At 45.4% G+C, this 72089-nt stretch overlaps 1 protein-coding gene across 1 annotated transcript; it reads left to right on the top strand.

The window, feature by feature from the left end:
• Positions 1 to 34364: 34364 nt before the first annotated feature.
• Positions 34365 to 60008, top strand: LOC136620783 (cytochrome P450 2K4-like). The gene is made up of 10 exons (XM_066595774.1): positions 34365 to 34461; positions 38713 to 38900; positions 41512 to 41674; positions 44131 to 44280; positions 50374 to 50534; positions 51440 to 51616; positions 53526 to 53667; positions 54240 to 54424; positions 57569 to 57710; positions 59510 to 60008. Exons 2-10 carry the CDS (start codon positions 38727 to 38729, stop codon positions 59686 to 59688), a joined length of 1473 nt encoding a protein of 490 aa, XP_066451871.1. The 5' UTR covers positions 34365 to 34461; positions 38713 to 38726; the 3' UTR covers positions 59689 to 60008.
• Positions 60009 to 72089: the final 12081 nt, after the last annotated feature.

Genomic DNA, 72089 nt, shown 5'->3' with positions numbered 1-72089 from the left:
GGGGCTACATGTTGGGCTGCATCTCAAGTTCACAGGTCCCACTATTAAGCCACAATACCGGCAAGAGTGGGCCCCCCCCCCCCTCCCAACAACTTTTACTTCTGAAAAGCCCTCATTAGCATGGCATACCTTTGCTAAGCACCACACTACCTCCAACAAAGCACAATCACTGCCTGGATGACACTCCGCTGCCACTTCTCCTGGGTTACATGCTGCCCAACCGCCCCCCCTCCCCCCCACAGCGCACACCAAAGTGTCCCTGGGCAGCCTTCAGCTGCCCTCATGCCACACCACGCTCATGTCTATTTAGAAGTGCGTCTGCCATGACGAGGGACCGCAGGCACACACTGCAGAGGTTGGCACGGCTAGGCAGCGACCCTCTTTAAAAGTGGCGGAGCGATAGCCCACAATGCTGTACAGAAGCAATGAGAAATAGAATCCTGTGCCACCGCCATCAGGAGCTGCACACGTGGGCATAGCAATGGGGAACCTATGTGCCACACACTATTCATTCTGTCAAGGTGTCTGCATGCCCCAGTCAGACCGGGCTTTTTAATTCATAGACACAGGCAGGTACAACTCCCTATTGTGAAGTCCCTGTCGACCCACAGCATGGGTGGCTCCCTGGAACCCACCGGCGGTACACAGAAATATCCCATTGCATTGCCCAACACAGCTGAGGTAGTAATGTCGTGCTTAATGCAGGTGGGCTTCGGCCCACACTGCATGCCCCAGTCTGACTGGGGTTCTTTATAAGTGTACAGATGTAGTAAAAACTCCGTGTGCACCTACAGCATGGGTGGGTGCCAGGAAGCCACCGGCGGTACATAGAAATATCCCATTGCATTGCCCAACACAGCTGAGGTAGTAATGTTGTGCTTAACCCTTTCCAATCCAATTTGTATATGGTTTTCCTAGGGGGCTTACTCTTTTTCTGCCGTTATACAACGGCGCTATATGCTGGCTAAAGCCAGTACTGCATGAGCTGACACGTAGGATAGGCTCCGACAGCAGAGAGGCTGGCAATATACAGTAAGAGAACCCCGACGGACGTCTACCAACAACGGAGCTGTACAGCCTTAAACCCTAATGTCTTCACAGGTCACACAGTGGACTGGAAAGGGTTAATGCAGGTGGGTTTCGGCCCACACTGCATGCCCCAGTCAGACTGGGTTTCTTTATAAGTGGAAACAGATGCATTTATAATTCCCTGTGGACCCACAGCATGGGTGGGTGCCAGGAAGCCACTGGCGGTACATAGAAATATCCCATTGCATTGCCCAACACAGCTGAGGTAGTTATGTCGTGCGTAATACAGGTGGGCTTCGGCCCACACTGCATGCCCCAGTCAGACTGGGGTTCTTTAGAAGTGGACACATGTAGGTTAAACTCCCTGTGGACCCACTGCCTGGGTGGGTGCCAGGAAGCCACCGGCGGTACATAGAAATATCCCATTGCATTGCCCAACACAGCTGAGGTAGTAATGTCGTGCGTAATACAGGTGGGCTTCGGCCCACACTGCATGCCCCAGTCAGACGGGTTCTTTAGAAGTGTACAGATGTATTAAAAACTCAGTGTGCACCTACAGCATGGGTGGCTCCCTGGAACCCACCGGCGGTACATAAAAATATCCCATTGCATTGCCCAACACAGCTGAGGTAGTAATGTCGTGCTTAATGCAGGTGGGCTTCGGCCCACACTGCATGCCCCAGTCAGACTGGGGTTCTTTACAAGTGGACACATGTAGGTTAAACTCCCTGTGGACCCACTGCCTGGGTGGGTGCCAGGAAGCCACCGGCGGTACATAGAAATATCCCATTGCATTGCCCAACACAGCTGAGGTAGTAATGTCGTGCGTAATACAGGTGGGCTTCGGCCCACACTGCATGCCCCAGTCAGACGGGTTCTTTAGAAGTGTACAGATGTAGTAAAAACTCAGTGTGCACCTACAGCATGGGTGGCTCCCTGGAACCCACCGGCGGTACATAAAAATATCCCATTGCATTGCCCAACACAGCTGAGGTAACGTCAGCTGTAATGCAGGTGGGCTAAAAATTAATTTGATTACACTGTAGGCGAGGGCCCACAAAAATTGCTGTATCAACAGTACTAATGTACATCCCAAAAATTGGCCATGGCCAGCCAAGAGGGCAGGTGAAACCCATTAATCGCTTTGGTTAATGTGGCTTAAGTGGTAACTAGGCCTGGAGGCAGCCCAGTGTAACGAAAAATTGGTTCAAGTTAAAGTTCCAATGCTTTTAAGCGCATTGAAACTTATAAAAATTGTTCTGAAAAATTATTTGAGTGAGCCTTGTGGCCCTAAGAAAAATTGCCCGTTCAGCGTGATTACGTGAGGTTTCAGGAGGAGGAGCAGGAGGAGGAGGAGGAGGAATATTAGACACAGATTGATGAAGCAGAAATGTCCCCGTTTTGGATGGTGAGAGAGAACGTAGCTTCCATCCGCGGGTGCAGCCTACGTATTGCTTACGTATCGCTGCTGTCCGCTGGTGGAGAACAGAAGTCTGGGGAAATCCAGCCTTTTTTCATCTTGATGAGTGTTAGCCTGTCGGCACTGTCGGTTGACAAGCGGCTACGCTTATCTGTGATGATTCCCCCAGCCGCACTAAACACCCTCTCCGACAAGACGCTAGCCGCAGGACAAGCAAGCACCTCCAGGGCATACAGCGCGAGTTCAGGCCACGTGTCCAGCTTCGACACCCAGTAGTTGTAGGGGGCAGAGGCGTCACCAAGGATGGTCGTGCGATCCGCTACGTACTCCCTCACCATCCTTTTACAGTGCTCCCGCCGACTCAGCCGTGACTGGGGAGCGGTGACACAGTCTTGGTGGGGAGCCATAAAGCTGGCCAGGACCTTAAAGACTGTTGCACTGCCTGGGATGTACATGCTGCTCGATCTACGCACATCCCCTGCTACCTTGCCCTCGGTACTGCGCCTTCTGCCACTAGCGCTGTCAGCTGGGAATTTTACCATCAGCTTGTCCGCAAGGGTCCTGTGGTATAGCAACACTCTCGAACCCCTTTCCTCTTCGGGAATCAGAGTGGGCAGGTTCTCCTTATACCGTGGATCGAGCAGTGTGTACACCCAGTAATCCGTCGTGGCCAGAATGTGTGCAACGCGAGGGTCACGAGAAAGGCATCCTAACATGAAGTCAGCCATGTGTGCCAGGGTACCTGTACGCAACACATGGCTGTCTTCACTAGGAAGATCACTTTCAGGATCCTCCTCCTCCTCCTCAGGCCATACACGCTGAAAGGATGACAGGCAATCAGCCGGTGTACCGTCAGCAGCGGGCCAAGCTGTCTCTTCCCCCTCCTCCTCATCCTCCTCATGCTCCTCCTCCTCCTCCTGTACGCGCTGAGAAATAGACAGGAGGGTGCCCTGACTATCCAGCGGCATACTGTCTTCCCCCGCCCCCGTTTCCGAGCGCAAAGCAGCTGCCTTTATGGTTTGCAGGGAATTTCTCAAGATGCATAGCAGAGGAATGGTGACGCTAATGATTGTAGCATCACCGCTCACCACCTGGGTAGACTCCTCAAAATTACCAAGGACATGGCAGATGTCTGCCAACCAGGCCCACTCTTCTGAAAGGAATTGAGGAGGCTGACTCCCACTGCGCCGCCCATGTTGGAGTTGGTATTCGACTATAGCTCTACGTTGTTCATAGAGCCTGGCCAACATGTGGAGCGTAGAGTTCCACCGTGTGGGCACGTCGCACAGCAGTCGGTGCACTGGCAGCTTAAAGTGATGTTGCAGGGTGCGCAGGGTGGCAGCGTCCGTGTGGGACTTGCGGAAATGTGCGCAGAGCCGGCGCGCCTTTACGAGCAGGTCTGACAAGCGTGGGTAGCTTTTCAGAAACCGCTGAACCACCAAATTAAAGACGTGGGCCAGGCATGGCACGTGCGTGAGGCTGCCGAGCTGCAGAGCCGCCACCAGGTTACGGCCGTTGTCACACACGACCATGCCCGGTTGGAGGCTCAGCGGCGCAAGCCAGCGGTCGGTCTGCTGTGTCAGACCCTGCAGCAGTTCGTGGGCCGTGTGCCTCTTATCGCCTAAGCTGAGTAGTTTCAGCACGGCCTGCTGACGCTTGCCCACCGCTGTGCTGCCACACCGCGCGACACCGACTGCTGGCGACATGCTGCTGCTAACACATCTTGATTGCGAGACAGAGGAGGAGGAGGAGGAGGAGGAGGGTGCTTTAGTGGAGGAAGCATACACCTCCGCAGATACCACCACCGAGCTGGGGCCCGCAATTCTGGGGGTGGGTAGGACGTGAGCGGTCCCAGGCTCTGACTCTGTCCCAGCCTCCACTAAATTCACCCAATGTGCCGTCAGGGAGATGTAGTAGCCCTGCCCGCCTGTGCTTGTCCACGTGTCCGTAGTTAAGTGGACCGTGGCAGTAACCGCGTTGGTGAGGGCGCGTACAATGTTGCGGGAGAAGTGGTCGTGCAGGGCTGGGACGGCACATCGGGAAAAGTAGTGGCGACTGGGAACTGAGTAGCGCGGGGCCGCCGCCTCCATGATACTTTTGAAGGACTCCGTTTCCACAACCCTATACGGCAGCATCTCAAGGCTGATGAATTTTGCTATGCGGACGGTTAACGTTTGAGCGTGCGGGTGCGTGGCGGCGTACTTGCGCTTGCGCTCCAACAGTTGCGCAAGCGACGGCTGGACGGTGCGCTGAACTACACTGCTGGATGGGGCCGAGGACAGCGGAGGTGAGGGTGTGGGTGCAGGCCAGGAGACGGTAGTGCCTGTGTCCTGAGAGGGGGGGTTGCATCTCAGTGGCAGGTTGGGGCACAGGGGGAGAGGCAGGGGTGCAAACCGGAGGCGCTGAACGGCCTTCGTCCCACCTTGCGGGGTGCTTGGCCATCATATGTCTGCGCATGGTGGTGGTGGTGAGGCTGTTGGTGTTGGCTCCCCGGCTGAGCTTTGCGCGACAAAGGTTGCACACCACTGTTCGTCGGTCGTCAGGCGTCTCTGTGAAAAACTGCCAGACCTTAGAGCACCTCGGCCTCTGCAGGGTGGCATGGCGCGAGGGGGCGCTTTGGGAAACACTTGGTGGATTATTCGGTCTGGCCCTGCCTCTACCCCTGGCCACCGCACTGCCTCTTGCAACCTGCCCTGCTGATGCCCTTGACTCCCCCTCTGAAGACCTGTCCTCCTGAGTAAGCGTTGCACACCAGGTGGGGTCAGTCACCTCATCGTTCTGCTGCTCTTCCTCCGAATCCTCTGTGCGCTGCTCCCTCGGACTTACTGCCCTTACTACTACCTCACTGCAAGACAACTGTGTCTGATCGTCATCGTCCTCCTCACCCACAGAAAGTTGTTGAGACAGTTGGCGGAAGTCCCCAGCCTCTTCCCCCGGACCCCGGGAACTTTCGAATGGTTGGGCATCAGTGACGATAAACTCCTCTGGTGGGAGAGGAACCGCTGCTGCCCAATCTAAGCAGGGGCCCGAGAACAGTTCCTGGGAGTGTTCCCGCTCCTGAGCAGGTGTTATTGTAGTGGAGTGAGGAGGCTGGGAGGAAGGAGGAGCAGCAGACAGAGGATTCAGATTGGCAGCAGTGGACGGCGCAGAACTGCGGGTAGACGATAGGTTGCTCGAAGCACTTTCTGCCATCCAGGACAGGACCTGCTCACACTGCTCATTTTCTAATAACCGTCTCCCGCGTGGACCCATTAATTGGGCGATGAATGTGGGGACGCCAGAAACGTGCCTCTCTCCTAATCGCGCAGCAGTCGGCTGCGACACACCGGGATCAGGAGCTCGGGCTGTGCCCACACCCTGACTTGGCCCTCCGCGTCCTCGGCCGCGTCCACGTCCTCTAGGCCTACCCCTACCCCTCAGCATGCTGTATTACCAGTGATTTGATTTCACAGGCAGGAAATAAATTGGCGCAAGACTGCAGGCCAAATATAATGTTTGCCCTTTTTGGAAAACGAAAGGCCCCACTGCCTCTAGTGAATGAATTATCTAAGTTTAATAACTGTGCTGTGTCCCTGCTTATGTGTCACAGAACGTGAGGGTAGCAGAGTTATTATAACTCTGGCAGAGCAGGTATTTTTTTCCCAATTAAGGAAAGCAAATGGCGAAGCCAGCAGTAAAGCGTAGCTGGGTGCGTCTGATTTAGCAATGTTGTTCACGCAGCTCACACGTGTCCACCGCCCGTAACGAAGGACAGAGGCTGGACAAATAGATTTGTTTTCAGTTTTTTTCCACCAAAAGGCAGCACTGCGTATATTCAATGAACATGAGAAGTTTAATAACTGTGCTGTGTCCCTGCTTATGTGTCACAGAACGTGAGGGTAGCAGAGTTATTATAACTCTGGCAGAGCAGGTATTTTTTTCCCAATTAAGGAAAGCAAATGGCGAAGCCAGCAGTAAAGCGTAGCTGGGTGCGTCTGATTTTTACAGGTTGCAGACGCAGCTCACACGTGTCCACCGGCGTTAGGCCGGACAGAGGCAGGACAAATTTTATTATTTTCCGTTTTTTGGCACCAAAAGGCAGCACTGCGTATATTCAATGAATAACAACTGTGTTGTCGCCCTGCCTATACAATTCTTTCCCTGCAGTATCAATGGAGGGTGCAATGGTCTGCAGAGGCGATTTTGAGAAGCAAAAAAAAATGCAGCACAGCTAACAGCAGCCTGGACAGTACTGCACACGGTTAAATATGGCCCTAGAAAGGACCGTTGAGGTTCTTGAAGGCTACACTCACTCCTAACACTCTCCCTGCCTATGCAGCACTTCTGTCCCTAATGCCAGGTGCAACGGTCTGCAGAGGCGATTTTGAGAAAAAAAAATTGCCACTGCTAAAAGCAGCCAACACACAGCTATCAGTGGCCCTAATAAGGACCTTTGGGGGGTCTTGAAGCCTACACTAACTACCAATTCTTTCCCTACAGCAGCTCCGGTACAAACAGCACTGTCCCTCATCTAACTCACACCGCATCTGAGGCGAACCGCGGGAGGGGCCGACTTTTATGTTCGGGTGACACCTGATCTTCCCAGCCACTCACAGCAGGGGGGTGGTATAGGGCTTGAACGTCACAGGGGGAAGTTGTAATGCCTTCCCTGTCTTTCAATTGGCCAGAAAAGCGCGCTAACGTCTCAGGGAAGGAAGTGAAAATAACCAGAACACCGCATGGTGTTCGTTACGAATAACGAACATCCCGAACACCCTAATATTCGCACGAATATCAAGCTCGGAAGAACACGTTTGCTCATCTCTATTCTTTACATGTCAGCCTTCGAAGTGTGTAGATTTCACAAAAATTAAAATCTGACATGTGTCACTTTAACATGGAAAAACACCAGAAAGGTTTTGCATATCCAAGCGATTCTGACATTGTTATTTCGCCACATGTTGTACTTCATTTAGGCGGAAAAAATAGACTGATAGAATTTGTGTTTATTTATTAAAAGCGTCAAAATTGGGAAAATTTTGAAAAAATCGTCATTTTTTCTCATTTCCAACTGCAATATCTTAAATATGTGCAAACATAATATAGAAATGTTTGCTAAGATTTATATTTCCACCCGTTTACTTTATTTTGGGCGCACATTGGAAAAACTTTTCTTTTAACCATTTAGGAGACGTACAAATTTAACATTACTTTTTAGCATTTTGAGAAACACTTTGCTTTCCTACACCAAGCCAAGATTGGAAAGGCTCATGAGTGTCAGAATATAAGATACCCCCACAAATTACCCCATTTTAAAAACTACACCCCTTAGTGTATTCACTGAGGGGTGCCATGAGTATTTTGACCCCACAGTTGACCCCACAGTTTTTTTTCAAGAATTAATTCAATTTAGAGGAGAAAAAGTAAAATTTCATATTTTTGCAAATCTATCATTTTAAAGACATATTTTTTCCTATAGTTTACATGAAAATGAGGATTTACACCCCAAAATGGATACCCCTGTTTCTTCCGTGTTCAGAAATATACCCATCGTGGCCCTAATATTATATCTGAGTCCACAACGGGGCCCAAAATGAAAGGAGTAGTCAGCGTCTTTCAGAACAGAAATTTTGCTTGAAGTCCTTTTAGACCCCATAGCACACATGTAGAGTTCTTGAGCGCCCAAAACCATAGAAAACCCCCACAAATGACCCCATTTTGAAAACTAGACCCCTTAAGGAATTTATGTAGGGGTGTACTGCATATTTTGACCCCACAGTTTTTGAATGAATTCAAGCCAAGCAAAAGGAAAAAATTAGGATTTTCATTTTTTTGGCAATTCTGTCATTTTAAAAACAGCTTTTTTTGTACAGCACACATATGAATGAAGACTTGCACCCAAAAATGGATACCCCTGTTTGTTCCGTGTTCAGAGACATACCCATTGTGGCCCTAATCTTATGTCTGGATGCACAACGGGGCCCAAAATGAAAGGAGTAGTCAGTGGCTTTCAGAACATATATTTTGCTTGAAGTCCTTTTAGGCCCCATTGCCCACTTGTAGAGTTCTTGAGCGCAGAAAACCATAGAGAACCCCCCAAAAAGACCCCATTTTGAAAACTAGACTCCTTAACGAATTTATCTAGGTGTGTACTGTGTATTTTGACCCCACAGTTTTTAAATAAATTCAAGCAAAGCAAAAGGAAAAAATTAGGATTTTCGTTTTTTTGGCAATTCTGTCATTTTAAAAACAGCTTTTTTTGTACAGCACACATATAAATGACGAGTTTCACCCCAAAACGGATACCCCTATTTGTCCCGTGTTCAGAAACATACCCATTGTGGCCCTAATAGACTTATAGGACACATGGCTAGGCCTACAATGAAAGGAATACCCGTTGGATTTCAGGGTACAACTGAATAAATTCCAGGCCCCATTGCCCACTTATAGAGCCATTGAGCGGCCAAAACTATAAAGAACCCCCACAAATGACCCCATTTGAAAACTAGACCCCTTAACAAATTCATCTAGGGGTGTACTGCATATTTTGACCCCACATTATTTGAATGAATCTAAGCAAAGCAGATGGAAAAATTAACAATTTTCCGTTTTTTTGGCAATTTTTTAAATATAAAAACATTTTTTTGTACAGTGTACATAGGAATGAAGATGTTCACCCCAAAATGGATACCCCCGTTTGTCCCGTTTTCAGAAACATACCCATTGTGACCCTAAGTTACTTACAGGACCCATGGCAAGGCCTATAAAGGAGGGAACACCCGTTGGATTTCCGGGGACAACTGAATAAATCCCAGGCCCCATTGCTCATTTGTACGGAATAAAAATTGACTCCCTAAAAATGTCCCCCCCCCCCCGCCCACACACTCCGCTCCCTTTTTGGCGTTCGCAAATCTTAGATAAAAGTAATAATGTGAACTGTGTGGTATTTCCGAAGACAGGGGTAATTACGGAGGCTGGTTGGAATGGGCCCATGGGGCAATAAAACCGGTATCCCCCCTCCTCTCATGCTTTTTGGGGGTCATTTCTTGACCTCAGTGGTGGGTATGGGGTGTAAAAAGTGGCGTTCCATGAGTCTCCGTAAGCTTGATGAGGTGCGGCGGTCTAACATAGAAGGCGCTCAACAAGCTGCTCCTGGAACTGCAGGAAGGCGAGCGTTCCCGGGGCTTCTTGTAAAATACGTATCACAGGTAGCGGTCTGAATAGCGCCGGGCTCACGCAGCCGTAGGCGGAATCTGCTTGCGGAGGCCCGCAGCGGATCTCATCTGTGAGCCCGGCTGTGACCCTGCGTATGGCCGCATAATGTACTGCACATAACTGCCTACTCACACAGGCGGTCATGCGCAGTACCTTTTTTTGTTTGTATTTCCCGCACCGTCACTTAGCGATGGCACAGGTACCCGCAGCCCATATACAACGTAGTTGCGTATGGGCAGCGGGTATATCAGCGACCACGGAGCACAATGGGCTCTATGTTGCGGATATCCACGGTAAAATAGAACCTGCTGCGTTCTCTTTTCTGCGAGTGGATTACACAATTCCGACCCGCTAATGTGAGCGGAATTGTGTAATTCAATACGATTGATCTGCGTAATACCGCGGATCAGACGCATGCGGAATCCGTAATTCCTATCCGGTCATGTGAGACCAGCCAAAGGTAGATCTCCACCTTTTTATCACGTGACCGGGGACCGCTCAACGAGGCCACCGGTCACTGCTCCAGGCTCTCGGCGACCATTGGTCGCTGGGAGCAAGGAGATTTTAAGTTTCCTGGGCTCCCCGACTCCTGCGCATGTGTCCGGAGGCCTCCGGTAAAAAGTTTCATCTCCTCTCACCGATCGCATCGGTGGGGGGAGATAAAACTTCAAATTTTTTAAAAAACTTTTACGTGATCGCCATTATCCATTGTATGACGGCGAACACATGACCAGGAACCGCTCACCGTGGCTCCCCGTGAAATCTCCAGGCTCTTGGCTATGTTTTGTAGCCAGGAGCAGGGAGATTTTCAATTATCCTGGCAATCCACAGCTTTTGCACATGCGTCCGCCATTTTGGCGACGGGCGTGTGCGCAGAAGCTGGGGTAAGGTCCGCGGATAGATCTGGGGGCCTTATGTGCGTACTTTCATCCTCCCTCACGGATATGATCCGTGAGGGGAGATGAAACGTACGCTTTTTAAACTTTTTAAAAACTTTTTAAAACTTTTTTTACTTTTTTTTTTTTTACTTTTTCACACTTTTTTTTTACTTTACATGATCACTGTCATCCATTGGATGACAGTGATCATGTCCCATGTGACATCCCTCTGCTCTTGGCTACACATGGCAGCCAGGAGCAGTGTGATTTTGAATTTCCCAGGGCTTGAGCCCCTCTGTGCACGCGCCCGATGTCAATCATCGGGCGCGCATGCGCAGAGGGGGACTTCGGGTCCTGGACCATCGGGACGTCGGGGAGGACTTAGGTGAGTATTTTCACCTCCCCTCATGGATCCTATCCATGAGGGGAGGTGAAATTAGCACTTTTTTTTACTTTTAAAACTTTTTCGCGATCGCCGCTATCCAATGGATAGCGGCGATCGCGGGCCCGGGGACCACTCACCGTGCTCCCCGGTAACACCTCTTGGTTCCTGGCTACCTTCAGGAGCTGGGAGCCAGGAGGCTTTGAATTTGCCGGGGGCTCCTGGGCGTCTGCGCATGCGCGTGACGTGATTGTCTGGCGCGCATGCGCAGAAGGCCGCTGGCGGGTCCAGGAGAAGCAGATCTCCGGGGGACACCGCCGACAAGCCAGGTGAGAATTTTCAGCTGCGCTGATGGATCCGATCCATCAGGGCAGCTGAGTATCTATCTTTTCGGGCACTTTTATTTACTTTTTTGCGATCGGCGCTATCCATTGGATAGCGCCGATCGCAATGCCGGGGGGGTCCCCACAGCCCGGGATGACAGCTCCATGCTGTCGGCTACCTGCGGACACCGATAGCATGGAGCTGTCACGTCCATAGCCCACGGGGCTTTATTCTCTGTAGGACGCATGTTTTTACGTCCTCAGAGAATAAAGCCCACTTCGGGAGGACGTAAAAAGGCTATGGGCTGGTCGTTAAGGGGTTAACAAGTGATAAAATTCAACCCATGGAGGTGAATAATGAGCCACAATCATCAACGTCAACGGCGAGTGCATATATGTGTGGAGTGATACATAGGTGAGAAATTAGGGCAATACTAACAGACAGTTTCGTTCTGTATTCATAAACAATTAATTTGGATATTTGTGTAATTTTTGTGTTAGACTTTGGTATGAGAAGGACTTAAAGCAGTCACGGAACACTAGCCAGATATTGCTCCATCGTGAGTTTCCTCAGTACAATGTGAATAATTTCATGCTATGTAGTCATTGGAGAACAAATTTATTAAGATACAAAATGCCACCATTATCAAAATCTAAAGGCTTTCAATCACCCTAAGAGGCCCATAACTGCTGTTAAAATGGTCTGCATAGCCCCTCTGACATGTTTTGCTGTATATTCTGGCTACATCGGAGGGTATGGGCTTTAGGGCTTCCCACACCAAACAATCCCCATTTATATTTCCCTTGTAAGATCATCATTCAGTGTCAGAACATAAACACTAATGACATCATCATACACTGATTGATAGGTTGCAAAGCCGATCGGATCTCACGACTCACAGGAGCCCAATAAGGATTTAATCCGGGGCATACTATCTACATCATTACAAGGGACCGTCTCAGTGTGATGGCAAAAGTTAGTGCTGAGTTTACACATAGCCAGAGGTTACTTTACTGCATGCTTTCTTTATTTTACTGGACCTGCACCCTGATGATGTCACCACTTGTGTCTCAGGTTGTATTATGTTGCTAAGCAAGCCTGATGCTACCGGCTCTTATACAATATGTTCTGTGCCAGGTTATAAATACAAAATTAAATCAATGAATCTGCAACATTGCCGCATCAGCTTTGTACGCATCTGTGTTTGACTAAAAGATTTCCAAATTTTTTGGCAATAAATACACTGTTACAAATATTATTGGTCCAATACTTGAGGTCCAATAGGTTTTATAGATGCGTTTTACAAATCCCAATATTTCATGATTCCCTCTGATGAGTAAGTTTAACAAATATGATAATTTGTTATAACTACTAGAATGCTTTGTAGTTATTGTAATCACTAGGGGTGCATATCACCTCATAATATTTGTGTACATACCTGATGATATACTAGTAATCATTCTGTTTTCTATATTCATTTAGGGGATTGGAGTGGTACAGTTGTTAATATTATGACTAGAGATGAGCGAGCACCAAAATGCTCGGGTGCTCGTTACTCGGGACGAAATTATCGCGATGCTCGAGGGTTCGTTTCGAGTAACGAACCCCATTGAAGTCAATGGGCGACCCGAGCATTTTTGTATATCGCCGATGCTCGCTAAGGTTTCCATTTGTGAAAATCTGGGCAATTCAAGAAAGTGATGGGAACGACACAGCAACGGATAGGGCAGGCGAGGGGCTACATGTTGGGCTGCATCTCAAGTTCCCAGGTCCCACTATTAAGCCACAATAGCGGCAAGAGTGCCCCCCCCCCCTCCCAACAACTTTTACTTCTGAAAAGCCCTCATTAGCAATGCATACCTTAGCTAAGCACCACACTACCTCCAACAAAGCACAATTACTGCCTGCATGACACTCCACTGCCACTTCTCCTGGGTTACATGCTGCCCAACCCCCTCCCCCCCCGCACGACCCAGTGTCCACAGCGCACACCAAACTGTCCCTGCCCAGCCTTCAGCTGCCCTCATGCCACGCCACCCTCATGTCTATTTATAAGTGTGTCTGCCAGAGGAACCGCAGGCACACACTGCAGAGGGTTGGCACGGCTAGGCAGCGACCCTCTTTAAAAGGGGCGGGGCGATAGTCCACAATGCTGTACAGAAGCAATGAGAAATCCAATCCTGTGCCACCTCCATCTGGAGCTGCACACGTGGGCATAGCAATGGGGAACCTATGTGCCACACACTATTCATTCTGTCAAGGTGTCTGCATGCCCCAGTCAGACCGCGGTTTTTTATATATAGTCACAGGCAGGTACAACTCCGCAATGGGAATTCCGTGTGCACCCACAGCATGGGTGGCTCCCTGGAACCCACCGGCTGTACATAAATGTATCCCATTGCAGTGCCCAACACAGCTGATGTAACATCAGCTGTAATGCAGGTGGGCTAAAAATTAATTTGATTACACTGTAGGCGAGGGCCCCCAAAAATTGGTGTACCAACAGTACTAATGTACCTGAGAAAAATTGCCCATGACCAACCAAGAGGGCAGGTGAAATCCATTAATCGCTTTGGTTAATGTGGCTTAATTGGTAACTAGGCCTGGAGGCAGCCCAGTTAAAATAAAAATTGTTTGAGGTGAAAGTTTCAACGCTTTAATGAGCATTGAAACGTATAAAAATTGTTTACAAAAATTATATGACTGAGCCTTGTGGGCCTAAGAAAAATTGCCCGTTCGGCGTGATTATGTGAGGTTTCAGGAGGAGAAGTAGGAGGAGGAGGAGGAATATTATACACAGATTGATGAAGCAAAAAGGTCCCCGTTTTTGATGGTGATAGAGAACGATGCTTCCATCCGCGGGTGCAGCCTACGTATTGCTTAGGTATCGCTGCTGTCCGCTGGTGGAGAAGAGAAGTCTGGGGAAATCCAGGCTTTGTTCATCTTGATGAGTGTAAGCCTGTCAGCACTGTCGGTTGACAGGCGGGTACGCTTATCTGTGATGATTCCCCCAGCCGCACTAAACACCCTCTCTGACAAGACGCTAGCCGCAGGACAAGCAAGCACCTCCAGGGCATACAGCGCGAGTTCAGGCCACGTGTCCAGCTTCGACACCCAGTAGTTGTAGGGGGCAGAGGCGTCACGGAGAACGGTCGTGCGATCAGCTACGTACTCCCTCACCATCCTTTTACAGTGCTCCCGCCGACTCAGCCTTGACTGGGGAGCGGTGACACAGTCTTGCTGGGGGGCCATAAAGCTGTCAAGGGCCTTAGAGAGTGTTCCCCTGCCTGTGCTGTACATGCTGCCTGATCTCCGCGCCTCCCCTGCTACCTGGCCCTCGGAACTGCGCCTTCGGCCACTAGCGCTGGCGGATGGGAATTTTATCATCAGTTTGTCCGCCAGGGTCCTGTGGTATAGCATCATTTTCAAACCCCTTTCCTCTTCGGGTATGAGAGTGGAAAGGTTCTCCTTATACCGTGGGTCAAGCAGTGTGTACACCCAGTAATCTGTAGTGGCCAGAATGCGTGTAACGCGAGGGTCACGAGAAAGGCATCCTAACATGAAGTCAGCCATGTGTGCCAGGGTACCTGTACGCAACACATGGCTGTCCTCACTAGGAAGATCACTTTCAGGATCCTCCTCCTCCTCAGGCCATACACGCTGAAAGGATGACAGGCAAGCAGCATGTGTACCCTCAGCAGTGGGCCAAGTTGTCTCTTCCCCCTCCTCCTCATCCTCCTCATGCTCCTCCTCCTCCTACTCAATGCGCTGAGATATAGACAGGAGGGTGCTCTGACTATTCAGCGACATACTGTCTTCCCCCGGCTCTGTTTCCGAGCGCAAAGCGTCTGCTTTTATGCATTGCAGGGAACTTCTCAAGAGGCATAGCAGAGGAATGGTGACGCTAATGATTGCAGCATCCCCGCTTACCATCTGGGTAGACTCCTCAAAGTTTCTAAGGACCTGGCAGATGTCTGCCAACCAGGCCCACTCTTCTGTAAAGAATTGAGGAGGCTGACTCCCACTGCGCCGCCCATGTTTGAGTTGGTATTCCACTATAGCTCTACGCTGCTCATAGAGCCTGGCCAACATGTGGAGCGTAGGTGCACTGGCAGATTAAACCGATGTTGCAGGGTGCGCAGGGTGGCAGCGTCCGTGTGGGACTTGCGGAAATGTGCGCAGAGCCGGCGCACCTTTCCGAGCAGGTCTGACAAGCGTGGGTAGCTTTTCAGAAAGCGCTGAACCACCAAATTAAAGACATGGGCCAGGCATGGCACGTGCGTGAGGCTGCCGAGCTGCAGAGCCGCCACCAGGTTACGGCCATTGTCACACACGACCATGCCCGGTTGGAGGCTCAGCGGCGCAAGCCAGCGGTCGGTCTGCTCTGTCAGACCCTGCAGCAGTTCGTGGGTCGTGTGCCTCTTCTCTCCTAAGCTGAGTAGTTTCAGCACGGCCTGCTGACGCTTGCCCACCGCTGTGCTGCCACGCCGCGCGACACCGATTGCTGGAGACGTGCTGCTGCTGACACATCTTGATTGCGAGACAGAGGTTGCGTTGGAGGAGGAGGAGGGTGGTTTAGTGGAGGAAGCATAGACCGCCGCAGATACCACCACCGAGCTGGGGCCCGCAATGCTGGGGGTGGGTAGGACGTGAGCGGTCCCAGGCTCTGACTCGGTCCCAGCCTCCACTAAATTCACCCAATGTGCCGTCAGGGAGATATAGTGGCCCTGCTCACCTGTGCTTGTCCACGTGTCCGTTGTTAAGTGGACCTTGGCAGTAACCGCGTTGGTGAGGGCGCGTACAATGTTGCGGGAGACGTGGTCGTGCAGGGCTGGGACAGCACATCGGGAAAAGTAGTGGCAACTGGGAACTGAGTATCGCGGGGCCGCCGCCGCCATCATACTTTTGAAAGCCTCCGTTTCCACAACCCTATACGGCAGCATCTCCAGGCTGATAAATTTGGCTATGTGCACGTTTAACGCTTGAGCGTGCGGGTGCATGGCGGCGTACTTGCGCTTGCGCTCAAACATTTGCGCTAGCGACGGCTGGACGGTGCGCTGACAGACATTGGTGGATGGGGCCGAGGACAGCGGAGGTGAGGGTGTGGGTGCAGGCCAGGAGACGGTAGTGCCTGTGCCCTGAGAGGGGGGTTGGATCTCAGTGGCAGGTTGGGGCACAGGGGGAGAGGCAGTGGTGCAAACCGGAGGCGGTGAACGGCCTTCGTCCCACCTTGTGGGGTGCTTGGCCATCATATGTCTGCGCATGCTGGTGGTGGTGAGGCTGGTGGTGGTGGCTCCCCGGCTGAGCTTTGCGCGACAAAGGTTGCACACCACTGTTCGTCGGTCGTCTGCACTCTCAGTGAAAAACTGCCAGACCTTTGAGCACCTCGGCCTCTGCAGGGTGGCATGGCGCGAGGGGGCGCTTTGGGAAATAGTTGGTGGATTATTCGGTCTGGCCCTGCCTCTACCCCTTGACACCGCACTGCCTCTTGCAACCTGCCCTGCTGCTGCCCTTGCCTCCCCCTCTGAAGACCTGTCCTCAGTAGGCGTAGCAAATCAGATGGGGTCAGTCACCTCATTGTCCTGCTGCTCTTCCTCCGAATCCTCTGTGCGCTCCTCCCTCGGACTTACTGCCCTTACTACTACCTCACTGATAGATAACTGTGTCTCATCGTCATCGTCCTCCTCACCCACTGAAAGGTCTTGAGACAGTTGCCGGAAGTGCCCAGCCTCATCCCCCGGACCCCGGGAACTTTCCAATGGTTGGGCATCAGTCACGATAAACTCCTCTGGTGGGAGAGGAACCACTGCTGCCCAATCTGAGCAGGGGCCCGAGAACAGTTCCTGGGAGTCCGCCCGCTGCTCAGAATGTGTCATTGTAATGGAGTGAGGAGGCTGGGAGGAAGGAGGAGCAGCAGCCAGAGGATTCTGAGTTGCAGCAGTGGACGGCGCAGAACTGTGGGTGGACGATAGATTGCTGGATGCACTTTCTGCCATCCACGACAGGACCTGCTCACACTGCTCATTTTCTAATAAAGGTCTACCGCGTGGACCCATTAATTGTGCGATGAATGTGGGGACGCCAGAAACGTGCCTCTCTCCTAATCCCGCAGCAGTCGGCTGCGACACACCTGGATCAGGAGCTCGGCCTGTGCCCACACCCTGACTTGGGCCTCCGCGTCCTCGGCCGCGTCCACGTCCTCTAGGCCTACCCCTACCCCTCAGCATGCTGTATTACCAGTAATGCAGAAACAGAACGCTGTAATTAAATGTGCCGCTTATTGGCCTGTGGTTGGAGGCGGACTTCGCTTACGGAACACCAGGAAATAATTTTGTGCAAGCCTGCTATAACACTTAGCTGGCTGCGTATGAATTTGGAGAACTACTAGACCCAGCAGAGACCCAGAACACTGAGGACAGTGACAGGCAGCCCAAATAGATTTTTTTCCCCAAATGTTTTTGCAAAGGCCCACTGCCTATTTTCAATCAATATGTCTTCTGTCCCTGCCTCACCACTACTGGCCCTGGAGTATGTCAAAGAACTGCAGAGTGTTGCACTGTGGACTGCAATACAGCGGTGATTTAACAGCCCAGACAGAGCCAGGAAATAATTTTGCGCAAGCCTGCTGTAACACTTAGCTGGCTGCGTATGAATTTGGAGAACTACTACACCCAGCAGAGACCCAGAACACTGAGGACAGTGACAGGCAGCCCAAATAGATTTTTTTCCCCAAATGTTTTTGCAAAGGCCCACTGCCTATATTCAATCAATATGTCTTCTGTCCCTGACTAACCACCACTTCTGGCCCTGGAGTATTACTGCAGGGCGCAATGCTCTGCACGGCCGATATACCAAAAAAAAAATAAAAATGTGCAACACTGCAAAAAGCAGCCTCCACAGTACTGCACACAGTTAGGGCTCATGTCCACGGGCAAAATGAGATTTAAAATCCGCAGCGGATCTCCCGCGCGCGGATCCGCACCCCATAGGAATGCATTGACCACCCGCGGGTAGATAAATACCCGCGGATCGTCAATAAAAGTGATTTTAAAAAAAATGGAGCATGAAAAAATCTGGACCATGCTCCATTTTCATGCGGGTCTCCCGCGGGGACGGCTCCCGCGGGCTTCTATTGAAGCCTATGGAAGCCGTCCGGATCCGCGGGAGACGTAAAATAGGAATTTAAAGCATTTACTCACCCGCAGCGGGCCGCGAAGCTCTGCTCTTCCTCACGGCCGCATCTCCCTTGCTTCGGCTCGGCGGATGTGCCCGGCGCATGCGCGCGGCACGTCGTCGACGTGCCGGCGACGTGCCGCCGGCGTCAGGAATTCATCCGCCGGCCGAAAATGAAGATCCGGCCGTGAGGAAGAGCAGAGCTTCGCCGCCCGCTACGGATAGGTAAATGCTTTTAAATTGCTATTTTCAGCGCTCATGTCCGCGGGGCAGGAGGGACCCGCTGCAGATTCTACATGTAGAATCTGCAGCGGATCTGATTTTCCCCGTGGACATGAGGCCTTAGATGTGGCCCTAAGAAGGACCATTGGGGTTCTTGAAGCCTAAAATACTCCTAACACTCTCCCTATAGCAGCTCCACCAGGATAGCACTTTCCCTCCTCTATGTCAGAATGCATCTGTGGCGAGCCGCGGGAGGGGCCGATTTTTATACTCGCGTGACACCTGATCTCGCCAGCCACTCACTGCAGGGGGGTGGTATAGGGCTTGAACGTCGCAGGCGGAAGTTGTAATGCCTTCCCTGTCTTTCTATTGGCCAGAAAAGCGCGCTAACGTCTCAGAGATGAAAGTGAAAGTAACCCGAACATCGCGTGGTACTCGTCACGAGTAACGAGCATCTCGAACACGCTAATACTCGAATGAGTATCAAGCTCGGACGAGTACGTTCGCTCATCTCTAATTATGACCAATCGCAATATGACTGAATTTTCATATATCATGCCTAACAATAATGGATGCTGAATAGAGATGAGGGAACGTGCTCGTTTAGGACAATTACTCGATCGAGCATTACTTTTTTTGAGTAACTGCCTACTCGGGCGAAAAGATTCGGGGGGCGCCGGGGTGGAGCGGGGGGTAGCATTGGGGAGCTCTCTCTTTCACCCCCCCCCCCCCCGCAACCCCCTGCTCCCCCCCCCCCCGACGCCCCCCGTATCTTTTCGCCCGATTAAGCAGTTACTCAAAAAAAGCGATGCTCGATTGAGTAATTGTCATAAACGAGCACGTTCGCTCATCTCTAATGCTGAAATCTTCCTTCATTATTCACACCTGGTGTAATTTTATATATATATATATATATATATATATATATATATATATATATATATATATTGTAGAAATGCAATACACATAATAGCCTGTAGGGGGCTGTAGATCGGATTTCTTGTACATGAAATAAGAGAAAATGCTTGTGGTTGTGGCTGTAAGTAAGATAAAAAGATCAGTTGCTGCCACACTCAGGGGGAAGCTGGCTGCCAGCCAGAGGGAGAGGCTTTATCAGGAGCTTAGAGCCTGTAGTACGGTGTGGACCAGTCTGGGCCTGCCATAAGGTCTGACAGCAGAGAATGTCCTCTACATGCCCGAATTGGAAGTCGTGATAAAGACCCCGTGGGTTGTGAAATCTGAAATCATTGTATGTAGCACAAGTGTTTGCAGTGATGTAAAATAAAGCTGGTGGAGGCCAAGTCCCCCGAGCCTTTATGCACATGGTACCAAACATCGTAAGTAGAAAAGATGGTGATCTCCCATATTTAATTAAGAAGGTAGTAAAAGAAAAGCCTTCATTCAATCCATCTTTATTTGGACAGTCTGAACAGAAGATCCAATTGATTCCAGGTTGTAGAGTAAAATCACAGGAAGCAGCCATATACTTACTGATCTACTGATACAATAGGGCAGTTACATGGGCAGCGTAGTGGGAGTCAGCCTCCCCAATTCTTTACCGAAGAGTGGGCCTGGATGGCAGACATCTGCCAGGTCCTTGGAAACTTTGAGGAGTCTACCCAGATGGTGAGCGGCGACGCTGCAATCATTAGCGTTACCACCCCGCTGCTATGCCTGCTGAGATGTTCATTGCAAGGCATAAAGGCCGATGCTTTGCGGTTGGAACAGGAGACTGGAGATGACAGTATGTCGCTTAATAGCCAGACCACCCTCATGTCTATATCTCAGCGCGTTTTGGAAGAGAAGGAGGAGGGGGAGAAGCAGGAGGAGGAGCAGGAAGAGGGGAAAGAGACAGCTGGGCACACTGCTGAGGGTATCCATGCTGCTTGCCTCCCTTCTGTTCAGCGTGTATGGGCTGTGGAGGAGGAGGAGGATCCTGAAAGTCATCTTCCTAGCGAGGACAGCCATGTCTTGTATACTGGCACCCTGGCACACATGGCTGACTTCATGTTAGGCTGCCTTTCTCGTGACCCTCGCGTTAGATGCATTCTGACTAGAGATGAGCGAGCATATTCGTCCGAGCTTGATACTCATTCGAGTATTAGGGTGTTCGAGATGCTCGTTACTCGTAACGAGTACCACGCGGTGTTCGGGTTACTTTCATTTTCTTCCCTGAGAAATTTGCGCGCTTTTCTGTCCAATAGAAAGACAGGGAAGGCATTACAACTTCCCCCTGCAACGTTCAAGCCCTATACCACCCCCCTTGCAGTGAGTGGCTGGCGAGATTAGGTGTCACCCGAGTATTAAAATCTGTCCCTCCTGCGGCTCGCCACAGATGCATTCTGACATAGTTCAGGGAAAGTGTTGTTGATGCCGAAGCTGCTATAGGGAGAGTGTTAGGAGTGATTTTAGGTTTCAAGAACCCCAACGGTCCTTCTTAAGGCCATAGAAATCGCAGATCGCACCTGTTCTCTTCTCTATATGCGCTCAATGGGGCCGGCGGCAGCAGCGCCGACCCCATTGAGAACATATAGAAGACAAATCATTCTTCTCTGCCACAGCTGTAACAGCTGTGGCAGAGAAGAACGATGTTTGCCCATTGAATTCAATGGAGCCAGCAATACAGCAGGTTCCACTGAAAGCAATGGGCTGCCGGCGATCGCAGGATGAATTGTCGGGAAGGGCTTAAATATATAAGCCCTTCCCTGCAATTCATCCAGAAATGTGTTACAATAAAAATATATACCGGTGTATAAGGCGACGGGGCGTATAAGATGACCCCCCAACTGTCACCTTATACGGCGGCAATACAGTGGAGCAAAGAATAAAAATCATTACTCACTTCTGACGTTCTGCGGTGCTGCTGCAGGCTGTCGCTCCCTCCTGGTCCATGGCAGAGCATTGCTTTCTCTACGAAGGGCTTTAAATCTCCGCCTCCAGAAACACACGTGCCTTCAGCCAATCACAGCCAATGACAATGATGTCATTGAATGGCTGTGATTGGCTGAAGGCACGTGTGTTTCTGGAGGCGGGGATTTCAAGCCCTGCGTCCAGAAAGCAATGCTCTGCCGGGGACCAGGAGGGAGCGACAGCCTGCACCAGCACCACAGAACGTCAAAAGAAGTGAGTAATGATTTTTATTCTTTGCTCCACTGTATTGCCGGCGTATAAGGTGACAGTTGGGAGGTCATCTTATACGCCCCGTCGCCTTATACGCCGGTATATATTTTTATTGTAACACATTTCTGGATGAATTGCAGGGAAGGGCTTATATATTTAAGCCCTTCCCGACAATTCATCCTGCGATCGCCGGCAGCCCATTGCTTTCAGTGGAACCTGCTGTATTGCTGGCTCCATTGAATTCAATGGGCTAACATCGTTCTTCTCTGCCACAGCTGTTACAGCTATGGCAGAGGAGAACGATCTTTACGCTGACAGTGCGGGGGGGGGGGGGGCACTCTTGCCGCTATTGTGGCTTAATAGTGGGACCTGGGAACTTGAGATGCAGCCCAACATGTAGCCCCTCTCCTGCCCTATCCGTTGCTGTGTCGTTCCCATCACTTTCTTGAATTGCCCAGATTTTTACAAATGGAAACCTTAGCGAGCATCGGCGATATACAAAAATGCTCGGGTCGCCCATTGACTTCAATGGGGTTCGTTACTCGAAACGAACCCTCAAGCATTGCGAAAAGTTCGTCCCGAGTAACGAGCACCCGAGCATTTTGGTGCTCGCTCATCTCTAATTCTGACCAACAGGGATTACAGGGTGTAGACCCTTCTCGACCCACGGTACAAGGAGAACGTTTCCACTCTCATTCCCAAAGAGGAAAGAGGTACGAGAGTGATGCAATACTACAGGGCCCTGGTGGACACAGTGATGCTAAACTTCCCATCTGACAGCGCTAGCGGCAGAAGGCGCAGTTCCGAGGACCAAGTAGCAGTGGAGGCGCGGAGATCAGGCAGCATGTTCAGTGCTGGCAGGGGAACACTCTCCAAGGCCTTTCCCAGCTTTATGGCTCCCCAGCAAGACTGCGTCACCACTCCCCAGTCAAGGCTGAGTCGGAGGGAGCACTGTAAAAAGATGATGAGGGAGTACGTAGCGATTGTACCACCGTCCTCCGTGATGCCTCTGCTCCATACAACTATTGGGTGTCAAAGCTGGACACATGGCAGAAACTTGCGCTGTATGCCCTGTAGGTGCTGGCTTGCCCTCTAGCGTCTTGTCAGTGGGTGTTTAGTGCAGCTGGGGGAATCATCACGGATAAGCGTACCCGCCTGTCAACTGCCAGTGCTGACATGCTTACACTCATAAAGATGAACAAAGCCTGGATTTCCCCAGACTTCTCTTCTCCAACGGGGGAAAGCAGCAGAACCTAAAGATTCTTTTCGCTGCAACCACAGATAAAAGCACTCTTCTCTATCACTGCAAAAACGGGGCATTTAGCTTTGTCAATCTGTCTCTGATATTAGTCCTTCTGCTACTCCTCCTCCAGAAACAACATGTCATCACGCTGAACTGCCAATTTTTTTGCGGCCCAAAAGGCTCATCTAACAATTTTTTTACAATTTTTCAAAGCTTCAAAAGTATTGATACTTTAACATGAACCAATTTTTTTTAACAGGGCTGCCTCCAGGCTCTGTTACAAATTAAGCAACAGCGAGCTGTATCTTTCAAAAAATATTTCTGGGTTTCACCTGCCCTCTCGGTTGATAAATTTTTCAGAGGTACACTTGTACTCTTGGTACACTAATTTTTCTGGCCCTCACCTATACTTTTATCCAACTAATTTTTCGGGCCTTCGACTACACTCATGGTACCCCAATGTTTCAGAGGTTGGCCTATACTCTTGCTTCAGAAATTTAACTGGGGTCTGCCTGCCTATACTTCTGCCACGTAAATGTTACAGGGGTCTGCCTATACTTCTGCCACGTAAATGTTACATGGGTCTGCCTATACTTTTGCCACAGAAATGTTACAGGGGTCTGCCTATACTTCAACTACAGAAATGTTACTGGGGTCTGCCTATACTGCTGCTACATAAATGTTACAGGGATCTGCCTATACTTCTCCAGAAATGGTACTGGGGTCTGCCTATACTCCTGCTACCGAAATGTTAAAGGGGTCTGCCTATACTGCTGCTACAGAAATTATACTGGGGTCTCCCTATACTGCTGCTACATAAATGTTACAGGGATCTGCCTTCACTTCTCCAGAAATGGTACTTGGGTCTTCCTATACTCCTGCTACCGAAATGTTATAGCGCTCTGCCCATACTCCTGCTACCGAAATATTACAGGGGTTTGCCTATACTTCTGCTACAGAAATGTTACAGGGGTCTGCCTATACTTATACTACAGAAATGGTACTGGGATCTGTCTATACTACTGCTACTGAAATGTTACTGGGGTCTGCTTATACCTTTTCTACTGAAATGTTACAGGGGTCTGTTTATATTATGGGTGCACACAGACTTCCCATTGCAGTGTTTTACCTATCTGGCGCAAAAACACTCACTGACTAGGGACAAACAAGAGAAGCGATACAGCGCTAATGAGACGTTCACAGCTGCGCTAGCATAGGAGTCTGCTTCATGCCCGCGATTGCTGAGGGTGTGGGCCGAGGCCTATGTCTCGGGGGAACTGCAACTATTTCCTGGCTAATCCAGTCTTTGGAGCGGTGAAAGAAAGCATAACTGATTTAATGAGACCTTCACAGCTGCGCTAGCATCGGAGTTCGCTCTATGCCCGCAATTGCTGAGGGTTTGTGCAGAGTCCTATGTCCTCGGGGCAGTGAAAGTCTGCCATGCTTGGGCACTCTGATTTCTTTATGTGTACTGTCTTTACATTTTTTGGACCCACCCATGCTGTGGGTGCACACAGACTTCCCATTGCGGTGTTTGACCTTTCTGGCACAAAGACACTGACTGACTTGAGTAGGGTGCAGAGTGCAGATGGTTTACCCCTTGCGTTGTCGATGATGTATCCGACACCCAAACACAATGAGTAGTGTGTGGACACATGGATTCCCCATTGCTATGTCACTTGCAGCCCCTTGGGCCACAGAAGGCATTTGCTGGGACCGAGCCTGACCCAGGGCCCGCTCACATACTTGCCACACAGAGTATTGCTGCATTGTGGAGATGTGTAGAAGTGCTGGGCTGGCACCTGAGTCTCCTTTATGCCCACGTTTGAGGCTCGTGACATTTTTGCGACGGGGGTGGCACGGGATTGGAATGATGATTGTACGTCAATTTATCATCAATTCTCAACAGCATTGGGCTATCGCGCCCCCCCTTCTTTCGAAGAGGGTCGCTGCCTGGCCCTGCCAACCCTCTGCAGTGTGTGCCTCCAGTTTCTCCTCTTCGCAGATGCACAGAGAAATAGACATGAGGGTGGTGTGGCTATGAAGTGAGCGTGTGGCATGAGGGCAGCTGAAGGCTGCGCAGGGACACTTTTGTTTGCGCTGTGGACGCAGGGTCATGCAGGGGGTTGGACAGCATGTAACCCAGGAGAAGAGGCAGCGGTGTGATTGTGCTTGGTTGCAGGTAGTGTGGTTCTTAGCAAAGGTGTGCCTTGCTAATGAGGGTTTATCCAAAGTAAAAATTGTTAGGGGGGTGGGGGGCAGACTCTAGCCCCTATTGTGGCTTAATAGTGATACCTGGGAGCCTTAAATTACCGCCATGCGTGCTGCCCCTTCCCTTCCCTCTCCGTTTCTGTGGTGTTTCCATGACTTTCGGATGTTTTCCGGTTTTTCACAAGTGAAGACCTATGCGGAGCATCGGTCATATACAAAAATGCTCGAGTCGGCAAATTGACTTCAATGGGGTTCGTTACTCGAAACGAGCTCTCGAGCATCACGAAAAGTTCGACTCGAGCAATGAGCACCTGAGCATTTTGGTGCTCGCTCATCTCTAGCGCTGATATATAGACATGAGGGTGGTCTGGCTATCAAGCGACATACTGTCATCCCCCGTCTCCTGTTCTAACCGCAAAGTGTCGGCCTTTATGCTTAGCAGCGAAGATCTCAGCAGCCAAAGAAGCAGAATGGTAACACTATTGATGGGCACAACGTGGCTCACCATTTGGGTCGACTCCTCAAAGTTTCCGAGGAGCTGGCAAATGTCTGCGTCCATGCCCACTACTCTGTAAAGAACTGCGGAGGCTGAATACCACTCCGCCGCCTATGTTGCAGCTCGTATTTCACTATTGCTCTATGCTGCTCGTACAGCCTGGCCAACATGTTCAGCGTAGAATTCCAGCACGTGGGCACGTTGCACAGCAGTCGGTGCTCTGGCAGCTGAAACCAATGTTGCAGTGTCCTGAGGGTGGCAGCATCCGTGGTAGACTTGCGGGAATGTGCGCAGAGGCGGCGCACTTTGCCGAGCAGGTCAGACAAGTGGGGGTAGTTTTTCAGAAACCGTTGAACCAACAGATTGAAGACGTGGGCCAGGCATGGCACGTGTGTGAGGCTGCCGAGCTGCAGAGCCGCCACCAGGTTACGGTTGTTGTCACACACAACCATGCCTAGTTGGAGGCTCAGAGGCGAAAGCCAGAGGTCAGTCTGCTCTGTCAGACCCTTGAGACCCTGTAACAGAGCGGGGGCCATGTGCCTCTTGTCACCTAAGCTATTTTCAGCATGGCTTGCTGATGCTTGCCCACAGCTGTGCTGCCGTGACGTGCTCACACTTCTAGTTTGAAATGTGGAGGGGGCAGAGGAGGAGGAGGGGAGTTTTGGAGGAGGTGGCATAATAAGCCGAGGATACCAGCACAGAGGTAGGACCTGCTATTCTTGGTGTGGGTAGCACTTGAGCGCTCCCAGGCTCTGACTTGGTCGCAGCCTCCACCAAGTTCACCCAATGTGCCGTCAGGGAGATATAGTGGCCCTGCCGCCAGTATTTGTCCAAGTGTCCGTGATTAAGTGGACCTTCCCAGTAACTGCGTTGGTGAGGGCACGGATAATGTTGCGGGAGACATGCTGGTGTAGGGCGCAAAACGTCACACTGGGAAAAATTGTAGCGACTGAGGACCTAGTACCGCGGGACCGCCGCCACCATCATGTTTTTGAAAGCCTCCGTTTCCACCAGCCTGTATAGTAGCATCTCCCTGCTGATTAATTTGGCAATGTGCACATTTAAAGCTTGTGCATGCTGGTGGGTGGCGGCGTATTTCCGCTTTCGCTCCAACGCTTGTGTTAGCGACAGCTGAATGCTGAGCTGAGAGACATTGCTGGATGGAGTGGAGGACTATGGAGGTGAGGGTGTTGGTGTAGGCCGGGAGGCGCTCATGCCTGTGTCCTGGGAGGGGGATTGGATCTGTGTGCCAGGTTGTGGCACAGGGAAAGAGGCTGGGGGGATTGGACCCAGAGGTGGTGAATGGCCTTAGTCCCACCTTGTGGGGTGCTTGGCAATCATATGCCTGCGCATGCTGCTGGTGGTGAGACTGGTAGTGGTGGCTCTCCGGCTGATCTTGGTGCGACACAGGTTGCACACCACTGTTCATCTGTCATCCGCGCTCTCACTAAAAAACATCCACACATTTGAACATCTAGCCCTCTGCACAGAGGCTTGCCACGAGGGGATGCTGTGGGAAACAGTTGGGGGATTCTTTGCTCTGGCGCTGCCTCTCCCTCTGACCACCCCAATGCTTCTTCCAACCTGTCTTGCTGCTGCACTTGCCTCCCCCTCTGAACCTTTGTCTTCAGTAGGCTTTAGCACGCCAGGTGGGGTCAGTCACCTCATCATCCAGCAGCTCTTCCTCCGAATACTCTAAGCGCTCCTCCCATGGACTTACTGTGCTTACTACTACCGCTTGAGAAAGACCCATGTATAGGGTCGATACGTAGCTGCTGCTTGCCTCACCTGTGATGTTATGCACTGAATAAAGAAGCAATCTTTTAACAGATGCTGCCTGGATGACTTCTATTTTCTCATCTGCACTTTATGGTGGACCTTTGGAGTCGGATCCCGGATCCAGGCTTTGCATAGAGACGCCTTGCACCAGTGGTGGTTTTCAATTTGGAGTGCTGCTGTTACTTCTTTCTCTTACTGTGTACTACTACCTCAACGACAGACAACTGTGTCTCATTATCCTCATTGGCAAAAAGCTCTTGAGACAGTTGCCGCAAGTCCCCAGCCTCATTACCCGGGCTCTGTGAACTTTCCAAATGTTGGACATCGGTCACAACAAACTCCTCAGGTGAGAGAGGAACCATTTTTTCCCACTCAGGGCAGTGACCTGAGAACAGTTCCTGGGAGTCTGCCTGCTCAGAATCTGTCGTTTTCCTGGAGTGACGAGACTGGGAGGTAGGAGGAGCAGTGAGAGGATTTAGAGGTGCAGTCCCTAGGCCGGGAGTAGTGGATTGCGTAGAAGACTGGAAGGGTCGATTCATTGCAGGATGCGTTTTCTGCCATCCACGACAGGACCTGCTCCCACTGCTCTGCTTGTAATAAAGGTCTACCACAAAGACCCGCAAATTGTGATATGAAGCTGGGGACTTGGCGCTCTCCTAATCCCTCAGCAACCAGCTGTGATTCACCCCTCCCAGGACCTCGGCCTGTGCCTACGTCCTCAACCCTTACCCCTACTCCTCATCATGTGAGATTAAGGATAGAGCAGGGCCCAAATAAATTACCCAATGTATTGCGCTGAGAACTGTGGCTAATTCACGGAACGCAGAGACTTGTAGATGGCGGAGGCTCTATGCTGTGACTGGAAAAAATTAAACCTCTGTCTTGCGCTGATACCTAGGTGTAATTTACTGCTCGCAGAGACTTGTAGATGAGAGGCTGTATGAAGTGGGAGAAAACGCTAAAGCCAGTGGATAGTGGTGATAACTGTGGCTACTTCACCCAACATAGAGAATGGTATCTGTAAAATGCTGTTCTGCAGTGGACCAAAAAATATTGGCATACTGTTTTGCGGTTAGACCTCTGCTTAATGCACTGCACACATAGAATGTATAGCTGAAATGATCTGCAGTGGCCAAGGAAATATTTGCGTACTATTTAGCGATGAGACCTCTGCCTAATGCACTGCACACATGGAACAAAATAACAGAAATGCTGTTCTGCAGTGGCCGAGGAAATATTTGCATTCTATTTAGTGATGAGAACTCTGCCTAATGCACAGCACACATTGAACAGTATACCTGAAATGATCTGCAGTGGTCCAGGAAATATTAGAGTACTGCTTAGTGTTGAGACCTCTGCCTAATGCACTGCAGACACAGAACAGTATAGCTTAAATTGCCTGCACAGGCCTAGATGCTTAAAAAAAATGGTGCACTACTGCTCCCAGTCAGCCACAACAGCAATGCACACAATGAGGAGTGGCCCTAAAAAGGACCGTTGGGGTTCTTGAAGAGAGAATCCTACTCTAACACTGTCCCTATATCAGCAGCAGCACTTTCCCTAACCACTGCCAGCATGCGTCTGAGGCGAGCCGTGGGCGGGACCACTTTAAGTACTCGGCGGTCACCTGATCCCGCCAGCCACTCACTGCTGTTGGCGGGCAGAGGGCTGGCACGTCACAGCAGGAAGTGGTAATGCCTTCCCGGCATGTTTATTGGCTAGAAAATGGCGCTAATCATGCGGGGAAGGAAAATGACATTGACTACAGTACCGCGTGGTGTTCATCTCGAGTAACGAGCATTTCAATTACCTTAATAGTCAAACGAGTATCAAGCTCGGACGAGTGCGCTCGCTTATCTCTAGTCTTGATGTCTATGATTAAAGGCAACATGCTTGCCGGAAACATGTAAGATGGCACATTCTCTCTGTTCCTTCATGTCTTGTCTGGATTGTTTAATAAAGACTAAAAGTTTTTTACCCAACGCTAGATTTACTCAGTTTTCCTGTGCAATAGAAAACATTTGGCGCATTAGGAGACGGAAATATGGAACTGATGAGCCAGCATGTTGATCAGCTAGAATCCTACATCAGACAAGAATGGAACATTACTGTTCCAAAACTCCAGCAATTGGTCTCCTCACTTCCCAGATGTTTACAGACTGTTGTAAAAAGAAAAGCGAATTCCACACAATGCGCGGTGCCAACTTTTGTGAGATGTATTGCTGTCAATTTCTAAATTAGTTAATTTTTTTTCTATGTAGAACACATCTTGTGTTTCGAAATTGGGGGTGCTATGCTTAATTCATAAGTGTCACGAAAAATATTGATAATCAAAAATGTCACTACATGAAAATTTTTATTAAGCCCTTAGTGACCATGCTTCACCCCCCCCCTTCCTTTTTAAAAAATCATAACTCCTTTATTTATCCATCGACGTCGCTGTATGAGGGCTTGTTTTTTGCAGGACGCGTTGTATTTTTCAATGGTGCTATGTAATGTATCATATAACGTACTGAAAAACTTAAAAAGTGGAGGGAAATGGAAAAAAATTAAATTCCGACGACTTTTGGTGCGTCTTGTTTCTACGGCGCACAGACTGCAACCAAAAATGACCTGATAACTTTATTCTATGGGTCTGTACAATTACTATGATACCAAACTTAATTTTCTTTGCTGTACTGCTTGTATTTTTTTCAAAGATATATATTTTTTTTAATTTTCTGCCGCCATCTTCTCCGTGCAATGACTTTGTTTTATTTTTCTGTCGACATAATTTTCCCGTAGTTTGCGTTGGTACCATTTTGGTATACATACGACTTTTTAATTGCTTTTTATTACATTTTTTTTCTTAGACTAGGTGACCATAAAAAGCACATTTCTGGCGTTTTTTTTCTGATGATGTTAATCGAACGGAGTAAATAATGTGTTACTTTGATAGATTGGACTTTACGGACGCAGCGATACCACATATGTATTTTTGTTTTAGAATTTAGATTTTCTCATTGTAAATATGGCAAAAGATGTTTTTTTTCACTTTTATTACTGAAGTAGATGGACATTGTTTTTATTCAGCCCAACATACTAAGTGACTATATTACTTTATATGAGGCATTTTATGAAGTCTCAGGTTTTTTTTTTAGCCATCTCGCTCCAATGGGAGGGTGGCATAAAAAATGCACTCTAGGAATATCTCTAGACATTTTTAATCCCTTAAAGCCACAGGCTGTATGTTTGGGTCTTGGCTGGGGGACACTTAATGCAACAGGACGTAAACTAACATTCTGTGGATCAGAAGTGAGTCTGTGCCATCTTGGAATGGGAGCCAACTATGACTTATAGCCGGCTTCCCACTACAACAGTGAGGATCAATGAGAACAGTGATACCCGCTGTTAACCCCTAACATACCACAGTCAATGTACATCACATGCAATGGGTTCACAGAGGGAGCGTGCTCCCTTTATGACATCGGCCCAACCAAATGCCATACGCTGGTGACCGGGTCTGCCATGGCCTGTTATGGCTATTGTAAGCGATCAAACAGGCATTGCAGTACACAAGTACTGCAATGCGTTATAGCGATCATACCTTTTATGGTTCCAGATCCCCTTTATGGACATAGAAAATGCAGCAAAACAAGAATTTGTTTTAGGTGCTTAATTTTTTTTGACGAAGAGTGTAAATAGAATAGGAAAAGTCAGTGACACCGTTGAGCGCAGTTCTCAGGGAGGAGGAAACGAAATAAGAGAAGTGAGAGTCCAACAATGACACGGCACTATTTACAGCATGGAGGAGGCTGGAACCAGTCAGGTGAGCATTATTGTGGGGGTGGGAAGAGTTACATAATACTGGAAGTTGAACTGAGTTTTCTTCTTTGTAATCTGACATAAGAATTAACTCCAGGTCAAACAATTTCCTTTTTCAGTTGTACCAGAATTTCAAGTTATTCCCTATCCACAGAGTAGGGGATAACTTGCTGATCAGTGGGAATCTCAGCACTGAGCCTTGCCCCCATCCCACCATTTCGACAGTGAGGGTCCTGTGTGCCTCATCCTCACTACGTGATTACTGCTCCAATAGAAGAGAGAAGACTACATGGAAGCTGTTTATGCAATCGCACTACTTCTCCATTCACTTTCAATGGGACTGCAGGGTTAGCCCTGTGGCACCCGCTTGGCTATTTCTGTCCGACCCACTGAAATGAATTGAGCACTGATGATGCATGTTCAGCCAGCGCTAGCTTCGCGCTGTCATCACTGTAGGGGGACAAGCGACCTATCCTAGGGACTAACCTGAAATTCTAATAAAACCCCTTTATATGGGTTGTCCGAGACCTATTTGTTCAATTAATTAAACTAATGCAGTGACCACTAGCTTTTTTCTAATATACTTACAATTCAAAAAAATGCCACATTCCCTCAATCCACAGGATGATCACATGTCCCTGCATTCAAAAAAATCAAAATGTCCTCTGATTTAAAGTACACAATCCAGGAGCTTTTGTGGCCCCGTGTATATGCATACATCAGCAGCTAAATTCTGACAGTAATCTGTGTGTGCGCCATTGTTCTTCCCAAGTACATCCACAGTTCATTACCAGGTATTCTTCTCCTGATTTACATGTACACACTGAGTTATGAAGGCTCCTGGATTCTGTACTTGAAATCACAGAGGCAGACGGACCTAATTTATAAAAGCCCTAATCACAGAAGGTCCCTAAAACAATTGGAGACTGTCTTGAGCCCAATGTTTTTTAACGCATATTAATAAAGAAGTATTGTTTTAGGGACCTTCTGTGATTATGGATTCTGTACTTGATGTCAGCAAAAGTTTGTGATTTTGTTACACCAACAACATGAGACCATCAGAGGAACTGACGGAATGGGGCATCTTTTGAATGGTAAGTATATTAGAAAAATGTCAGTTATCACCATATTAGTTTAATTAGACATGTGGGTCTCAAATAACCTCTTTAAAGCACAACTGTACTTTCAGAAAACTTTTGATTGTTTGGGGTCCAGATATTAGGACCTACACTGATCTCTAGAATGAAGCAGCCGGTAACGTGCCACCAATGTTAGTAAGCCATGTGACTGCTACAGGTTCTGTGGGATGGGGGGCCTAGGGTCAAATGATCCAACCCCCTATCCCACTACTGATGACCCAGGCACTCCCAAAAGTATGGTCAGCAGAACAAGCCTCTTGCTAACCTATTGTCTTGTTGGTCCAGAAGAAACTTGGCTTAGTGCAGATGCTAACTCCCTGACTCCTCCCGGTTCCTTCTGCTCTGACAGTAACATACTAAGAACAGGATAAAGAAGGAGGAGTTAGACTCTTTACTGAGCCAAGTGGTACCTGAACCAGCAAGACAGTAAGTTAAAAAGAGATTTCTACTGGCCAGACTTTCGAACAAGAGCGGGCAGACACACGGAGGAAACTATAGGCTTGAGGGGCCACAGAGGAAATTTTATAGGTTTCAGGGGCTGCAGAATTCAATGAATGGCTGAGTGCTGCCTGATTGGCTGAGCGCTTTGACTAATCACAGGCAGCACGCAGCTGTCCTTTAATGACATCCCAGGTCAAGAGAAGATGCTTCAGAAGAGTGTCGGGGAGCCAGGGAGAAGACGCGCCGGAGCTGGACTGCGCCGGTGAGGGGATGTGTATCTGTATATTTTGTTTAATTTTTTTTTCTTTCAAGGAGCTTTGGCTTATTTTCAGGGAAGGGGTTATAGTTCAAGCCCTTCCCTAAAAATCACTGCGGGGGTTGCCTGCACCCCATTGCTTTCAATGGGGCAGCAGCAGCGCCGGCTCCATTGAAAGCAATGGGAGAACATTGCAATCCACTGCCACAGCTGTGTCTACTGTGGCAGGGGATTTTTTCGTCCTCACTGCAGTTCCCTTGTCACTGAACACTGATAAAGGAATTCCCCACAGGGATTCTTTATGTGCAGCATGGATTTTGCTGGTGCATGCATGTCCTATCTTTGGCAGGTGCAAAAATTTTGCGCCTGTAAAAAAAAAATTGACATGTGAACACTGCATAGCAACCAGTGGTTCTAATAGACGCACGCAAAAAAAATGCTTGTCTGACTTCGCCGTAAGGGCTTTTTTAGACAGGCATATATCGGTCGAGTTTTCATGCCCAGTCGATATGCGCTGTCCCTCTCTGCAAGGGTAGGAGGCGGGCCTGGCCGGGAGCTAGTGCACTGAGCTCCCACTCCCTCTCTGCCTCTTGCCACTGCTTGCAATGGGAGAGGACAGGAGGGGTAGAGCCAAGTTCTGTCCCGTCTTGCCCCCTCCTATTGAAAACAGTGGCGAGGGGCGGAGAGGAGGAGTAAAAACCCGATGGATATTCGCCTGTCTAAATAAGCCCTAATAGAAAGTCCATGAGTCTGCCTTCAATTAGCAAGTAGAGACAACTATTGGATGAGCACTTGTGCTGCTTTATTCTAGCAAATTCTAGGGTTCTTGCTATGGCTTCTCAAAATTTTTTGGAAAGCACAGTTTAAGCGGTAATAATGAAACACTGGCGCTTAATTTACACAGAAAATGTAATTTTTCCTCCATAAAATAATAATACTGTAAAATTTGTTTAATCTGGAATCTAATAATCCAGATTTTCTGATAGTCTGGTGAAAAAAAACATAAGTAATCTTTAAAGGGCCTCTAAGGTTATTTTTTATTTTTTAATTAATTCACTATATAGCTATCACCCCAGTAGAAAAACGTGAGTTAGTTTTACTTTGATTATTTTTTCCTTTCTATCTGAATCTCCTGACCTTGTTCTTCTCAGATGCAAACTTGCAGCCAAAGATATAATTCTAAGGTGCTGATTTATGTAGTGCATGCAAGAGTTAATTGTAGGGTGGAGCAGAATGCCTGACCGATACATATCAACTTGTATTACAACACAGGCTAAAGTCTCACTGTGCAAGTAGAGAGGAGAGAAAACTGGGTCTCCGTGTTTTGTCTTCTGTGCTGTCTGCATTAAGGTAAGATTAAAATACTTAATCTCCAAGAAACTTTATTTTACCTTGCTATGATATCTTCTAGACAGCAGTGGTGTGCCAAGTTGTGGTCAGAGGTGGCAGGTTGCACTATAGCTCTGGTAACTTCATGGGCACAAAGTCCCCTGCCGTACAATATGATGATATATCTTGCCTTGCGGTCCAGAACTCTATTAGATCTCTTGAGTTGGACTTGTCCATAAAAAGGACCAGGTGCTGACAAAAATCACATTGCCCAAGAACAATTTGGCCATGGGGGACAGCAGTAAAGTCATCCATGGTCCTATTGCTAATGGGATCTGTCAATGTTTTGGGGTTTTCCTTGGCTCTACTCTTGTACTTTACACTGACAGTCCTCAGTATGATTCAGTCTAATGCTGGGTATGGATACAGTTGAACTTCTTGCAATGTGATATTCAGGCCTAATTCAGACGAGCGTGTGTTTTGCGTGTGCATAATTCACGCTTCTAAAAGAACCAATGGGTTCTTATAGAGGCTTTCATATGCGCAGAATTTGAAGCAGAAAACTGCGCAAACCTAAAAAAGATAGGACAGAGGTTCGCGTTTTGACTATGGGAACAGCAGTTAAAGGAAACTGCATTAATCCCTGCAGGAAGTCCCCTCATCACTGAAGTCAATGAATGGCTAGGAGCTGCCTCTGATTGGCTGAGTACTGTGACCTATCACAGGCAGTGCTCAGCTGTCATTCAATCCTGGAGCAGAAGAAAATGCTTCAGAACAGTGCAGTGGAGCCGGGGGGAAGACGCTCCAGAGCCCCGAAAGTGCTGCTATGGGATATATTTTTTATTTATTTTTTTTCCAGCAGCTAGGGCTTATTTTTAGGGAAAGGCTTATATTTCAAGCCCTTCCCCGAAAATTCCTGGGGGGGCAGACTTCACTTCATTGCTCTCAATGTGATGTCAGCAGCGCCTGCCCCATTACAGCAATGGTTTAGCATCACAGTCATCTGCCACAGCTGTGACAAGGGATTCTTTCATCCTGCTGCAGGCCCCTCATCACTGAACACTGACAGTGCTGTCACAGTGTTCAGTAACAAAGGGACCTTCATGGAGCAGCTGCTCCAGTAAACAGGCAAAGTTTCATGCGCAAACTTTGCCTCTTCACGCATCAGCGAGGAGCGCATTTTTTCCACGTACGTAGGCGCGCAAAATCGTCTGAACGAGGACTAACATTGTATAGATGCTGAGTTTTCTTCATTTCGGATTGGTCTTACTTTCACCTAAATCTGCTTGCCCGCCTGATCTGTATATATTGCTCCAAAAATTCAGCCTGCAGATTAGCTCTTATCTATATATATAAAGACGAAAGCCCTCACTGACTCACTCACTGACTCACTCACTGACTCACTCACTGACTCACTCACTCACTGACTCACTCACTCACTGACTCACTCACTGACTCACTCACTGACTCGCCAAAAGTTTTCCAACTTCCCGATGTCGTAGAAACATGAATTTTGGCACAAGCATATATTATCTCCAAAATAGGAAAAGTAATTGGGTCCCAACTTGATTATTCAATTCTAGCGCAAAAGAATTAGCATCGAAATTTAACGTACGGAATCTAAATCACTTTCCAATGTCATAGAAACGTAAAATTTGGCATGGGCATTGAAAATCTCATAAATAGGAAAAGTTAATAGGTCCCAACTTGATTATTCAATTCTATGCGCAAAAGAATTAGCGTCCAAATTTTACGTACAGAACGTATTTTTCTCACTTTCCGGTGTCATAGAAAGGTGAAATTTGGCACGAGCATTGATTGTGTCATAAATAGGAAAAGCTAATGGGTCCCATTCTGATTATTCAATTCTATGTGCAAAAGAATTAGCGTCCAAATTTTACGTACGGAATGTATTTTTCTCACTTTCCGGTGTCATAGAAAGGTGAAATTTGGCACGAGCATTGATTATTTCATAAATAGGAAAAGCTAATGGGTCCCAACTCGATTATTCAATTCCATGCGCAAAAGAATTAGCGCCCAAATTTTACGTACAGAATGTATTTTTCTCACTTTCCAGTGTCATAAAAAGGTGAAATTTGGCACGAGCATTGATTATGACATAAATAGGAAAAGCTAATGGGTCCCAACTCAATTATTCAATTCTATGTGCAAAAGAATTAGCGTCGAAATTTTACGTACATAATCTAAATCTCTCACTTCCCAAAGTCATAGAAACATGAAATTTGCCATAAGTATTGAATATGTCATAAATAGGAAAAGTTAATGGGTCCCAACTCGATTATCGAATTCTAGTGCAAAAGAACTAGCGTCCAAATTTTACGTACGGAATCTAATTCTCTCACTTCTTGGTGTCATAGAAACATGAAATTTGGAATGGGCATTGATTATGTCTAGGGATGAGCGAGCATACTCGGAAAAGCACTACTCACTCGAGTAATGTGCTTTATCCGAGTATCGCTGTGCTCGTCCCTGAAGATTCGGGTGCTGCTGCGGCTGACAGGTGAGTCGCAGCGGGGAGCAGGGGAGAGCGGGCGGGAGAGAGGGAGAGAAAGATCTTACCTCTGTTCCTCCCCGCTCTCCCCTGCAGCTCCCCGCTCCGTGCCGGCACCCGAATCTTCAGGGACGAGCACAGCGATACTCGGATAAAGCAAATTACTCGAGCGAGTAGTGCTTTTCCGAGTACGATCGCTCATCCCTAATTATGTCATAAATAGGAAAAGTTTATGGGTCCCACCTCGATTGTTCAATTCTAAGCGCAAAAGAATTAGCGTCCACATTTTACATACAAAATCTAATTCTCTCACTTCCCGATGTCATAGAAACTTGAAATTTGTCACGAGCATTGATTATGTCATAAGTAGGAAAAGTTAATGGGTCCCAACTCGATTATTCAATTCTAAGTGCAAAAGAATTAGCGTCCAAATTTTACGTATGAAATCTAATTTTCTCACTTCCTGATGTCATTTTATATAAAGGAAATGTCGCATGGTTAACTCCACATGGTGTTTCCTGGGTAACGCAGAGAACTATGAAAAATAGTGAACATATGTTTTTCCGGTATCTCTAAAGTAACCACGACTTCATAAGATTTTCCGTGTGTACACCAGATAAACACCAGTACCAAATTAACTCGGGTGAAGCCGGGTATATCAGCTAGTTCTACATATGGTCTCATTATTTGTAACTATTTGGTACTGATCTGCTATAGAACGTAAGAAATACAAAAAAAGTGGAACTTATCCAAATGTGTCCCCATTAGATATTTTACAGGAAGTTTTGAGGGCTTTCCTGGGTATGTTGCAATGTCCACAAATGGGATTAAAAAAGTGGTTGCTACCAAATTTTATGTTGTAAAGAGGTGGGAAGAAACTTATGCAAACATAGAAAAAGCAACCTTCATATAAAACGTTGCCCTGATCAGGTTTGAAAGTATAATCCCAGTGCTTCATGGTAATAATACTGACCAAAGTACAGTGCATCTATGTAGAATTATGCTGGGGGTTAAATGGGTCTTAACGGGTTTATTCACTCTTGTAACCAGTTTATTTTTTAAACTTTCCAATGCATCTAAAATGAAAGAGAAAATTAACCACTTTATAAATTTGTTTCAATTAAAAATCTACCGTTTTGTGTACACAGCATGTTACAGATAAGCAAACCCTGTGTAGTTTAATCCTGCAGCCACAATGCCTCCATCTGCCTCCTTCCTTTTCCTAACCAACAATAAGGGCTCAGTCACACGGGCGCATCGGCACCCGTACACAGGCGCTGATGCGCCCATGTGACTGAGACCTCACTGCAGGAGGAAGACGGCCGTACCTCAAGACGGACATCTCTCTGCAGCCCTGAAGATAGAACACATGACCAGCAATGAAGCCAGTCACATGTTCTTTCTCCGGGCGCTGCAGAGAGACGTCCGTCTTGAGGTACGGCCACCTCCTTCCTGCAGTAACACGGGCGCCGATGCGCCAGTGTGACTGAGCCCAAAGTATGCTGTAGGAGGCAGATGCAAAGGAAGAAGGGATTTTTGGTAGTCAGAAGCTATGCAGACACCTCTAACTGCATAGAATGTGTATGCACAAAATAGGTCATTTTTAAGTCAAGACTATTTGTGAGTTTGCTTCTTTTTATTTTAGATGTATTGGACTATTAAAGAAATGGTTGCAAAGGTCAACACATGCTGAAAACTTAATCACCCTTTATACACCAAAGTCACATGTGTGATATGTCTTCCATCTCTATCTTATACAGAAGTTACATCCGCCATGGAACTCGTCACAGTTCTTCTGTCCATCGTTATCATTTTATTCTTGGTCAAGGTTTTCAGCAATCAAAAAGATGGGAAATACAAAAATTTTCCCCCTGGTCCAAAGCCTTTACCCATCCTTGGGAATATCCTCATGGTGGACATGTCAAAACCACATAAAACACTTTTTCAGGTAAAGTTACTTTTTTGAGAAGAAAATAAGATATTCTATACTAAACTTGGCAGGTTTACAATTTGTGTTCCTCTGTACCCTCTTATTCTGCTCCCGTTTTGTTTTTGCCACATATTTCCTACATTCATTGACACTGAACATAATTGAGCTTGACTCGATTAGTTGGAATTGGAACCTGGTTGCTACTGGCATCACATGTGTTTTCTCAACCCTGGTTCCTCATGTTATTCAATTAAAAGGATTTTTCAGGACTTTCCACTCCCAGAACCCTCATTGGTCAACTGGCCTAAATTTGCTTCATTGATTACCAAGCACAGTGCTTTTTGGTACATACTGTGTGTGGGATCGCACCTCACTCCCATTCCCAAGGAGCTACAATATCAGCTACAGCCAAAAATACAGTATTAAGGCCTTAGTCAGACGGGCGTTTTTAGCCGCGATTTGCGCATGCGCATGCATCCGGCGATTTTATAAAACCATTGCTTTGCAATGGTATCGGACACATGAGCGCTTTTTATGCGCTCGTCCGATAAATTATAGAACAGAAATCGCAGATCGCACCTATGTGCGATCTGCGATTCCTGTTCTCTTCTCTATATGCGCTCAATGGGGCCGGCAGCAGCAGCGCCGACCCCATTGAGAACATATAGAATACAAATCATTCTTCTCTGCCACAGCTGTAACAGCTGTGGCAGAGAAGAACGATGTTTGCCCATTGAATTCAATGGAGCGGCAATACAGCCGCTCCATTGAAAGCAATGGGCTGCCGGCGTGCGCGGTGTGAATTGTCGGGAAGGGGTTAAATATATAAACCCTTCCCTGCAATTCATCCTAAAATGTGTTAAAATAAAAAAAAATTGTATACTCACCTTTCCGCTGCAGCCGGAGTCCAGCCGCGGCCGCTGTCAGTTCTCCTGAACTGCTTCTCGGCACTATTCAGCCGGCGGGGCTTTAAAATCCCCGCCTGCTGAATGATCTGCCTCTGATTGGTCACAGCCTGACCAATCAGAGGCAGGTTTCACTCACATACCCATTCATGAATTCATGAATGGGTGAGTGACTGCTGCCTCTCATTGGCTCAGCGGGAGCTGCCCCTGATTGGTCCCGCTGAGCCAATGAGAGGCAGCAGTCACTCACCCATTCATGAATTCATGAATGGGTGTGTGAGTGAAACCTGCCTCTGATTGGTCAGGCTGTGACCAATCAGAGGCAGATCATTCAGCAGGCGGGGATTTTAAAGCCCCGCCGGCTGAATAGTGCCGAGAAGCAGTTCAGGAGAACTGACAGCGGCCGCGGCAGAACTCCGGCTGCAGCGGAAAGGTGAGTATACAATTTTTTTTTATTTTAACACATTTTAGGATGAATTGCAGGGAAGGGCTTATATATTTAAGCCCTTCCCAACAATTTATCCCGGGCTCGCCCACAGCGCATTGCTTTCAATGGAGCCGCCTGTATTGCCGGCTCCATTGAATGCAATGCGCTGGACAGCTCCGGCCCGTTTCTAATGAAACTCGGCTAGGAGCAGATTTTCGGGCGTTTTTTCGGCCGATTTTTCGGTGCCGGTCACGCGATTTGCGCATGCACATCCGTCATGCGATGCGCAAATCGCACGAAAAAACGCCTGTGTGACTAAGGTCTTAGGCTTGGTTAAACAATGAGGTGACTTAAACCAGTTAATCAGTGGGGATTCCAGAAGTTGGACCGCACCAATCTGATATTGATTGCCTAGCCGAAGTATAGGCAATTAATATTTTTGCCCTGCAAAACTCCTTTAACCCTTTGCAGTCCAATTTTGGATTCAGGGATTTCTGGGGAGGAGGGTTTTTTTTCTGCCATTATACAATGGTGCTGTCTGCTGGCAAGAGCCAGTACTGCGGTATGGGACATGCTAGAGAGGCCACTGACAACAGGGCGGCCAGTAATATACAGTAAGAGTACGCTGCCGGACATCTCCCGACATCGGAGCTGTACAGCCTTCAATCAGAATGTCTTCAGACATCAGACAGTGGATTGGAAAGGGTTAATTATTGGATAGCCTACTGCACTTAGAGGTTATCCAGGACTAAGAAAATGTTGCTACTTTCTTTCAAAAACCAGTGCACACTTGATCATGGATTATGTCTGGTATTGCCGCTCAGTGAATGCGGATGAGCTGCAATACCACACAAGTCTGCAGACAGCTGTGGCACTGTTTTTTTTTAGAAGAAAGTCATATTGTTTCAAATTATGGACATCCCTTTAAAGTTCTGGGGTGAGCGTAGTACCAAGACCCTAACACAAGTTGTGTAAAAAGGATATAATTCTGGATATACTTTATTGAACTGTACAATAATTAAAATTTATTCTGCTTCAAAGATGTTTTCGCATTAAGATGTGGCTCCTCTATCCACATGTATGGGATGGATGGAGTCTGTTGAGTACATCAATCTCTAAGTGCCCCATAGCAGTGAATGGAGCAGTACTTACCTCTTCATGTACATGGGACATGCACAAGTGATGCACAAGTCTCAGGATCACTGGGGGTCTCAGCGTCTGATCATTTGTCTTCTCTACTGTGAATAAGGCATAAATGTCATTAATAAGAAAACCCCTTTAATTTTTGTGTCCACAGCTTTCTAAAGAATACGGCACGATCTTCAGTGTCCATTTGGGCATGACGAAAATGGTGGTCTTATGTGGGTATGACACCATTAAAGATGCTCTGGTCAACCACGCTGAATTCTTCTCTGACAGACCCCATAATCCTTTGTTCTCTAAATCAATAAAGGAACATGGTAACTACTTTACCTGCTTTTAAGCTACCTCCTTAGGAAAAATGAATTTTAATGGATGAGTGCAAAAGGAGACGGTATTGCAATTTGGAGCTGTATGCCCTCAGGTTTCCCTGTAGATACACTATATGGCCAAAAGCAAGTTATCACCTAACCATCACACCTATATGAGATTATTGGAAATCCTATTTCAAAGTCATTGGTGCTAATATAGAGTTGGTTCCCAAACTGTTGCCACAAAACTGTTGGCCTACAATTGTCTAAAATGCCTTTGTATGTTGGAGGATTAACATTACCCTTCACTAAATTATGGGGCCAAGCTGTGAAAACCAGCCCTATACCATTATCCCTCTACCAAATTCTACATTAGACACTAGACATTTCATCATGTTGCATTCTCCTACAACTGGTAAGCCCAAATTCATCCAACAGACTGCTAAATAATGAGATCATGATACACAGTTCTTGTGCTGATGACCCTTCCAGAGGTAGTCTGAAACACTGTAGTGAGTGATACAGAGGATAGGTAATTATTAGAGATGAGCGAGCATACTCGTCCGAGCTTGATGCTCATTCGAGTATTAGGGTGCTTGAGATGCTCGTTACTCGAGACGAGCACCACGCGGTACTCGTCTCAATTAAACGAGCACTGACCATTGAATTCAATGGAGCCGGCAATACAGCCGGCTCCATTGAAAGCAATGGGCTGCCGGCGATCTCAGGATGAATTTTCGGGAAGGGCTTAAAAATATAAGCCCTTCCCTGCAATTCATCCAGAAATGTGTAAAAAGTAAAAAAAAAAAATATGTCAGCATAAAGATCGTTTTCCTCTGCCATAGTTGTAACAGCTGTGGCAGAGAAGAACAATGTTAGCCCATTGAATTCAATGGAGCCAGCAATACAGCCGGCTCCATTGAAAGCAATGGGCTGCTGGCGAGCGCGGGATGAATTTTCGGGAAGGGCTTAAAAATATAAGCCCTTACCTGAAAATCATCCTAAAATGTGTAAAAATGAATTAAAAAATGTATACTCACCTTTCTGCTGCAGCCGGAGTTCAGCCGCGTCTGGCCGGCAGTTCTCCTGAACTGTTTTCTGTAGTATTCAGCAGGTGGGGATTTAAAATCCCCGCCTGCTGAATGAGCTGCCTCTGATTGGTCACAGCCTCACCAATCAGAGGCAGCTCTTACTCACACCCATTCATGAATTCATGAATGGGTGAGTGCTGCCTCTGATTGGCTCAGCGCAGGGACCAATCAGGGGCAGCTCTCACTCACACCCATTCATGAATTCATGAATGGGTGTGAGTGAGAGCTGCCTCTGATTGGTGAGGCTGTGACCAATCAGAGGCAGCTCATTCAGCAGGCGGGGATTTTAAATCCCCGGCTGCTGAATACTACAGAGAGCAGTTCAGGAGAACTGCCGGCCAGACGCGGCTGAACTCTGGCCTCAGCGGAAAGATGAGTATACTTTTTTTTTTTTTTTTTTTTACACATTTTAGGATGATTTTCAGGTAAGGGCTTATATTTTTAAGCCCTTCCCGAAAATTCATCCCGCGCTCGCCGGCAGCCCATTGCTTTCAATGGAGCCGGCTGTATTGCCAGCTCCATTGAATTCAATGGGCTAACATCGTTCTTCTCTGCCACAGCTGTTACAGCTATGGCAGAGGAGAACGATCTTTATGCTGACAGTGCGGGGGGGGGGGGGGGGTGGCCCACTCTTGCCGCTATTGTGACTTAATAGTGGGACCTGGGAACTTGAGATACAGCCCAACATGTAGCCCCTCGCCTGCCCTATCCGTTTCTGTGTCGTTCCCATCACTTTCGTGAATTTCCCAGATTTTCACAAATGAAAACCTTAGCGAGCATCGGCGATATACAAAAATGCTCGAGTCGCCCATTGACTTTAATGGGGTTCGTTACTCGAAACGAACCCTCGAGCATCGCGGGAAGTTCGACTCGAGTAATGAGCACCTGAGCATTTTGGTGCTCGCTCATCTCTAGTAATTATTAAGCAAACACATTAACACTTGACAACCCAGCTCCATGAGTTGTCATAGTCAACTGCTTTGTTGCTGAGCTGCTGCCTCTCCTAGATGTTTTGACTCCACAATTAAAGCAGATGACTGGGGCAAATGTAGCATGTCAGAAATCTTAAAACTTATTTGCGGCAAAAGAAGTCCCCTATGACAGTGCCACATGTAAGATCACTGAACTTTCAAAGTGACTCATATTAATACCACAATTTATTTATAGAGAGTACATGATCATGTGGTTTATGTTTAACATCTGTTTGTAATGAGTGTACTAGAAATATCCATAGAAGACGTGTCCACATACCTTTGTCCATATAGTGTGCATCACATGTAGTTCAGCAGCAGAAGTCTAGAGGGCTGTATATGTGTACTTCATCATAATATGTATTAAGTCCATTACTTAGGTATTGTTACTTCCATTACTTAGGTATTGTTTTTGCCAATGGAGAAAACTGGAAAGTAATGAGAAGATTTACACTCTCAACATTACGCGATTATGGAATGGGCAAGAAAACAATAGAAAACAGGATAGTTGAGGAGGCTGAGTGTTTAATACAGAAGCTGAAATCCTATGAAGGTGAGCAGTCACATGTCTTTTGTATTGTACATGTTGGGCATGATAGTTTTGGTCTTTTTTTTTTCTTACATTCTCAATATCTTTGTCAATTTTCTACCTGTCCAATCACTAATTACTTCACTTTAACGTTCATTGTTACCCAGATGAGATGCACAATGTTAACAAAAGTGTTGGGACACACATAGAAGGTGATGAAATTTAATTTTATTCAAATTTGTTTGAATGCATTGGGCTGATGTTTGCCTAAATGACTGCAATAACCCTCTAGGCATGCTTTCCACCAAATTCCAATAGATGTGTGGAGCCATATGCCTTCATTACTTGAGGAGAGCTTCAGATACTGATGCGGGTGATTATGGACTGGTTGGGTGTGTATGAATACTGTGTTCTAGTTTGTCCCAAAGATGCTCATTGGGAATCTTTGGGCTGACCAATTAAGGTTGCATATGTTCTGCTCCTCAAACCAAGCCTCAACACTGTGTGCTGTATAACATGGGGCTCGGTCTTGTTGGCTTGTTGGTAGAGACATGAAGCTGTACCAAAGTCTTGCTACAGGGCAGATAATGCCACATTGTCCAAAATGTCTCTGAACTTATTGGTTTTGAGGGTGGACTTTACTATAACCAATGACCCTAGTCCTTCACAGTAGAAATATCCCCACACCATTACAGAAGCTTCTCCAAACTTCAATTTCGGGATAATGCACCCAAGTGTGGCCATTTGCATGGAAGATAGTGTAGTAATAATAATCTTTATTTATATAGTGCCAACATATTCAGCAGCGCTTACAAAAACAGGGGGATACAGAAAGACAAAAGTACAAAAATACAAAAACCAAGGTTACATCTAGTAATCAGTTGATGAAAACAGTAGTGGTGAGGGTCCTGCTCCAACGAGCTTACATACTACAGCTAATGCGGTGATACAGAAGGTAAAGGGGCTGGAGATGTGCACAGTATGGTGAGTTGGAGAGTGAGGGATGCTATACAAATAAACAATGGTCAGACACTAAGCCGTGTGGTGGCTGAATTGGTGTGACTGCAGAGGGCGGTTGATGGTGACTAGCAGGGACTACAGTCAGTAGGACAGGTAGCATGTTATCAGGCGGAGTACAGAGGGGTTTGGTTTGGGAGATATGGTATGCCTCCCTGAAGAGGTACATTTTTAGAGTATGCCTGAAGATTTACAAGTCAGGGATTGCCCGGATAGTTTTGGGTAGCACATTCTGGAGGACTGTTGCTGCTCTGGATAAGTCTTGGACGCAGGAATAAGAGGTTTGAATTAAAGGGGCACTCAGTCTGATTTTGTTTGCAGAGTGGAGGGTCTGGGCTGGGTGGTGGATTGAAAGGAGGGAGGCAATGTAGGATGGTGCAGTGCTATGCAGAGCAGTATGGATGAAGGTAGTGAGTTTAAATTGAATTCTGTATTTAACAGGCAGCCAGTGATGACTGGCTCAGGGCAGAGGCGTCCATATAGCAGCTTGTCAGATAAATGAGCCTGGCTGCCGCATTCAGGATAGATTGGAGAGGGGAGAGTCTGGCACAGGGGCGTCCAATCAGCAGCGAGTTGCAATAATCAAGCAGAGAGTGGATGAGGTGCAGCTGACATTCTGGCCAGAGATTGGATGTAGGGGGCTAAAGGAGAGATCAGAGTCGAATATAACCTCAAGGCAGCGAGCGTGCTGTCTGGGAGTTATGGTGGTGCCACACACTGAGATGGAGATGTCAGGATGAGGTCGGTTAGTAGAGGGCAGAAACACCAGTAGGTCAGTTTTAGAGGGTCAGTTTTAGGTAGAGAGAGGACATAGTGTTAGAGATGGTGGAGACAATCGGTGATGTTTTAGAGGAAAGATGCAGAGGTGTATAACTAGGTGTCATTAGTGTAGAGGTGGTATTGGAGGACAAATCTCCAGATAGCTTGTCCAATAGGGGCTGTGTAGATGGAGAAAAGGAGGGGGCTGAGGACTGAGCCCTGGGGTACCCCAAAAGCAAGGTAAAGAGGACTTGAGGTAGAGCTAATAAAGGAGACACTGAAGGAGCGGTCAGATAGGTAGGAGGAGAACCAAGAGGAAGCAGTGTCCTTTAGGCCGATGAAGTGAACCATACTGAGGAGGAGTTTGTGATCAACAGTGTCAAATGCAGCAGAGAGGTTAAGGAGGATCAGTAGGGAGTAATCGCCCCTCGATTAAGCTTTCAGGAGGTTGTTTGACATCTTTGTAATGGCAGTTTCTGTTGTGTTGAGTGCAGAAGACAGACTGTAGAGGGTCGAGAAGAGAGTTTTCTGAGAGATAGCATATGGGCAGGAGTAAACCAGGTGTTCTAGTAATTTGGAGATGAAGGGGAGATTTGAGATGGGTCGGTAGTTAGCAGCATCAATCGAGTTGAGTCAGTTTCTTTAATAGTGGGGATATGATGGCATGTTTAAGAAAGGAGGAAAAAATGCCAGAGGTCAGAGAGAGGTTGAATATAATGGTGAGATAGGAGATAACCACCAGGGAGAGGAACCGGAGGAGTTCTGAGAGGAGAGTGTCACTAGCGCAGGTGGTGGGGCGAGCAGAGGAAAGCAATCTGAAGACTTTTTCCTCTGTCATTGGTCTGAGTACAGAGAGGGAGCAGGAGCTAGATTTATTACTGATGAGACTAGGGTCAGGGCTAGTCTGGGATTAGGAGGTTATTTCCTGCCGGATGTCATTGATTTTTATTTATTTATTTTTTTAAGTAGGCAGTCAGCTCTTCAGCACTGAGATCATGAGGGGCTGCAGTTTTGGGGCTGATAAGGGAGTGAAAGGTATCAAAGAACTGTTTAGGGTTGTGAAATAGTGGGGAAATGAGACAGGTGAAGTAGACTTGTTTGGCATTGTGGAGGGTTAGGTTGTAGGTTCTGAGCATGAATTTGTAATGGAGAAAGTCTGGACGTTTGTGACCTTCTCCACAGCCATTCAGCACATCTAGAGCACCACTGAATGAAGCATGTTTGAGGCGTGGGCCAGGGTTGCCAAGGTCTGCATCGGATGGCTTGGGTCATGGGGGTGCCGCTTCATCCGGGGCATGTTTAAGAGTGGTGTTGTAGTGTGTGGCAGCCAGGCTGAGGCAGGAGAGGAGAGAGATAGGGGACACAGAGGACTGTAGGGACTCAGCAAAGTATTGGGTGTGAATGGCCTTGAAGGTTCCTGTATGTACGGTACGTAGGAGGGTCTCAGGAAATACTAGGAAGCTTGACAGAGAGAGAGGAAGTTATGGTCAGAGAGCAGGAGAGGAGTTAGTGAAGGGGAAAGCAGAACAGAGCCGGAGGAAGACCAGATCAAGAGTATTGCCATCCTTATGAATGGGAGAGGCTGTGAATTGTGAGAGACCAAGGGGGAAGGTGAGCAATAGAAGCTGAGAGTCAGATTGGGTCATGTAGGGACATGTTAAAATCACCTAAGCTGAGGCTTGAAACTTCGCAGGATAGGAAGGCGGCAAAGTGGTCCAGAAACAGGTGAGGAGGACCTGCGGGGTGGTAGATAATTGCTACCCAAATGGACAGTGGACATAAAAGTCGCAGCATATGTACCTCAAACAATGGAAAAGTCAGTGAGAGTACGGGGGGGGGGGGGGGTAACTTTGTTGGTACATTTCGGGGAGAAAAGAGCACCTACTCCTCCACCATGCCTATTTTCCAGTCCTGTAGTATGGGAGAACTGTGGGTCATTGTAAGACAATGCAGCAGGAGAGGCAGTGTCTGACTGCTGTATTCACATTTCTGTGAGAGCTTGCAGATTTAGAAGTAGAAAAGTCATGGATGGTGGGGAGTTTATTGCATGCTGACTGGCAGTTCCAGAGCACACATTTAAAGGAGGCCGGAGCAGGGGGGGTTATGCATGGGCCCTCATACAGCGATGTTTATGCATAAATAAAGGAGTTACGATTTTTTTAAAAGGGGGGAGGAAAAAACGAAAATGGAAAAGAGCAAAAAAGCTCAGTCAATTCTGACAGTGGCATTTAAGTTCCCTGTATGGTCCCCTCACGATGAGATTGCAGGGAGCCATGCGGGTGTCATATACCCCCTTACAGTGGCTTCACATCTGCTTTGAAATCTCCAGTCAGAAGATCCAGAAGAAAATAGTGGGTATACAGCGCCTTTTCTTCTGGTAAAAAGCAAATTGACTCCAACATACTTAATTGGGTCCATTCTGAGCTGTTCGGTTCTGTCAAAAGACAATCATTTAGCCAGTGGATTCCCCTTTCCAGAGCCCATTGGAGCAGGAAAACGACACATATGTAAAACCACCCTTACACTAAGGGTGCGTTCGCACAAGCGTGTTTTTGTGCGTACATACGCACACACAAAAACACGCTTTTATTTACAACAATGCATTCCCTATGGTGTGTTCACATGTCCGTACTTTGCAGGTGCGTGCCTGCAAAGATAGGACATGCATGCACCATAGGGAATGCACGCATTGCTTTCAATGGAGCCGCGGCTGCTGTCAGCGGCTCCATTGAAAACAATGGTCTGCCGGCTCCCTGCATTCTTTTTCAGGGAAGGGCTTTACATATAAGCTTTTTCCTGAAAAAGAAAAATTTTAGTGTAAAAAAAAAAAATGCAGGCATTCTCTTCAATGGAGCTGCTGCTGCCAGTGGCTCTATTGAAGGCAATGGTCTGCTAGCACACCTGAATTTTTTTTCAGGGAAGAGCTTTACATATAAGCTCTTCCCTGAAAAAGGAAAATTTTAGTGTTTAAAAAAAAAATTACTTACCTGTCCGCCGCTGCTGTGTCCCCCGCAGGGATGAAGAACACATCTGCCACATGCGGCAGATGTTTCCTTTATCCTCACTAGTTAAAAGAATTCCCTGCTGCTACATCTGCCACATCTGTGGCAGATGCAGCAGAGGAATTTTTCAATTCGTTACGGCAGCTGTCACACATGTCAGCTGCGGTAGGGAATTCTGCTGCCGGCAATTGATTTCAGGGAAGGGCTTTAAATATAAGCCCTTCCCTGAAAATCAAGTAAAAGTCGTTTAAAAAAACAAAAAAAGTACTCACCTCCCTTCAGCTGCCGTGTCTTCTCCTGTTGTCCCCTGCACTGTGGTGCTGATCTATCAGCAGGCGGGGATTTAAAATCCCTGCCTGCTGAAAGAGCTGAATGTGATTGGCTGAGGTGCTCAGCCAATCACAGGCAGCTCTTCCCAAATGAATGACTGAGAGCTACAGATGCGGGGATAGCGGCAGAAGTTCACGCTGAGCCCCGGCAGGTGAGTATTTTTTTTTTCTTACTGTTTTAAAAGGCTTTTCAGGGAAGGGCTTATGAAGCCTTTCCCTGCAAAGCCACTGACAGCTGCCGGGGCTCAGTGGCGACTTCTGCCGCTGTCCCCGACTCTGTAGCGCTGCTGAGCTATCAGCAGCCGGTGATTTTAAATCCCCAGCTGCTGAAAGCTCAGAACTACAGAGACGGGGACAGCGTCAGAAGTCGTGGCTGAGCCCCGGCAGCTGAAGAGAGGTGAGTATTGTTTTTATTTTTTTAAATGGCTTTTCAGGGAAGGGCTTATGAAGCCCTTCCCTGAAAAGCCATTGACGGGATGCTGGCAGCAGGATTTTCTACTGCAGCTGTCATGTGTGACAGCTGCGGTTGAGAATTGAAGAATTGCTGCATCTTCATGCCTGCGGGTGTCACGGCAGTGGCGGAGAGGTAAGTTTTTTTTTTAGTTTTTTTTGTTTTGCACTAAAATGTTTTTTTTTTTTTCAGGGAAGGGCTTATATATAAAGCCCTTCCCTGAAAAAGAATGCAGGGGGGTGGCAGAGCATTTGTTTTCAATGGAGAGCCACCATTGACAAGCACGCAGCTGTGTTCACGCGTGTTTTTGCTCGTACCTAGGTGCGGATGTATGTACGCACCTAAGTATGCACAAAAACACGCTCATGTGAACGTACCCTAAGGTAGATACTTAGTTTTGTGGTATGAGGTTATCTACAGGTGATTTTGCACTTTAACAATGTTCTGAAAAAAAAAGCACAAAGAAAAAAAAAAACAAAGACAAAAAATGCTGCATCTGTTTACTACCACACATTATAAATATAACTTACTTTTATTTTAATTTTTATTTATTTTTCAGGCAAGCCCTTCAGTAATTTCACCAGTTTAAATGCTGCTGTAACTAATATAATTGTGGCCTTACTGCTCAATAAAAGATTTGACTATGAGGATCCGACCATACTGAGGCTTATGGGTTTAGTTAGTGAGAATATAAAACTTCTAGGAAGCCCATGGGTCAGGGTAAGTCACAATTTTATTATCTATTTAAGTGGTTACCTCAAACTCCAAAATCGATAGTTTATTGTAGCCATACGATAGGCTATTAATAGCAGATCAATGGGATCCAACTCTACTGAACAGCTGACTGAATGAATATGAGACTCCAGTAAGTGCCATGTACCCATCATTGCTAACCATGAACAACTACTTACTGGCTGTAAGTGGTATCACAGCTTAGTCCTGCTCACTGTCATTTTAATGAATTTTGTAAAGTTTGCAAGAAAAATATTTTTATGAAAAAAAAATTATATTTTTTAGTTCAGAAATTAACTTGAAATGTAAAAAGGGTTACAGAACTTTAATAATCAGAATCCAATTTAAAGGCTCAATCTTGCAATTTCCAATTTCCATAAAACGTTGACAGACCATTTCAAAATTACACAAAAAGGAATTTACATATACTCAATAGATTTTTCCTTTTATTAAAAAAAAATATATATTTTTTATTTATTTTTGTGGTTGTGGTGGGGGCTGCTTTCCATAATTGTTAGACTCCTGGGTTCCAGTTCTAAGATATAATTTTATTGTTTTTAGCTACAATTACAGTTGATTGAATTTAATTAAATTTTTTAATCTCAAGATATTGATTTTCGTTGGAGATCTAACTGATATGGAGTCTTTTGACAATGCTTCATAGGGAAAATGTATCCAAAACTTTTGGAGAAGAGCTGTTATGCATGAATTTATTTGCTTTTTTTTAGAAATTTGGTGCAGTTTTTGAAACTCTCAAAATGCTCAGCTTTTTTGTGAAAGAATTTTCCATATTTTGTTTCATTTATTTGATATAAATTAATTTATTAAATGTTTACCTTCTTCTACTTCAGTGTTTAAATACTATTGATATTTTTTTTGTAAATTTCTTTTAGCTGTACAACAGTTTTCCATCCATCATGGATCGGCTGCCTGGACCTCACAGAACAATTTTTAAAAACCTTAAAGAGTTTCAAAACTTTATAATCGTGACATTTACAAAATATAAGAAGGAACTGGATGTAAATGACCAGAGGAATCTTGTGGATGCTTTCTTGACAAAGCAGCAAGAGGTAAAATGACTGTTTCACCATTTGTTATGAGCTAAAGAGTTTAAACATGATGACTTTTAATATCTCATTTTAGTTTTTATAAAATGCTAGGTATTCAGGTACATACCATAGAATTAAATACATGCTACACAAAATTATAGTTTAAAAGTCTGTTTTTGGAGAAGCTTGAAAGAGAGAACTAGGTTCTGGTTTCACATGTAGACCCCACTCAATAGCAAGATGTGACCTCATACACTACTATATTGTTACATCCAGACTGAACGTTAAGGGCATACAAATGCAAGGAAGCACAACCGGTGCAGTTAACGAAACACAACCGTGCAAAGCAAACATAGAACTAAATATCAGTACCACTATAAGGACCCCAGGGTGCAAGAAACAGTAGAAAACATAAAAGAAAACTAAAAGGGAAAATCCAACTCTTAGAACTCCTTACAGAGGATGGAACTCTACCTAATCAGCAGGCTGATTACTCTGATAAAGGCGGACCTGCACACAAACCTTGGCCAGTAAGAAACACCTACCAGAGAACTCAGAACATAACATGAACAGCAATAAGAAATAATAACAGTGGTACTTAGTTTAGCAGCAGTCTACCAGAAAGACCAGGAGCTCCAGAAACAGGCTGTGCACCTCAGCAATCCAGGGAGGATACTTAATTGACCAGCACTGCAGTCAAGCCTAAGCCAGACCTATATAGAGCAGGATAAATAGAGCAAGGTGAGAGCTGACAATTCTCACCTGATATCATGCCCCTCAGAAGCAGGAAAGGCATAGATACAGCTAAAACCCAGCCCGGCCTGATAGCAAGGAGACGATAACAGAACCACTGCAACATATATATTGCAAAATAATTTAGTTAGTGTTGAGTGATTATCAAAATATTCAGAAAATAATTGTGCATTGGGACAGCCCAATTCTGACTTCCATTAAAGTCAATGCAAGTGCAAATTGTGTTTCCTGATTTGCCCTTCAGAACGGCTCAAATGTGATTGTATGGGTCAATGTGCCCATTCAAATTATGAGGTTCAGTGGTTAAAATACTATTGCCTTGCAATGCTGTGGGTCCTATGTTCAAATCCCATCAAGGATAACATCTATGTGGACTTTGAAAAACACCACCCAGATGTTGTCTCTGCACAGGTTTGAACCTAGAACTCCAGTAGTGCAGAACAGCAGTGCTAACAACTGAGCCACCACATCAGTCCTTTCTGCTTTAGAGAAGGAGCATAGCAAGAATTAACACAAAGAGAACATAAAAACAGCATGCAGCTGTTGCCCTTGGACAAATTTGAACTTAAAACTCCAATACTGCTAGATAGCAGTGCAAAAAAGGCTGCCCAAGGGCAACATCTGGATTGTGTTATTTTCTTTTGTTTATCCTCCCCGTTCTTCTCCTCCTCTGGAGCAGAAAGTATAGGTGCGGTGGCTTGGTTGTTAACATTACTGCCTTGTGCTGAAGTTCTAGGTTAAAATCTGACTAAGGGCAACATCTGGATGGAGTTTTTATGTTTGTGTTCATTCTCCTTGTTCTCCTCTTCTGGCACAGGGAGTTGAACCCCTTGCAGTGCTGGGGTTCTAGTTTCACATCTGACCAGGGGCAATATTTATTGATGGGGTTATTCAAAGTTCATGCAGATGATGTCCTTGATGAGATTTGATCCTACAGCTCTGAGTCACATTCATTGAAGACAACACATGCACACAGAAATAAAATAAAACTTCCCTGATTTTCACTAAAAATCAGGTTGCGATGACTGTATGATTTTGCAAAATTTAGCTCCATTTTATCGAATGGCCAACCACAATGAGCAACAATAGACTTCCTACTTATACAGTGTACATGTACATATGGTTCTATTAAAAGGTAGATGCTGTAGTACACATATTTAACTTTTATTTTACACAGGGAAATCAAGAGTCCACTCAGTATTACCACAATGAGAACTTGACTGTGCTGGTGGGAGATCTGTTTGGTGCTGGAATGGAGACGACCTCAACCACACTGAGATGGGCTATTTTGCTAATGGCAAAATACCCAGAAATACAAAGTAAGGCATACACTCTTTAACTTGACTTTTTATTTATATTCAAAACAATAACCCCTGTTTATATGCAATTTAAGGGTATAAAAGTTGGTGGGTCTGGTTCTCCCATTGGTGGGATTGTCTTATGCATACTTTACATAGATGGCCAACCATTCATTAAAATGGTTGCCATGTAATGCTACATTTGGCTACTGGAATGGAAATGTATGCACTAATATGACTTGTCTATTACTTTGGAACGGTATCAACACATCACTCTATCTCCCACCATCCAGACTTTCAAAATCAACCTGAAATCCCGCCCCGTTTCAGAAATATATAACTTTCTCCATTACAAAGCTTTATAAGCAGCGGGTACTGTCACTTCCTGTCTCTTTCCCTCATAGCTCTGTTTTTTTCTCCACTATCCAATTAAGTGTATCATGCTACAATACCAGACAAGGTCTATGACCAAGAGTTGCACTGTTTCTGAAGTTGACTTTTTATTTGCCTAATTTCAGCCTTTTTAATTGGTGGCTTTAACTATAGACAATATTCTTATTAATTAAGCTATGTCAATACCATTCTTTTGATAGAAAAAGTGCAAAATGAAATTGATAAAGTCATCGGATCGGCTCAACCACAAATGGAACACAGGAAGCAAATGGCTTATACAGATGCTGTAATTCACGAAATTCAACGATTTGGAGATATTGCACCGACTACTGTGCCACATGTAGCTTCTCGAGATGTTACATTCAGAGGTTATTTTATTCCAAAGGTACATACCACAAGTCATCAAAGGGGTAGTCCAGTTTTAAACTATTAAGGCTTATCCTCAAGATGGGTCAGAAATAATAGATTAGTAGGTGTCTACCACCTGAGAACCCCACTGATCTGCTGTTTGCTGGGCCAGTATACTTGTAAACTGAACTGATATTCACAGGATGCATAGAGCTCCATTCTCTTTGCAGTGGCCAAGTTTGGTATTACAGGCAAAGTTATCATTCACATGAATAGGAACTTTGCCTGTAATATCAGGCCTGGCCACTACAGTGAGAATAGAGCTTTCTACTTCCTGCAGAAATCAGCTCAGTGCATAAACGCACCAGCCAGGCGAACTGCTGATCTGTAAGGATCACAAGTGTCAAAGCTTGCCTACATTTAGGCCATCAATAGTTTACAATTAGGCAACCCCTTAAAGACCTCCCTTTTCCTCATTTTTGTTTTTCCCTCCCCACTTTCAAAAAATCATTTTCAATTATGTATCAACCTAGCTTTGCAAGTGCTTATTTTTTGTAGGACGAGTTGTATTTTTTACAATTCGATGTAGCGTATAATGTACTGAAAAATGTTTAAATTCTAACTAGTGAACTAGCAATGCAATTTCATCATTGTGAGTGGGTCTTGCTTTTACAACAATAGGTAATATTTTTTTGTTTTTCACTGTTTCCTTTTAATCTAAATATGGTGAAAAGTTTTATTTTAACTTTTATCTCCTTTTGTTTTTTTTCTAATAATTAATAAAAGTTTTATTTCTTACTATTTTTTTCATCTATTTAGTCCTCACAGGGAATATGCACGTGTGATTTTTTTTTTTTGGTTGCTCATGCGTTACAGTGTAATACTATAGTATAATAATATATCATGATCTGGCATCGGGTCCAACCCCCTGCTCAGTGCAGGATTCATTAAATCATCCCAGACAGATGTCTGTCCAGCCTCTATTTAAAGACTTCCATTGAAGGAGAATCCCCCACCTCCTGTGGCAACCTTTTCCACTTATTCATCACCCTAACTGTCACCTAAACATTTATGCTAATATCTAATTTGTGTCTCCTTCCTTTCAGTTTCATCACATTGTGTCTAGTCTTTTCTTGTGCAAATGAGAGTAGTGCTGATCTCTCTGCACTGTGACAACCCTTCAAATATTTGTAGACCACTATTAAGTCTCCTCTCAGCCTTATTTTTTTCAAGCTAAACATTCCCAGATCCTTTAATCATTTCTCATAGGACATTATTTGCAGACCGCTCACCATTCTGGTTGCTCTTCTCTGAACTTGTTCAAGTTTAACTATGTCGTTTTTAAATTGCGGTGTCCAGAACTGGACACAGTATTCCAGGTGAGGTCTGACCAAGGAAGAGTGGAGGGGGATAATTACCTCACGTGATCTAGACTCTATGCTTCTCTTAATACACTCCAGAATTAGGTTGGTCTTTTTTGCTGCTGCATCATATTGTTGACTCATGTTCAGTCTATGATTTATTAGTATACCCTTTTTCACATGTGATGCTGCTCAGCCCAATTCCGCCCATTTTCTATGCACTCCTTTCATTGTTCTTGCCCATATGCAGGACTTTGAATTTCTCCTCGTTAAATATTTTGTTAGTCACCGTCCACTGTTCAAGTTTTCTAGGTCTTTTTGAATCCTCTCTCTTTTCTCTAGTGTTAGCTATCCCTCCTAGCTTTGTGTCATCTGCAAATGTGATCAGTTTCCTCTTAATTCCATCCTCCAGATCATTTATAAAAATGTTGAACAATACTGTGCCCAGCACAGAGCCTTGTGGTACCCCACTTGAAACATTCCTCCAATTGGATGTGCAGCCACTTATGAGTACTCTTTGAGTACAATCATTCAGCCAGTTGTGAATCCACCTAGCAGTTGTCTTGTCAATCCCATATTTGGTCAGTTTTTCAATAAGTATGGTATGAGATACTTTGTCAAATGCTAAATCTACTGCATTTTCCTGATCAACCCAGTCTGTGATTCTACCATAGAAGGAAATTAGATTTGTCTGGCATAACTTGTTTGTTACAAACCCATGCTGGCTCTGGTTATTTACTCAATTCTCATCCAAGTATTTGCATACATGCTGTTTAATTTATTCAAATCTTTTTCCTGGTATAGAAGTCAGGCTCACAGGCCTGTAGTTTCCTGGATCCACCTTCTTCCCTTTTTTAAAGATAGGGACAACATTTGCCCTTTTCCAATCTTCAGGAAATTTCAAAGATTATGGCAAGTGGTTCAGCAATTACTTTTGCTGCTTCTTTCAGTATTCTACTATGTAATTCATCTGGACCTGAAGACTTGAATTCATTTAAGTGAGCTGTGCTGATAGATAGCCTGCATTCTTTAATAGTACAGGGAAGATCAGTTGATGTTACATATGCTTTCTGAGAGAAAACCGATTCAAAATAGGAATTTAAAAGTTCGGCCTTCTCAACATCATTCTTAACCAATTTACCATTTTTATCCTGTAAATATTTGGTAGCATCTTTGAATTTTCTTTTGCTTTTGAAATACTCCCAAAAGCGTGGCTTGATAGGCAATTTAAAGGGCTAACAGCTGTGATCAGCTTTCATGCTGAGCATCTGTTGCCAACGGGTGTCAGCTGTAAGAAATAGATGCCACCTGTATTGTGCAGAGTGGGATCAACTCCCGATCACCTGCTATACAAAACCGGAAGACGCAGAAAGTAACTTTATGTATTGTGTCATTAAGAGGTTAATTGTTTACCCATCACAGTAGGATGCATATGGTTGTGGCTCATTCACACTCTATAGGACTTCTGCAAATAGAAGAATATAGTGCTTGGCTATCTTCTGTGGTCCCATAGAATTGAATGAATCAACAGTGAACATACTTCACTGCTGCATCATTTACACTAGGGACACGGGTTAAACTCCTATTCCCCAGACACTCTTCATCTATCCTCTTGATATACAGTAACTTGTTGTTCTGGGATAACCCTTTTTAAAGCATATTTCCAGTGTTATTTATAATGCAAAAACCTTGGTGTGAAAAGAAAGGAAAAGATTGGATATCAACTATAATCAAACTTAATACAAACCCCAAAACTGTACTATCTGTTACTAATATAACAAATACTATTTTTAATAATGTATACTTTCTCACGCCTCCAGGGAACTCCTATCCTTCCGATACTGCATTCTATACATAAAGACAAAGAATACTTTCAGAAACCTGATGAGTTTTATCCAGAACACTTTCTTGATTCAGAAGGAAATTTCAAAAAGAACGAGTCCTTCATACCCTTCTCATTAGGTAACGTTCATAACTAATAACTGTACTGTAGGAGGGGACATCACTAAGCATACCAAGGGGAGTCCTCCATATATTGCCCATAATTTTCATATAGATTTGAAAGTAACTTCTTGGTCCAAAGAACTCAGCACTTCGATGCATTTTACAGCTTTTTTGTTTAAATGTGCAATGGTGTAGTGCTTAATTTGCCCTGCGGTGACCCTGCAGGGATATGGAATTCTTACTGTCAGGTCCTCCTTTAAATTACAGCTGATTACTAGAGGAGCTGTCAGAACCAGCAACTCTCAGGGCCTCTGTGCCTGCTCTACCGGTCCTACCACCCGGGTTGCGGGGGTGCGGCGTAGGGGAGCCCCGGTTCTAGTGATCTCCCCGGGCCGCTGTAAATCTGGTCACCGCCGGGTTGCTAGGGAGGCAGCAGGTGCTTCTCTATTGCCTTGACTACCAAGCATGCTTCCTTGGTAACTGTCTGTAACAGTCCCCAGCACCTCCTTGATTGCCCTGCTGCTGTCAGGCTCCCCGCCCCAATCAGCTGCTTGGGTGGGAGCTCTGACAGCAGTTTAAAGTGTGTGTTTTCCTTCCAGCCCTTGCCAGTGTTAGTTTGTTTCTCCAGCTGCACCCGCGTATATTTTAACTCCTCTTGTGACCCCGGCTTTTCTGACTTCTGCTTTTGGACTTGACTTCGTTTTTGCCTTCCCCTCTGTACTGCGTACCCTCCTGTTGCCGACCCGGATTGTCTGACCATTCTACCGTTTGTTTGTCTTCAGTGTCTGTTTGTCTCCCCATGTCCCGCTTCCCTAGTGAGTGTAGGGACCGCCGCCCAGTTGTCGCCCTGGGGTTTAGCCCAAGGGGGCAAGTAGGCAGGGACAGGGGTTGCGGGATTTCTCAGGGACCCCCATATCCCAGACACTGTCCTGACAGGAGCAAACAGACAACATCCTATGATGAGCTATAGGCATTTTCAGGAAACTCTTATAGCAAAAAAGTGATTGCCCAAAGAGGGTAATCCCTTTAAACTTCAGACTTCAAAGCTACCCCACTTAAGGATATTATATGGAGCTTGACAAGTCAATTCATAAGAAAATGAATGAATCACAATCAGCAAGCAAGGAAAGGCAGGTTGGTTCCCTTTAAAATAGGCCACAGACTTGGCTTCATTAGCAGGCAAAGGTTGTCACCCTGCAATTGGCTATGGAAAAGAGGAGAGACTTGATTGGATCCAGTAGGGCTGCAGGAGAATGCAGGAGCAGGTGAAGAAACATTCAGTTGTCTAGCAACCAGACATGGCTATCACTCTGAGCTACTGCCACTTGCTAGGACTTGTCATGGCAGCCAGTTGAAATCATTAACACTTAGAAGCTGGTGACCAGATCTAGATATGGAAACCTAACCTCTAATTCCGGTCTCTTAAAAAAAGTGCCTACTAGTTTAAGACCCCTTTTAATTAATGTCTCACCATAACAATACATTTTTAAAATGAAGATATGAGGCAATTAGCTGATCACCATGGGTCTGGCTTCTCTCACTCTCGGCATTCAGCTGTTTTTACTGGTGGCCTCTGTAGTGATCAGACACTTATCATCTCCACTTTGCTGATATTGATTATGAAAAAAACTGGGTGACTTTACAGTAATTAGTGGTACTTTTATAGAATGCTCATATACACCCCATTAATACCTAAACACTACATAAATGTATTGAATGTTCACTTTACCAAGCAGCAGCACTCTTACTGAGTAGCATTTTTTATGCTTTCTAATCACTTGTATTTATTGTTGTTATTGTTTTTTCATTGTTCTTAGGTAGAAGAAGTTGTGCTGGAGAGAACTTGGCCAAAACAGAGCTCTTCCTATTTTTCACATCACTTTTACAACAGCTCACATTCAAGGCCCCACCAGGAGCTGAACTGGACCTTACTCCTGCATTGGGGTCCACAAATTCTCCAAAACCTTTTGCAATCTGTGCCATACCCCGCAGCTAGGACATAGGGGGTCCGTTATTTTGTAGAAATTGCTGTTCAGTTTTTACTGGTCACAGGGAAAATTAAAATGCTTTAATCACTTGTATAGACTGCTATGCAGAGAGCAGAGCTCATGCTTAACCTGCTCCCTTCTTCTTCCACTATTCTCTGTCCCATTGATTTACATAATAGGTTTAACAAGACCCATTGACTCCCAGTAAGTATAGATCTGAGGGGTGGCCTTTCCACCTATCAGAGATTTGACATATCCGACCGATGTGCCATAAATGTCTACTGTTGGAATACACTTTTAATATTAAACAATACATGATTGGTCTTTTTATATGTTTTACAATCTGTTGTGTAATACCTACCTTAGAGCTCCTCCATACAGCTGTATTGCAAAATTCGGACTGAAAAAAAGCCGCTGCTATGCGTATTTTAGCCTATCTGCTGTTTCGTATGTACATAAATATACAGTTTATTTATGTGCGTTAAAAAACTTAGAAGGCCATTGTTTTCTAGTGTAAATACGCAGGTTTCTTACATATTCACTGGGTTTTTATGCTAACCTTTTGACTTCAATTGGCTTGTCTAGTACTTGAAATGCATCAAAATAGGACATGCTGCAATTTTTCCCCACGATCGAAAGTCGCGTGAAACATACGCAGCTGTAGATAAACCCGTTGAAAGCCATGGAGTGTATTAAGCTAGGGTTAGCTTTCCCTTTTATATTTATTGGTGTGGTCCATCTTAAACCATTATGTCTGGCTGTGAACCCCTGTCTTTGTTTAGTCATGCAGGCAAGGTAAACAATCACTACATGAATGTAACAAGATATTACTGTCATTGCAATGACCCCAATATCAATAATATATGTGATTTATTAAACATGGTGAACACTGTAAAAGTAATTTTAAAAATTAATGCGCGAACTCCTGTTTTTCTTTTGTTCACCTTCCAAAAAATGCAATGAAAAGCAATAAAAAATCACATGCAGCTCAAAATATTACCAATAAAAAATACAACTCTTCCCACAAAAAAAAAATAATCATAAGAAAACATATTTTCAAATCAGATGTTGTCTCAAGTACATCTGATGCAAATAATTAAGCTCTTCATTAGTTAAATTAGGTGCATTTGAGATAAAACACATCAAATGATGCTCTGGGGGTGCTTTGCGTCCTCTGGTGCTGGAAACTTGCAGGGTGTGGAGGGCAAGATAAATTCAATGAAGGAAAGCCTAGGAGAAGTTGTCATGCCTTTTGTGAGAAAGCTGAAGCATCAAGTTTACAGCCGGTCATAACAGGTAACGGAGCTCTACTAAGTACTAATGATACTTGTTATGAAGGGGTTGAGTAATTTGGTATTATTGTATCTTGACGCCACCGGAAGCAAGGGATTTGACAGGAGAAACGCCCCTCTCACACACCCAGCTCCTGATAGGGTCAAGGCTGGCAGGTCCTGGTAGCACAGTGTTGATAGATTTGTGCATTCCCTGCAGGCTTAAGGTGAGGGTAACATTTCTCCCTAGGCTTACATTATGAGTAGAGATGAGCGAACGTACTCGGTAACGCCGATTTCGCAATCGAGCACCGCGATTTTTGAGTACTTCACTACTCAGGTGAAAAGATTCGGGGGGCGCCGTGGGTAAGCGGGGGGTTGCATAGGGGAGTGGGGGGGGGAGGGAGAGAGAGAGAGCTCCCACCTGTTCCACGCTGCTACCCCCTGCTCCACTACGCCACGCCCAGCCCCCCGGCGACCCCCGAATCTTTTCACCCGAGTAGTGAAGTACTCGAAAATCGCGGTGTTCGATTGCGAAATCGGCCTTACCGAGTACGTTCGCTCATCTCTAATTATGAGCTGTAAATGCTGCCATGACTACATTTTTGTAAGTGACAATTATATTCAGAATGTGGTCGACTCTTCAATAGAAAATATCTCTATCTCAGATCATGCACTGGTGTACCTCAAGATATCTTTACCTGAACTGTTAGAGAAGGAATGGACATGGAAATTAAATGAGACTCTTACAGATATGCAAGATACCCTTGACAAATTAAGCAAGAGGATTACCTTTTATCTAAAAAAAATAACCAAGATTCATCAGTAAGTGGTGCACTTATTTGAGAGGCCCATTAAAGGGGTTGTCTCGTGAAATCAAGTGGGGTTCAGCACTTCTGTATGGCCATATTAATGCACTTTGTAATATACATCGTGCATTAATTATGAGCCATACAGAAGTTATTCACTTACCTGTTCCGTTGCTAGCGTCCCCGTCGCCATGGATCCGTCTAAATTCGCTGTCTTCTGGCGTTTTCAGACACGCTTGCGCAGTCTGGTCTTCTCCCTGGTGAATGAGGCCGCTCGTGCCAGAGAGCTGGTCCTCGTAGCTCCGCCCCGTCACGTGTGCCGATTCCAGCCAATCAGGAGGCTGGAATCGGCAATGGACCGCACAGAGCCCACGGTGCACCATGGGAGAAGACCCGCGGTGCATCGTGGGTGAAGATCCCGGCGGCCGTCTTGGTAAAGGAAGAAAGAAGTCGCCGCAGCGCAGGGATTCGGGTAAGTAATAAACTTTTTTTTTTTTTAACCCATCCCTTGGGTTTGTCTCGCGCCGAACGGGGGGCCTATTGAATAAAAAAAAAACCCGTTTCGGCGTGAGACAACCCCTTTAAGCATATCTGCAAAGCGAATTTATTTCTCTGGGAGCACATAAGAAAAAGCTCCATACTGTCCGAATCTCAGGTATTTTCTCGAAAATAGTTTCCTCGGAGAAAACACCTAAAAAATCACTAGTGGCAGAGACACAAATCTAACTAGCAGACCTAAGAAATTAATATAAAAACATATGAAAGTACCAAGCTGTCAAGGCCTTGCTCCGTTCCAGATACAAATACTACGCTTATGGAAATAAGGGGGGGAGGTCATGTACGCCATGATCAGGAAATCCAAAGCAGAATCTTGGATCCACAAAATCTACACCTCAGAAGGCATGTTGGTGACAGACACAAAGGGTGTGGCTAGTCGTTCCTCTTTCTATAACAACCTTTATAACATATGGGAGGGGGAGAAAGGCTCTAGGGGGAGTAAAAGACAGATTACACGAAACCCAACTTTTCCTAAATAATATCACTCTTCCAAAAACTATGTATTCAGAATAGGCAAAAAGACTCACTTAATGCGCTCCGTCCAACTGTATCAAAGTATGGAAATCTTACTTGATGGGGGGTGCCTGGACATATCAAAACACTGGAATATTCTTAAGGCTGACCCACACCTATCGTCAGAAATTCCATTAAAACCGAATCTAACATACCGTAAAAATAAAACTTTTGGAAACATTCTGGCCCCTTCTTGTCCCCAAACAATTAATTTAAAATCAAATTATAAGAAAAATATAATATTTCAAACAATAGGATCTTACAAATGCGGAAAAACTGGTTGCAAATGTTGTAATAACATTTGTAATAAGAGAAAATCAGTTGATTTAGGTCCAACTACTCCATCTCATCAAATCAAACAGTTTTTAACATGTAACACCAAGAATATAATTTATCTTATTGAATGTCCTTGTTCTTTACGTTATATAGGACGAACGTCAAATACATTACGGTGTAGACTCAATCAACACCGTTATAATATTAAAAGACAATTTTTATCACATAGTGTCTCCAAACACTTCTCAATTTATCACAATGCCGACCCCTCGGGATTATCCATTACTCCTTTGGAGCAAATCACATCAGGGAACCATTCTAGGTTAGTAAGAAAAGAAATGTTTTATATATTTAAATTCAACACATTACACCCTATAGGACTAAACGAAACACTGGAGAAATTTTATTAATAATTTTAGTAATATTTTATTAATACATAAGAGAAATTTATTTGATTTTAAGATTGATATCTATTTAACATTTATCATATTTTTACCTTTATTATTTATCTTTGGACAAGTGGTCTTATATGATGCAATGTATATAATCTTGTGATTTTATTCCTCTTTCCCCCCCCCTCTTTTCTTCTTTTTTTCTCTATTTTCTCTTTTTTTCTCTATTCCTTTTTTTCTCTATTCCTTTTCACATCTTGAAACCTTCAAAGGAATATATTAGACAATAATATGCAATATTGTTTCCATATAGTTATTTGGTATGTTGCTGTCCTTTATGATATGTCCCCTTCACCTAATTTTGGTCCAAAGGGGCCACCATAGTTAGTCACATGAGAATCCATAAGCAAATTCTTCTCCTACGGCACTCTGATAGTGCGATCATGTGACACAACGTCTTCGAACGTTGGACGTCATCACGCACTATGTAACTCCATGTGACCATGTCACGGGAAGATTATCGTACTGAACGTCATCACGTCCAGCGTAATATCACGTGACCTCCCGAAAGACATGGCAAAAGATCTCCTGGATGAGACGTAATGGGAACCCGCCCCTTCCCTGTATCCAAGGATACCGAACGCTAGTCGGATCGGTCTAAAGGAATGTCCTACCTTGTAGTGCAACACCATATTACTTCCCCCTTTTCCTTTTTGAGTTCCGATCACGTGGTTGAATAGCGTAGCGTTCCTCTATGGGGACCGTTTGATATATTTAAGTTTGCATACATTGTATAAACAACTATAATAGTATGCCACTATAAATGAGGACATGATACCACTTATTGAATTATACTTATCATTTAGAGATTGCACATAGTGACTGTCCACATCAAAGCCCCTCCCTTTCCCTTTTCCCTCAGTGTTTGTTTGCTATAAATAGGAAGCACTTCACAACTGTTCCCTATGCTTGAAAAAGGCTTGTCAAAAGCCGAAACGCGTTGCGATACTTACCTACTTGCTCTTGAATGCAATAAATTGTTTTATGAAGAATATCCCTGCTTCGTTGGAATTTCCCTGCTCCTTTTGGATATTGGGGTGCCAGGAGTCCAGGCACCCCCCATCAAGTAAGATTTCCATACTTTGATACAGTTGGACGGAGCGCATTAAGTGAGTCTTTTTGCCTATTCTGAATACATATTTCTTTCCTCCTTGACACGACTGTTTCGGAGTTGCTCGTTGCTGCTCTCCCCTAGGGGATGTCTTAGGACCGCCAACGTATTTTGCCCTGAATTGGTTTGAAAGGCCCCAGTGGACCCACGAACTGACCGGTCTCTATTTCATAGGACCAGTTCAGTTGCGGTGAGTTTCTTTCCATATTTATTCTGTTTTCAATTCTCTTGTACACCATTGGAGCGCCGCTTCTGATCCAATTATTTACTCTTCCAAAAACTAACACTGGAAGAACAAGAGACATTGCTACTCCCCATCTCATCAGATGAAATTAGGTTGGTACTTTACTCCATCCCTAGTGGACAGAGTCCTGGACCAGATGCATTCCCCGTCTCGTACTATAAAAAATTCTTCCATATTCTTGCAGCACCCCATACCATCTTTTTCAACAACCTTTTAGAAGGAGCCCCTCTTGCCACACAATCATTAGAGGCCTATGTCACCATCACACACAAAGAAGATAAAGATCCCACATGCTCTGGTAATAACAGATCTGTTTCCCTCCTTAATAACAACATCAAACTGTGGTCCAAGCTGATAGCCAATTGTATAGCCACATTCTTACCTAAATTAGTACATCCAGACCAGACAGGCCTTGTTAAGAGTAGGAGAGAAAATGTTTTAAAGGTCCTCTATGCTATTTAACATACGAAAAACACCAATTCTAAACTCACTCTATTAAGTACTAACACGGAAAAGGCTTTTGACCGGATTGACAGGTCAGTCATGAAATCTGCACTACTAAAATTTAATTTCCCCCCAAAAATCGTTGACCTAATTTCCGCTATTTATTCCACACCACACGCACGACTTAAAGGGGTTGTCTTGAGGCAACAGTGATTTTTTTTTTGCCCAGTCCCCCTTCTTAAGCATACATTACTATGCACCAGTGTAAATGGCTTTTAAAGCAGGTTTCTACTCACAGTTCTTGTGTTTCATCAACTTATAAAACGTTTCCCAAAGATGGCCGCCGGTTCTTTTCCCAAGGATGCACTGCGGTTTTCTCCCATGGAGCACCGCGGGTCTTCTCCCATGGTGCACCATGGGCTCTGTGCATTCCATTGCCGATTCCAGCCTCCTGATTGGCTGGAATCGGCACACGTGATGGGGCGGAGCTACGTGATGACGCGTAGAAGGGGGCGGAGCCAGAACGCCGCTCGTGCCCGGACGAACCAGAAGAAGAAAAGAAGAATACCCTTCTGCGCAAGCGCGTCTAAAAAAGCAAGCAGACAGCGAAATTAGACGGAGCCATGGAGACGTGGACGCTAGCAATGGAGCAGGTAAGTGAATAACTTCTGTATGGCTCATATTTAATGCACGATGTACATTACAAAGTGCATTAATATGGCCATACAGAAGTGTATAACCCCACTTGCTGCCGCGAGACAACCCCTTTAAGGTAAATGGAACTCTGACCTCCACTTTTCAAATACGGAATGGAATTAGACATGGCTGCCCTCTTTCACCCTCTTTGTTATTTTAACAATAGAGACTCTAATTCAAAACATACACCAAAACACCTTAATTGAAGGCATCAGAGTAAGAGCTGGAGAACACAAAATAGCCGCATTTGCGGATGACCTTTTCTTTTTCCTACGAAACCCAACCAGGTCTTTTACCTCTCTCCTCCAAACATTTGAAGCTTTTGGTTTCATCTCTAATTTTAAAACAAACCTTTTAAAATGTAAAGTACTTGGAATCTCAATTATTTCAACAGATAGATCCTTGATGGAAAACAAATTCCCATTTAGGTGGCAGCATACTTCTCTGACATATCTGGGAATCAAAATACAACGGAACCTATCGGATGTATATACTTTGAATCACATTCCCCTCCTTAGATACATATATTCCCAACTTCAGTCACTAGAGCTGCAAATGATCTCCTGGTTGGGTAGGACAAATCTAATCAAAACCTATGTTGTTCCCAGACTCTTATATGTGTTACAAGTAGCATGCATCTGGCTTTATTTAGTAATCAAAAATCCCTTTTCCTAAAGTTCCTATGGAAATCAGGAGTTAGACTAGCTTACACCACACTACTTACCAAGCAATTCAACTGCATCGTCATGCAGAACTATTATCGCCACATATAGGTAAACCATATAAACGATTAGCAGAAGAGAATATGGGCAGGGGGGAATTAGCATCACTCTGGGATTCAAAATTATACATATCTAAGCATTAAATGTCTTAATCTATCTTTAAAGGAGTAATTCAGTAATGGCAAAAAATGAATCAATCCTATCATAGAATAGTAGAGTTAGAGGGGACCACAAGGGTCATCTGTTCCAACCCCCTGCTCAGTGCAGCATTCACTAAATCATCCCAGACAGATATTTGTCCAGCCTTCGTTTGAACACTTCCATTGAAGGAGAACTCACCACCTCTTGTGGTAACCTGTTCCACTCACTGATCACCCTCACTGTCAGAAAGTTTTTTCTAATATCTAAATTGTGTCTCCTTCCTTTCAGTTTTATCCCATTGCTTCTAGTCTTTCCTTGTGCAAATGAGGGCTGATACCTCTGCACTGTGACAGTCTTTCAGATATTTGTATACAGCTATTAGGTCTCCTCTCAGCCTTCTTGTCTGCAAGCAAAACATTGCCAGGTCCTTTAACTGTTTCTCATAGGACATGATTTGCAGATAGCTCACATTTTGGTAAATCTTCCCTGAACTTGCTCCCGTTTGTATAATGTATTTTTTAAAGTGGGGTGCCCAAAACTAGACACAGTATTCCAGATGAGGTTTGACCAAGGAAGAGTAGAGAAAGATAATTATCTCATGTGATCTAGATTCTATGCTTCTCTTAATACATCCCAGAATTGTGTTTGCCTTTTTGGCTGCCGCATCACATTGTTGACTCATGTTCAGTCTATAATCTATTAGTATATAAGTCTTTTTCACATGTGCTGCTGCTTAGCACAATTCCTCCCATTCTCTATGTGCTTTTTTCATTTTTCTTGCCCAGATGTAAGACTTTGCATTTCTCTTTGTTAAATACCATTCTGTTAGTCGCTGCTCACTGTTCAAGCTTTTCTCCATCTTTTTTAACACTCTGTCTTCCCTAGTGTTAGCTATCCATCCTAGCTTTGGGGCATCGAAAAATTTGATCATTTTTCCATCAAATCCCTCCTCCAGATCATTTATAAAAATGTTGAACAACACTGGGCCTAAGATAGAGCCTTGTGGTACCCCACTTGATACATTCCTCCACTTGGATGTGTAGCCAATTATGACCACTCTCTGAGTATAATCACTCAGCTAGTTGTAAATCCACCTAACAGTTGCCTTGTCAATTCCATATTTGGTCATTTTTTCAATACGTATGGTATGAGACACTTTGTCCATAGCTTTGCTAAAGTCAAGATATACTATATCCACTGCATTTCCCTGATCAACCAAGTCAGTGATTCTGTTATAAAAGGAAATTAGATTTATCTGTCATGACTTGTTTGATACAAACTGATGCTGGCTCTGGTTCAGTACTCTATTTTTATCCAAGTAATACGTGCTGTTTAATAACTTGTTCAAAGATCTTTCCCGGTATATAAGTCAGGCTCACAGGCTTGAAGTTTCCTGGATCCACATTCTTCCTTTTTTTCGCCTGTTCTCCAAGAATTTTCAAAGATTATGGCAAGTGGTTCAGCAATTACCTCCACTGCTTTCTTTAGTATCCTAGGATGTAATTCATCTGGATCTGGAGACTTGAATTCTTTTAAGTTAGCCAAGTGTTCTCTCACCATCTCTCTACATATAGATAGCTTGCATTCTTTTATTCCACCAATAGCACAGGGACGATCAGTTGGTGTTCCATCTACTTCCTGAGAGAAAACAGATACAAAATAGGTTAAAGGTAAAGTTTAACATGAAAAAAAGCATCCACTTCCTGTTCGTGACAGGCACCACCATTACATTTGGAACGAATTCCGTGTTACTTCCATTTCTCACTGAATCTTTGTGTTACGGTATACAACCATTGATATGCCAGCCTGGGTGCCCTAGATCTCACCCTCAACCCCTGTCCCTGCCTGCTTGCCTCCACTCCTGGCTAACCCCAGACAGGCAACTGGGCAGCGGTCCCTACTCTCACTAGGGACCAAAAAGGGACGCTGACGTATCTGGATGGAAAGGGTAGAATACTGACAAAAAAGGCACATGTAATTAACCAACATGAACAATAGCAAGCAGAACTGAGGAAAATGGAAAAACCTGGCGGACAACAGCAAAGTAGAGCAGGCAAGATGATAGAGGCAGGAGACCAACAGAGGCAAACTAGCTAGCACACTGAGGGAAACCAATAACTGTCAGTGATTGCAAGTCTCTGCCCGACCTTTAAACAAAAGCCTCTGGCCAAGGGCGAAGAGAGGGAGACAGCCAACTCCCAACAGAACACAATAAAAGGGAGCTCGTGCACGCCGGCCTGGCACCTGCACCCTCAGCAGCCGGACAACAAGTCAGGTGGGTGCACCCTTATCGCGGGACCCCGCACACTGCCACCCCGGGAGAACCAGCAACCGTCGCATGGTAACACTTTGTATCCTGTTTTTATACTGTTCAGTGGGGGAGTGTCCATGGTGGGGTGTGCCCATGTGGTCAATGCCATTTCCAGAATTTGGACTGCATGCTTGGTGTTTGCCACCATCACCTGGGCCCTCCTACTTGTGGTTATTTGCACGCATTGACATGCTTGGCTTGCTTTTTATGATGCTTATTCAGTGCACTTTTGTATGACAAGTTTTTCATCATAATTCTGTGCAAAATTCTATATAAATATATACGGCTTCTTTTGCTCATTATCCTTCTGATTCTGCTTGAGATAGGAGCACAAGCTCTGAAAGGCATTGCATCAACAGCACTAATAATTTTAAATGTAGTTTTGTGTCTTTTTTTACTTATGGGAGTTAATTAAAAATCTGCATTAATTGATATCACTGGAGTGGACCCATTGATTCTAAGATTAAGTCTTTTGTTCCTTGTCTCCTTGAATCAACGGAGCAGAGAGGGAGTGGTCTGGATTCACTATAGACCCTCTCTTAAGTAAATGATAGGTGTTTTTTCATTACAATCTTTATCATTGGATAGACCCTCAAAGCTTGGGAGATTTTTTTCATCTATCTTTTGTCTACATGGAATAATTCTATATATAGGATATAATGATGATATGAAAACCTTGCTTCTTACTTGAAGTGCTGTAAAGGCGATACGAAGACCTTCACGAGTCTCCACTTATAACCTCTAGATATATTTAATCTCTTAACGCTACATAATGTAACTTTGAAAAAATGAAAAAGAAAATTAAACTGTAAAAAACAAAGAAACCAAAAAAACACTTTTTTGCGCACTTTCGCTAGTTTATATAAAAAAATAAAAATGTAAAAAATCCAAAATATTTGGTAACATCATATATGTAATATGACCTGTTGAATAAATTTTATACACTAATTGGCTTGCACGACAAAAAACGTAACCCCCCCCCAAAAAAAACAAAAAAAAAAACAAGCAAGATGCTTATCTCGTACATTTTGCTTCCCAAAAATGCAATATAAATGATCAAGAAAGCTATATTTAACCTAAAATGCTAGCAATAAAAACTTCAGCCCATCGCACCAAAAATAAACAAGAGCTTACACAGCTCTGTTCCTGGAAAAATAAAAAAGGTACAGGGCTTTGAAAAAAAGGGGGGTTATTGTGCGGAAGTGGAAAAACCTAAAAAGATTATTTTGCTATTGTTGTAATCATACAAGCACACATCAAATATGTATCATATAATTCAAGCTGCATGATTAGCACTGTAAAATAAGCAACTTCATAATTGAGGTGTTTTCTCTCCCGGCCCTCCAATACATTATAAATATCTAAAAATGGTACAAAAAAGCCCACAGTTTGCCACACAAAAACAAGCCCTCATACGGCTACATTGAAGGGTAAATAATAGTTATGTTTTTTGAAAAGTGGAGATGAAAATCTCCAAAAAATGGTTGTGTCCTTTGTGCCAAACTAAGCCATATCCTTAAAGGGTTTAAGAGATAGCAAATTTATCAACATTAGTGTTACGATTGTGTGGGCAAACAAGCACGGGGCCCAGACGATCGTGACTAAAGGAGGAGTCACACACACAGGTGCATACAGATTTCTGGCAAACTGACCCTGTGCTATAAGGGAGGAATGTCATGGCCCTACCTAAGCGGGGACATTGCCTCAATAAGGGCAGCCCAGCAGTCTTCGGATCTGGGCCCTAGCTAATCCTAGGAGCCACGTACCAAAACAGGACACATTCACATGCCACATGACAGGGACTGAACAACAGGGCACACAGCATACAGCAGCCAAAATGCAACCACTAGTAACAGATAGGAAGCTGAATATAAATACCAGGTATTAGTTAACATTTTGTACAAAACATGAAAGCTAGTGGGCCACTTCACGGCTCCTGGCTATACCACTAGTCCCTACACTAACCAGGAGTCCAGCAGCACCAGACACAGTTCACACAGCAAGCTGCAACAGGACGGGACACAGATCACAGGTCACACAGCAAGCTTACACAAAACTAACAGAATATAAATGAACGAACAGACATGAACCAGCACAGGGCACAAATCACACAGCAAACGTCAACAGACAAGGATTCATGACTGCTCACCCTGAACATTAGACAGAGACTGACCAGGAGCTGGGTTTATATGTGAGCACAGACCCAGGAGATTGGCTAGCAGGAAGAACCACACCCAGGCAGCTCAATCATTAACCTTGAGAGTGCTGTGCTGCTGGAAGCACAGTAGTACAACATGTCTAAGCAGCACACATAACAATTAGGCAACAATAAGATACATTTGGCAAATTTTGCACTGGAGGAGGGGAAAAAGCATGTCAGAAAAGTGGCATCAAATATTCCTCTGATAATAAATTCCCCCTATATGTGGTTCATTTTTTAAAGGGAACCTGTTACTCTGAAAATGCAGTCCTATTTGCAGGCACCTGCAGGCATCATGTTATACAGCAGGAGGAAATATAGGCCACTCTGGCAGTGTAGTCATAGGAAGTTCGAATGTGCTTGGGAATTTTGGCAGATCTCCCAGAGAGCAGAAGGTTGCTTATCTACCATCTTTTCTGCCTGTAAGTTGGAAGGGGAAGCCCCACCGGTATAGAATTTCCCTTTCTTTTATGTGCTTCAATAGGAGCTTAAGAGCCCTGCGTCGTTGCAGAGTGCATTTAGCTAGATCCGAAAGAACCAGTAAGGGGAGACCTTTATACAGGATATTGGGAGATTCCCGGGCAGTTCTCAGAATAGCATCTTTATCTTTAGAGAAATGAATGTGGCAAATAATGTCCCCGGGTCTTTTAAGATCTGAAGG

The sequence above is a fragment of the Eleutherodactylus coqui genome, chromosome 1 (genome assembly GCF_035609145.1).
Source record: "Eleutherodactylus coqui strain aEleCoq1 chromosome 1, aEleCoq1.hap1, whole genome shotgun sequence".
NCBI lineage: Eukaryota > Metazoa > Chordata > Amphibia > Anura > Eleutherodactylidae > Eleutherodactylus > Eleutherodactylus coqui.
This window is presented reverse-complemented; position numbering and strand designations above follow the sequence as displayed.

Bases quoted from the DNA above. Each gene is read 5' to 3' on its own strand.
- LOC136620783 (XM_066595774.1), top strand. From the start codon at position 38,727: ATGGAACTCGTCACAGTTCTTCTGTCCATCGTTATCATTTTATTCTTG. The intron at 41,675-44,130 runs GTAACTACTTTA...TCCATTACTTAG, and splicing joins TAAATCAATAAAGGAACATG to GTATTGTTTTTGCCAATGGA. The intron at 50,535-51,439 runs GTAAGTCACAAT...AATTTCTTTTAG, and splicing joins TAGGAAGCCCATGGGTCAGG to CTGTACAACAGTTTTCCATC.